The sequence below is a fragment of the Schistocerca nitens genome, chromosome 7 (genome assembly GCF_023898315.1).
Source record: "Schistocerca nitens isolate TAMUIC-IGC-003100 chromosome 7, iqSchNite1.1, whole genome shotgun sequence".
NCBI classification, from domain to species: domain Eukaryota; kingdom Metazoa; phylum Arthropoda; class Insecta; order Orthoptera; family Acrididae; genus Schistocerca; species Schistocerca nitens.
In genome coordinates, this window is record NC_064620.1 from 266,333,238 (window position 1) to 266,399,327 (window position 66,090).

The 66,090-nt window shown below is 39.6% G+C and overlaps 1 protein-coding gene across 1 annotated transcript; it reads right to left on the reverse strand.

Annotated features, from left to right (window-relative positions):
* Nucleotides 1-35,849: 35,849 nt before the first annotated feature.
* On the reverse strand, nt 35,850-59,742 carry LOC126195570 (cilia- and flagella-associated protein 44). Its single transcript, XM_049934194.1, has 4 exons — nt 59,622-59,742; nt 38,409-38,571; nt 36,153-36,292; nt 35,850-36,048 (listed from the first exon to the last, which is right to left on the reverse strand). Exons 1-4 carry the CDS (start codon nt 59,693-59,695, stop codon nt 35,850-35,852), a joined length of 576 nt encoding a protein of 191 aa, XP_049790151.1. The 5' UTR covers nt 59,696-59,742.
* Nucleotides 59,743-66,090: the final 6,348 nt, after the last annotated feature.

Sequence of the window (66,090 nt, forward strand, 5' to 3'; positions counted from 1 at the left end):
ATCAGGAGCTCTGTTTGAAGTCGTGCTTGCATAGAGTGCTGTGCAGTGATTGCTGCAAACTGTTACCTGACAAGGATGGCTTCAAAAGATCCACTGCTGCTACTAGACAGGATATGCAAGTGACAAAACTGGAATAGGAAGTAATGAGAGGATGAGCAGGCCAGAGCTGCAATTTAGTCTTCTACAAGTACATAGTCCATGGTGCAAGGAGATGGAAAATGGAATGGCACAAGGACAGACAAGGATACAGTATTACATAGGATGAGCAGAATGCGTAACACTTCTTGGGATGGCTGCAAAGAAAGTTTGGGGGGAATTTTCCATATTTGTAGGTAAAAATGTCCTCCAGGCCTTACAGAGGGTTGATTTAATTCTTCTAAGCATATGTGGTACAGTGTAAAAAGAGAGGAGCTCCTTTCTGTTGGTTGATAGATTGTGTGGATTACCAGCGGCATGGTAGGATGTGGTACAGGAATATGCTATTGAACTTGGTGTGGAAAAACAATGGCTGAATGGTACAGCCTTAGCAATATATGTGGCATGTTGAGAGAATGACATACAAGGTGTGGCTATAAAATAATGAGAGGGATACTATCACGACATAAGTACACATGTGCCAAAAATGAATGACCATTAGCTGTGAAGCACAAAGCCTTCTCAGTCAAATGTGGCATCTGTCTTGCCTGTAGACAAATCATTGAGGCTCTCACCTTTGTTTGTGTAAGAGCTGGTATTTTGTTTTGCTGGAAAAATGATAAGTGTAATAATATAGCAACATATTGTTGGGAAGTTTGTAATATAATGTGGCGAAAAAGTTTATGTGTGGTGAAGTTCAGGATGTGTATCATTGCTTAACATAAGAGAAACAAAATACCACGTCATATTACAGATATCTTCCACCAAATATATATTGTGTAATCTGGGGTGCCTTATGTCGCATGCCCATAACCCAAAATACCTAACTTCCCATTATTTTACACTAAAGTACCAATTTTTCTTCCAAGTCATTTCCTAACACACAAGATTTTCCTGGTTTTTAGTTAACCAAACTGTCAACAATTCCAGTTTTGTTCTTTACATAGTCTTCTATGGTTGATTTGGGAAGATGGTAGATTTTTGCTGCTTTCAAATACCCACATTTCTTCTCTTCAACATTCTAACATTGCTTGTGGGTCCCATTGTTTCCTTTTCTTGACTGGTTTCGACAATGACATCTACAAAAGAAATATAACATAAGTAAAAAAAATCTAAGCCAACTATTGTATATCCTATAATTAGAACCCTCCAATTATCCAATAAAATGAACCCCTGCTTGAAAGCAAAGACCAATATATATCAAAGACAGTATTTACCAAACACATTATTTTGAACTATTGTTCAAAAGTTGAAACTATAAGCTTTCCCATTATACATAACATAAAACCATATACACTTAACATTTAGTCGATGTCTGCGCGTATAGTGAACTCTGCAGAATATTTCCAAACTTCGAATTCAATCGGAAAGCACACTTCACACCACGAAAAAACTCAAAATGGTGTCTCAACGGACCAATACTTAACAATTCCTGCCACCTCTGCCAGAGTGCAGTTGTTACTTGATCAGAAACCTTACTATTCAATAAGGGGGAACTATTCAATAATTGGGCACTTTCCCCTACTAACCAGTAAAAAAGTTCATAATCAATTAGTTCAAATCTCAAAATCCATAAGGAATAAGTATGAAAATGTGTAAATCAAGACAAAATGTTCGAGGCCTATGTTTGCGACAATCGGACCAACCTGAAAGTTATAACTTTCCATTCCATCAAATAAGAAATGAATTATCTTATCCTGGTCATAGAAATGAAGATTATTAAATGGGGTTCATGAGGCACAAAGTGGACTGTGTGATGAGACTTTGCTCACAAGAAATGTCTAACAGACAACAGACAGTGATTACAACTCATGTCAAATATGGGAAAATCTTCAAGATAAAAAAAAATTATTCACATTCATACTGTAATAAAACATGGCAAAAATGATTTTGTAGACGATGTTCAGTCACTATCTAATTATTTCAAACCATATTTTAATATGAATGGTTGTTTGAAGATAAATACATATGTTGGCATTTAAATGGTTCAACAAGAAAAGCAATGTAAGTATTCAATAATATCCTGAACAATCAGTTGAAGAAACTCAATCACAATACCCATATATATCACTGATATCATGACACTGATGTGAGAATGTATCCTGACAAAGATGGTTCAACAAGGGTGATGTGAAAGATTCTGTGGCAAACTCCAACATAGAGGTTAAATTGAGAGAAAACACATAAGTTACACATAAGAATATATGTTGGTCAGATGGTCACGTGCAGAAAATATATGAGGTATGACCACAGAGTAAGTTCCGTTTGGTTATATAAAACAAATGTGTACAGATAACAGAAAAAAATATTTATTGTAGAAAAATCTACAACTGTTAAACTACTTTTCTACATAGCTTCCGAAATTTTGTAGGCACTTGTCATAGTGTGACGCAAGTTTTTGTATGCCTTCTTCATAGAAGGTTGCTGCCTGTGTATTCAACCATCTGGTAACATGTTCTTTCAGCTCATCATCATCGTTGAGGTGTTGTCCACCAAGGACAAGTATTAGGAGTAAGAAGAGATGAACGTCACTAGGAGTGAGGTCCGGGCTGTATGGAGGATGATCAAACGCGGCCCAGTGAAATTCCTGTAAGAGTTGTTTGGTCACATTCACTGTGTGAAGTCGGGCATTATCATGGAAAATAACATCTTTTGTCTGTAATCCTCAGTGCTTGTTCTGTATTGTGTTGCGCAATTTCTTAATGGTCTCGCAGTAGCCATGTGAAATGATTTGCCTTGTGGTAAGAAATCAATCAGCAAAATGCCTTTTCTGTCCCAAAAAATGGTGCAATGACTTTTTGATGTGTCAAGATCTGCTTAGGCTTAACCATTCCATTGACCATTCCATTGACAGCCATTTTGTTTCAGGGGTGTTGTACAATACCCAAGTCTCATCCCCCATGACTATATGAGAAAGAAAACTATTGCCTTCTTCATTGTAGCATGTCAAAAACTGAAGTGCACTGCCCGTCTATTGTTTTTGTGTTGTTCAGTAAGAATTTTGGGTACCCAACGCGAGCAAAGTTTTCGAAATTTCAGTTTTTCAGTAACAATATGATTAAGTGTTCATGAGATCTGCAGAACTTCCATAGCAAGGGCACTAAGTGTAAACTTACGGCTGTGCTTAATCTTCTCTTCAATCGTGTGAACCAGTTCATCAGTAACCACAAACAGGTGCCCACTTTGTTCTTCATCGTGCACTTGATCACGTCCTTCATTGAACAGTCTGACCCATCTTCTAGCCATTGAATCGCTCATAGCATTTTGTCCATAAACCTTGCAGATTTGCCGATGAATTTCCTTAGGTTTAACATTCTTTGCATTTAGAAAACGAATCACAGATCTGATTTCACATGCGGCGGCATTTTCAATTACGGCTGACATTATAAAGAAGCACTACAAAGCACGTTGGCAGCAGCGATCTGAAAATGGCGTACATGTCTTCTTGAGTCAGAGTAACTGCCGCACATGCTCAGAACTGCAATCATAGCGCTGCCACGGATAGAAATAGAAATGGAACTTACTTTGTAGATGACCCTCGTAGATGATTAAGATGATCATCAAAATATCATATGATAATGTTGAGCATCAAAGTACTAAAGAAAATATATGATGAATGCTAATAACCAATATAAAAAATATGACACAAAAACACATTCAGAATCAAATATAGGTAAAAGCACAAAGTATAATGCAGAGTAGAGTAATAAACTTGACATACTGAAACATAGCTTAAACTCCATGCATAATTGGGGCGTCAAAGAAACAGCTGATGCCTAGCTGGAGCATCCAACCAAAATATCTCCTATCTGACTGATCCTTCCTCAGACTAATCAGCCAATGCATATATCTCATCAAGACTATGGTCATCTGGAACCATGCCGCAAAAATCCACTAATAATACTATTGTCACCCTAGGGCAACAGCAAGCAAAATCATATTAATCAAAAGCTTTCAAAGACAGCACCAGATTTACCGCAGAGCAGTGGGATTCATTATAGTCAAGATAAAGTAAATCATTGAAATCCATAGAATATGTGTCATGTATAAATTTCAAATAGTGAGTTAAGTGTATGCAATGTAAGTTATGTTGATTGTCACTAAAAGTCTCCATAATAATCATGCTGAACATTCAATTATATATGTATGAAGTATTTCAGATTTACATGATATTGAACAATCATAAAATCAAAAAGGTGTGAAATAATACCAAATGTTATACAAGTGACCAAGATTATACCATAGTTCCTGCTGATTAACTAGAGTGTTGAGTAGGCAAATGCATGTGTATTATCCAGTTGGCTATACTACTCTTCAAAATTCATATTGTTGTCAGTTCCTGTCAGCATAGATGAGACAAGATACTATTTTCAAATCAGCAAAGCATTTCATTTACCAAGGCTTGATTTAAACATGAGACTAGAAACTAACTGTAAATAAGGAATGTAGTACCGAAGTATCCTCTGCAGAATTCCAGGCTCCACATTCCCTAAAAGCAGATGACTACATCATTATCCTCCCAGCAGACAAAGGATCAATCATATATGTATGAAGTATTTCAGATTTACTTAACCAAAAGGAATATGTTAGAGAAGGTCTATGCCAACTGTCTGACACCTCTACATGCAGCATCTACCATCAAGATCCCATCCCTGTGATTCAAACTGACATGCAGTTCCTCTTTAAAACCTCAGGCCCCTCACAAGGACTAACATCTCAATCCATAGAACCTCTCACACCACCCAAACCATGCACCTTTTACCTTCTTCCTAAGATCAAAAAACCCAATCATCCTGGCCGTCCCATAGCTGCTAGCTTCAAAGCACCCATCGAATGTATATTTGCCTTAGTTGATCAACACCTGCAACCCCTAGTACAAAAACTCCCCTCCTACAACAAAGATACCAACCATTTCCTAGATTGTCTGAAATCCATACCCGTCCCATTCAGACCACACACCGTGCTCGTCACCATTGATGCTACCTCCCTCTATATCAACACCCCCCACGTACATGGTCTGTCTGCTGCTGAACATTTCCTCAATCAGTGCCCACCTGATTCCAAACTTGTGACATCCTTTCTACTCACCTTAATCAACGTTTTATACTTACCAACAACTACTTCACTTTTAAGGGGCAGACATACAAACAGATCACAGGTACAGCCATGGGAACCAGCATGGCACCTTCCTACACCAACCTTTTCATGGGTCCCTTGGAAGGGGCTTTCCTGGGATCCGTAAATCTTCAGCCCCTAGTTTGGTTGAGATACTTTGATCTTAAATTAAATAAAGGCACATTTATAACTGTAACTGTATATATGTCCCCATCAGGAAATTTTCATCTATTTCTGAAAAATTTGGACTCCTTGTTGTGCTATCTGTCAGACAGGGGGAAGCAAATTATTATTTGTGGGGACTTCAATGTAGATTCTCTGAAAGAGGGTAATAGGAAAAATGACCTTGAAGTATTACTCGGTTCTTTCAATTTGACACCCGTTATTGATTTTCCTACTCGGGTGGTAAAGGATAGCAGCTCACTGATAGATAACTTCTTTATAGACCAAGATAAGTTTAACCAGATAAATGCTCAGCCTGTTGAGAATGGTCTTTCTGATCATGGTGCACAGCTAGTTACAATATATGACATAGCTCCATTCAGCAATACTAAACAGTCCTCCAAAGTAGTACGTTCAGTCAACGATTTAACAATTGCAAATTTCAGGGAAAGCCTACAGCAGTTAGACTGGGATGAGGTGTACCGTGAACCTGATGCCAATTTAAAATATAATTTATTTCATGATATTTTTGTAAATGCATTTGAAAACTGCTTCCCCAAGAAAATAGTTAAATATACTCGTAAGAAACCTTGTAACAAACCATGGCTTACTAAGGGTATAAAAATATCTTGTAACCGGAAAAGGGAAATGTATCTGACAGCAAGAAAGAGTAGTGACCCAGAAACTATCAAAAATTATAAAAACTACTGTGTTATATTAAGAAAAGTTATTAAAAAATCCAGGAGTATGTGTATCATGTCTGAAATCAGCAACTCTGATAATAAAATTAAAACAATTTGGAATATTATTAAAAGAGAAACAGGTCAACCAAGAGCAGAGGAAGACAGTATTACCATCAAATTGAATGAAAACTTTACGAACAAAAAGTCAGAAGTTGAAAATATTTTTAATAATCATTTTCTAAATGTTGTGGATATAGTAGGATCCAGGTGTTCATTAGAAGATGCTAGGCTGTTAATGGAAGAGGCCATACCTATGCAATTTGATACAATTGAAATCTCACCCACTTCTCCCTCTGAAATTAGGAAAATAATAAACTTGCTTAAAAGCAAAAACTCACATGGAATTGATGGCATTTCCAGCAAAATACTAAAAGCTTGTTCTCAACAGATAAGTAAGATTCTCAGCCACCTGTGTAATAGCTCTCTGGAACAGGGCATTTTCCCTGATAGACTGAAATATGCTATTGTTATACCTTTGCATAAAAAGGGGGATAGATCTGATGTCAACAATTACCGTCCAATCTCCCTTCTAACAGCTTTATCCAAAATTTTTGAGAAAGTAATGTATTCAAGAGTAGCTTCACATATCTGTAAAAATGAAGTACTAACAAAATGTCAGTTTGGTTTCCAGAAAGGTTTTTCAACAGAAAATGCCATATATGCTTTCACCAATCAAATTTTGAATGATCTGAATAACCGAACACCACCCATTGGGATTTTTTGTGATCTCTCAAAGGCTTTTGATTGTGTAAATCATGAAATTCTGCTAGACAAGCTCAAGTATTGTGGCATGAGTGGGACAATGCACAAATGGTTTAATTCGTACCTAACTGGAAGAGTGCAGAAAGTAGAAATAAGTAGTTCTCGTAACATGCAAAGATCAGCACATTCCTCAAACTGGGGAACTATCAAGAATGGGGTTCCACAAGGGTCAGTCTTGGGTCCTTTGTTGTTCTTATTATATATTAATGACTTGCCATTCTATATTCATGAAGAGGCAAAGTTAGTTCTCTTTGCTGATGATACAAGTATAGTAATCACACCTGACAAACAAGAATTAACTGATGAAATTGTCAATACTGTCTTTCAGAAAATTACTAAGTGGTTCCTTGTAAACGGACTCTCACTGAATTTTGATAAGACACAGTACATACAGTTCCGTACAGTGAATGGTATGACACCATTAATAAATATAGACCTTAATCAGAAGCATATAGCTAAGGTAGAATATTGCAAATTTTTAGGTGTGTCCATTGATGAGAGATTAAATTGGAAGAAACACATTGATGATCTGCTGAAACGTTTGAGTTCAGCTACTTATGCAATAAGGGTCATTGCAAATTTTGGTGATAAACATCTTAGTAAATTAGCTTACTACGCCTATTTTCACTCATTGCTTTCATATGGCATCATATTTTGGGGTAATTCATCACTGAGGAATAAAGTATTTATTGCACAAAAGCGTGTAATCAGAATAATAGCTGGAGTCCACCCAAGATCATCCTGCAGACATTTATTTAAGGATCTAGGGATATTCACAGTAGCTTCTCAGTATATATACTCTCTTATGAAATTTGTTATTAACAACCAAACCCAATTCAAAAGTAATAGCAGTGTGCATAACTACAATACTAGGAGAAAGGATGATCTTCACTATTCAAGATTAAATCTAACTTTGGCAGAGAAAGGGGTGAATTATACTGGCACTAAAGTCTTTGGTCACTTACCAAATAGTATCAAAAGTCTGACAGATAACTAACAAGTATTTAAGAAGAAATTAAAAGAATTTCTGAATGACAACTCCTTCTACTCCATAGAGGAATTTTTAGATATAAATTAAGGAAAAATATATATATATTTAAAAAAATTAAAAAAATAAAAATAAAAAATAAAGAAAAACAAAAAAACACAATAAAATAAAGTTGTTATATTAACTTAAGTATGTTGTTAAATTAACCTAATTATGTCATGTATTGGAAAATTCGACTCGTTCCACATCATTACGAAATATCGTATTCATGATCCATGGAACTAGTATTAATCTAATCTAATCTAATCTAATCTAACACCTTTACCATATGGACTCATGGTGAGGCTGACCACCTAAAATTCCTGGAATCTCTGAATATCTTCTCCCAATTAAATTTCACATGATCATATTCCGAACCCCCTGCCACTTTCCTTGATGTTGATCTCATCCTCACTGAAGGCCAGCTACACACTTCTGTCCACATTAAACCTACCAACAAGCAACAATACTTACATTTAGACTGTTGCCATCCTTTCCATGTCAAACATTCTCTCCCTTACAGCCTCGACATCCGAGGCAAATTTATTTGTTTGGATGCAGACTCTTGACAGCAAGACGCCACCATTCTCACCTTGGCCTTCTCTGCAAGTAAGTACCCCACCAGCCTAGTTAAAAACCATATTTCATGGGCCATCACATCCAATCCGGGTACTGCTGATCCCTCCACAAAATAGCTTCGGAGCACACCATTGGTGACTCAGTACTACTCTGGTCTGGAATGTGTTAATCAGTTACTTCGACAGGGCCATGATTTCATAAAATCATGCCCTGAAATGAGATCCATTCGGTCTGAAATTTTTCCCACGACACCTAGAATAGCTTTCCGTCGCCCTCCCAATCTCCACAATATTCTTGTCAGACCCTATACTCCTTCTGCACCCATCTCTGTACTCTATGGCTCCTACCCCTGTGACTGTCTCCACTGCAAGACTGCCCTATGCACCCTCCTGCCACCACCTATAAAAGCCCTGTAATTGGCAAAACATATACGATCAAAGGAAGAGCCACCTGCGAAACTGCACATCATATACCAGCTATTATGTAAATACTGTTCAGCCTTCTACATCAGCATGACTACCACCAAATTATCAATTAGGATGAATGAACACAGGCAGAGGGTATATACAGGCAACTCGCAATATCCTGTTGCAGAGCATGCTCCACAACATGACATTCATGACCTCAGCGCGTTTCACCACATGCACCATCTGGATTCTTCCCCCAGACACCAGTTTCTCAAAACTCTGCAGGTGGGAATTAGCACTGCAACATGTCCTCGGTTCTTGCTACCCACTTTGCCTTAATTTAATTAATTTCTTCTGTCTCAGCTTTTCTTCAGTGTAAATACTCTTTGCTTCACCCTGTTTTAGTTTTCTACATCTTTCATTGTCTTTTCCATCTGTTTTTTACTGCCTCCTCCCACCTCCATTACGTACAATGCACTTAGCTTCTCACTCTTATTAACTCATGCATGATGTTTTGGTAGTAATCTCTATCTTGCATATTACCTTGTCTTCCACTGTTAAGCTCTCAGGTTTCAAATCTCATCTGATGCAGTCCCCAACAATCAGTCTTTCCTTCTCATCACGTAAAGTAAGCCTCCCCTGCCTGACGACTGTGGGTGACTTTCCCAAAATTTACCCCTTTTCCCAGACCTAACCAGTCCTTTTCCTTCTCCCTTCTTCCTTCCCCTTCAACCCTTCTGACTGAAGAAAGAGCCACTGACTCTGAAAGCTTGCCAATCACAACAATCTTTTATGTGTGGGTTCTGCTGCTGCTTGGTGAGTAGATTTTGTATCTATCCATTTAAAAAAATCATGAATCAAATAGATAATCAAAGTCAGCATAAATCCAGAGGATAGAAGTGTGTATGAATATGTGTATGCATGTAGTACCGATGTACACACATCAAAAAAAGTTTTGCATCACCTCGGTTCCTAGAGTTCTGGAACCTGTACAGAAAATTGGAACAGAGAGCAACATAAACATCAATCCCGCCCTTTTTATTGCTCATGAAAACCACACATTGCATATTGTACCACCATACAGCAAGACCTTCAGAGGTATTTCTGTAGACACCAGTACCTCTAATAACCAGTAGCATGTCCTCTTACATTGATGCATGCCTGTATTCATCGTGGCATACTATCCACAAGTTCATCAAGGCACTGTTCGTCCAGATTCTCCCACTCCTCAAAAGCGATTCGGCGTAGATCCTTCAGAGTGGTTGGTGGGTCACATCATCCATATACAGACCTTTTCAATCTATCCCAGGCATGTTCGATAGGTTTCATGTCTGGAGAACATGCTTGCTACTCTAGTCGAGCAATGTCTTTATCCTGAAGGAAGTCATTCACAAGATGTGCATGATGGGGTCGCGAATTGTCACCCACGAAGATGAATGACTCACCAATACACCACAGGTATGGTTGCACTAACAGTCAGAGGATGGCATTCACGTATCATATAGCCATTACAAAGCCTTCCATGACCACCAGTGGCATATGTAGGTCCCACATATGCCACCCCAAAACAGCAGGGAAACTCCACCTTGTTACACTCGCTGGACAGTGTGTCTAAGGCGTTCAGCCTGACCGGGTTGCCTCCAAACACATCTCTGACGATTGTCCTGTTGAAGGCATATGTGACATTCATCTGTGAAGAGAATGTGATGCCAATCCTGTGCAGTCCATTCAGCATGCTGTTGGGCCCATCTGTACCGCATTGCATGGTGTCATGGTTGCAAAGACAGACCTCACCATGGACGTCGGGAGTGAAGTTGCGCATCATGTAGTCTATTGCGCACAATTTGAGTCATAACATGATGCGAAAGCAAAGAGAGCTTCAGTCCAAGTTTAAACGCAGCCAAAACCTCTCAGACAAACAGAAGCTAAACGATGTCAAAGTTAGCGTAAGGAGGGCTATGCGTGAAGCGTTCAGTGAATTCGAAAGTAAAATTCTATGTACCAACTTGACAGAAAATCCTAGGGAGTTCTGGTCTTACGTTAAATCAGTAAGTGGCTCGAAACAGTATATCCAGACACTCTGGGATGATGATGGCATTGAAACAGAGGATGACATGCATAAAGATGAAATACTAAACATCTTTTTCCAAAGCTGTTTCACAAAGGAAGACTGCACTGCAGTTCCTTCTCTAAATCCTCGCACAAATGAAAAAATGGCTGCATCGAAATAAGTGTCCAAGGAATAGAAAAGCAACTGGAATCACTCAACAGAGGAAAGTCCACTGGACCTGACGGGATACCAATTCGATTCTACACAGAGTACGCGAAAGAACTTGCCCCTCTTCTAACAGCCGTGTACTGCTGCAGTCTCTAGAGGAACGGAAGGTTCAAAATGATTGGAAAAGAGCACAGGTAGTCCCAGTCTTCAAGAAGGGTCGTCGAGCAGATGCGCAAAACTATAGACCTATATCTCTGATGTCGATCTGTAGGAATCAACATGGATTCCGGAAACAGCGATCGTGTGAGATCCAACTCGCTTTATTTGTTCATGAGACCCAGAAAATATTAGATACAGGCTCCCAGGTAGATGCTATTTTCCTTGACTTCCGGAAGGCATTTGATACAGTTCTGCACTGTCGCCTGATAAACAAAGTAAGAGCCTACGGAATATCAGACCAGCTGCGTGGCTGGATTGAAGAGTTTTTAGCAAACAGAACACAGCATGTGGTTATCAATGGAGAGATCTACAGACGTTAAAGTAACCTCTGGCGTGCCACAGGGGAGTGTTATGGGACCATTGCTTTTCACAATATATATAAATGACCTAGTAGATAGTGTCGGAAGTTCCATGCGGCTTTTCGCGGATGATGCTGTAGTATACAGAGAAGTTGCAGCATTAGGAAATTGCAGCGAAATGCAGAAAGATCTGCAGCGGATAGGCACTTGGTGCAGGGAGTGGCAACTGACCCTTAAGACAAATGTAATGTATTGCGAATACATAGAAAGAAGGATCTTTTATTGTATGGTTATATGATAGTGGAACAAACACTGGTAGCAGTTACTTCTGCAAAATATCTGGGAGTATGCATACGGAACGATTTGAAGTGGAATGATCATATGAAATTAATTGTTGGTAAGGCGGGTACCAGGTTGAGATTCATTGGGAGAGTCCTTAGAAAATGTAGTCCATCAACAAAGGAGGTGGCTTACAAAACACTCGTTCGACCTATACTTGAGAATTGCTCATCAGTGTGGGATCCGTACCAGATCGGGTTGACGGAGGAGATAGAGAAGATCCAAAGAAGAGTGGCGCGTTTCGTCACAGGGTTATTTGGTAACCGTGATAGTGTTACGGAGATGTTTAGCAAACTCAAGTGGCAGACTCTGCAAGAGAGGCGCTCTGCATCGTGGTGTAGATTGCTCGCCAGGTTTCGAGAGGGTGTGTTTCTGGATGAAGTATCGAATATATTGCTTCCCCCTACTTATACCTCCCGAGGACAGCACGGATGTAAAATTAGAGAGATTCGAGTGCGCACAGAGGCTTTCAGACAGTCGTTCTTCCTGCGAACCATACGCGACTCGAACAGAAAAGGGAGGTAATGACAGTGGCACGTAAAGTGCCCTCCGCCACACACCGTTGGGTGGCTTGCGGAGTATAAATGTAGATGTAGATGTAGATGTAGATGTAGATGTCCTGTGGCTGCACAAAAAGCATTATTCGACATGGTGGCGTTGCTGTCAGAGTTCTTCCGAGCCATAATCTGTAGGTAGTGGTCATCCACTGAAGTAGTAGCCCTCGGGCGGCATGAACGAGGCATGTCATCAACAGTTTCTGTCTCTGTATCTCCTCCATCTCCGAACAACATCGCTTTGGTTCATTCCAAGATGCCTGGACACTTCCCTTGTTGAGAACCCTTCCTGACATAAAGTAACAATGTGGATGTGGTACTGACCATCTAGGCACGGTTGAACTACAGACAACACGAGCCGTGTACCTCCTTCCTGGTGGAATGACTGTAACTGATCGGCTGTTGGATCCCCTCCGTGTAATAGGCGCTGCTCATGTGTGGTTGTTTACATCTTTGGGTGGGTTTAGTGACATCTCTGAACAGTCAAAGGGACTGTGTCTGTGATACAATGTCCATAGTCAACGTCTATCTTCAGGACTTCTGGGAACCAGGGTGATGCAAAACATTTTTTGATGTGTGTATAATGGTGTTGAAACAGCTACTACATTATTTACTATTAAAAACAGTCTTGATCATGATTTATTTATCAAGGTGACCAGTTTCGACCAATACTGTGGTTATCTTCAGACCTACAAGTTGTATACAAAGCCTTAATTAGAGGGCTACATACATTAAAGGGAATACATTAATTTATAAAGCTATAAATCGATGAATTACCTTCCCCAGGCTGTGGCTAAGCCATGTCTCCACAGTATCCTTTCTTTCAGGAGTGCTAGTTCTGCAAGGTTCGCAGGAGAGCTTCTGTAAAGTTTGGAAGGTAGGAGACGAGATACTGTCAGAAGTAAAGCTGTGAGTACCGGGCATGAGTCGTGCTTCGGTAGCTCAGATGGTAGAGCACTTGCCTGCGAAAGGCAAAGGTCCCGAGTTCGAGTCTTGGTCGGGCACACAGTTTTAATCTGCCAGGAAGTTTCAATTACCATTGAGTAGGAACCTCTTTCTGTTAGAGAATCACTACTAGAGAAACCAGTGCATGTCTTACTATATATAATGGAGGCTCCAGCCACTTCTGACGGCATGATGTCGTTACTAACCAATGAGTTATAAGTCGAATAACAATTAAAAATTTCTTATTTGAAAGAACATTGTCAAGAATTAAAAATAAATACACACTAAACTTACCTTATTAAACAGCTATTGTCAATTAAGAAGTGTTAAAAATATTTAAATATGTAGCATAAAAGAACTTCGGTTTGGCAGTACATGGGTTGCCCTCTCAAGGCCTGTTAGTGAACCATTTGGAACCACTGGTTGCCATGGTGAAGTTGGACACCGTTCCAAAGATGAGGCAGCAGGCTTCTTTCCACTGAACTAGTGGTTGCCATGGTGAGGACAAACTCCAGTGCAAAGATGTGGCAGCAGGCTTCTTTCTAACAAAGTTGTTGCGAAAGTGGAATGGCGAAGACTGTCACGTCAGGTGATGTATTATTGGGCAGCAACATGTCTTTATTGAAACGATTTTCAATGAGTAGGCTGCAATAATCTTTAGCTGACATGTATACTACATCCTGCACAAATACAATACGAAGTAGTTGTCCATATATATGAAATATTGTCTATGAAATTCGTATGTAAGTTAGATGTGACAATTTTTAAAAGGCATTGCTATTCCTTAAACTATATGCCCGTCTTATAAACAAATAAAAATAATGAAAGTGGAAGGAATTTAAAATTATAAGACTATGAGCTATAGTGTCAAAAATAAAAGGATGTGAATTAGCAATATGCAGTCTAAAAGCATATAACCAAAAATTCTAAAAGAGCTAGTCAGTCATAAAATAATGTTTGGTGAAATAAAATTACAATGTAAAGATAAAATATTTCCTAAAAGTCTTAATAATTTTAAAAAACAAAGGACAGAAGAGTAAACATTTTAAAGCAGATAATCGAAAAGCTCAAACAAATGTTTGTCTTCGAATTGAAGTTACTTTCTTAAAGGATAATCACCCTATCATTTTCAGGTGAACAGAAGGATTAGTTTTATTGAATGAAAGGCCTGGATTCAATTAATTACATTTTGTACAAGTAAAATTTTACATTTCTATATAGTTTACAGTTCTGTTAACTAACACCAATTACAACATGAGAATGTTTAATTCTGACTGAGAAACTATCATGTCATATTTCTATTAGGGATACAAACCATTTTTAGCTTGAAAACATAAAAATAAATGTCTCTCGATGACTTGGGAATATCAGAATTTTAATCATTAATTTCTCCATAATCACAATAGCAAAATTATTCCTACCATGTGCTTGAAGTTTGTCTTATGTGCAAATTGTGATGGTACCTTAGCTTTTAATCCAATATGTTTCCTTCATTCTACGTACTGGTGAGGTCCAATGTAAAACGATGTCAATACAATAGCTTAAATTAGTGCAAATTACTAATTTGCTGCACAAAAAATCTTTGGTGTACTTGAATCCAGATAACCAGAAAAGACAAAAGCAGTTTAAATTGTTGTAAATTACTGATATTACACATATGCCCTCTTTGGGAGAGTGGATATGAGACTGGAAAAGGATACATGATCCCAAAAGGGTTATGGTATTACAAGTTTCACATAAAACCTAGAAAAACTGCTACTGAAACCTTTCGCAGAAGTGTATGGTGAAGACTGTTTATCATGTAAACAAGTTTTTGATTGGTTCAAGTGTTTCCAAGATGACCAATAATATGATGAAGATGACTCCTGCTGGGATGAACATAAGAAACACATGAAAATACTGAAAAAGTAGACATTCTGATTTGATTCAACCATCAGCTGAATATTAGATCAATTGTGGAAACTGTACGAACTGACAAAGAATGCATAACGCAACTTTCACACAACCAATTTAACATGAGAAAATGTGTGCAAAACATGTGCCAAGAATTCTCAAAACTGAACAAAAAGAAGCTTGAGAAAATGTTTGCACTGACACTTTTAATATCAATGAAAATGATCCTAATTACTAGGAATGACTGATAACATGTGACAAATGCTGGTTTTTAACAATACATAATATTGTTACATTCAGTCCTGGATTTTCCATTGTTTGAATCTTGGTTTTCACTTACAATCCAGAAACTAAATGCCATACTATCCACTGGAAGGGCCCAACTTCACCGAGAGCAAAGAAAGCTCAAATGAGCAAACCAAGATTCAAAGTGATGATGATTGTTTATTCAGTATTCTCGGAATTGTGTATCTTCACTGGATTAATGAAGGTCAAACTGTTAAAATACTGAAGGTCAAACTGTTAATCTACGTTACTACTTTAAGGGTCTTGCTCAATTCTGTGTGACAGAATAAGAAAAAAACAACCTGAATTGCGGAAGAATAAGTCATGAGTTCTGCATTAAGACAGCGCACTGCCTCATACAATATACATTGTCTGTTAAGGGGTTTTGAGTGAAGTACAGTGTCCCCAGGTTAGGTCACCCACCTTATTCAGCTGATCTAGCATCAGGTGGCTTTTAAATATTCCACAAGGTCAAATTTGCATTAAAAGGAGCAAGATTTCAGTCCACTGAAGCAGTGAAAGAAAAAGTGATATGCATTATCAAGGAGCTCACACAGGAAGACTTCCAGCACTGTATCCATCAATGGAAAATTTGCACAGAGCTCTGCAGGGATAGAGGAGGGGAGCATATTGAGGGTGACAATAATTAAATACGTATGTATTGTGACTCGCCGATCTTTCAAAGTGCCGCCGCGCAGTTACGTGCATCCTCTACATGCAGCGATGCAGCAGCCGCGCCACCTAAGCGGCCAGCCAGCCAGCAGCTGCTAGACTTGGACTCAGTGCTGATTTGACTGTTACCGTGTACACATGTCTTACTTTGTCCACTTGCTCTGTGACTTACGTGTATTGTGTCGCCTTTGAAATATATGTGTTCAACATGACGTTATAACAGTATGTCTTTAAAATAAAATGTTTTATAGCAACATTCCTGTTATTTTATAGCCACACCTCATATGAACAATGAATATGTGCTATGTATAGATGGTAAAGCTGTTAGGGAGATACATTTTGGTCTGAAGAGGAAGTATTGTTGATTTATGATTGGTAATTTTGGCATGGGCAGAGGATTTTATAGAGTCATCAGTCAGCTGCATGTCATATTTAGAACTATGGTTCACTGTACATGAAATGAAGAAGTTAGATATATTTTTCCTACGTGGAATGTTTCCCTCTATTATGTTCATATCATTAAAATGAAGAAGTTAAATTGATTGTGAAGAAAGTACTGATGTTCTAAATGAATGTGTCTCAACCCTAAGCCCACACCCAAGGTTGTCACTAACAAATTTGAATAAGGTGATAGGTTGAGTATCTGGGTGCTTCAGAAGGGCTCTTCTTTGTGAGCAAGTTGTTACATCAGGATGCTACAGACCATAGCTCAATAGATCTACAAAAATTAGAACATAATTCCTATCCCTAAACAAAATGCAGTCCCATATTCAGTCATGAAATTCTGCTTAACCCATGGATCATCCTCTCCTCTCCTCCCAATGCAAAATGGCCTGGCACAAAAAAACTCTCTCTCTCAAATGTCACCCTTTCTTCCAAAAGAAACCATAAGCTGTCACATTCCTTTGGTCTCATAATATTTCCAGCTTCGATAACTGCTAGTCCATATCCCTAACCTGCCTTGTAATACCAACAATCTCCTCTTGCTCACACACAGTGGACCATCAATCGTGCCCCTGGTCATAACCCATTATCTGCCTCCTCAACCCCTACCATTTGCCATAAGACCCCTTCTAGCTTCGTATTTCTGCTTGCCCCTCACATTAATTACAAACTGGTTTCCAAAAAATAATAAACACCAGTAAAACATAAAACTACAAATGTGGAATCAGGGAATGTTATTGCTACGATAATGCTGCACAGAACTTTCACCTGAAGATTATAGGCACTGTAATTTTTGTGTACAACATGCACATAGAAAACAATTATATCTCTTGGAGTAGTGCAGTAGGTGAAACACTATGAGTGGGAGAATTTAATCAAAGAAAGTTCAAATATCATTTACCAGATAAATTGTGATGGAGTATTATTGACAGATAGGAAGCAGGTGAAACTGAAACAATTCTGGATAGAGTATGTAGGTCTAGGCTTCTATTGTTCCTAGGCATTGTCAGTAATGTTTAAGCACATGTTTGGCTTCTGGTGGGTTCAGCTATGGACAATCAAGGATTAAGACCATACAAATCATTGATATTTGATGGGATGTGTATTCACACTCTTGGGGACTTTTTCAGTGTAAATTTCTTGTGTGTGTGTGTGTGTGTGTGTGTGTGTGTGTGTGTATGTGTGTGTGTGTGTGTGTGTCTAAAGGGGGGAGGGGGCGTAACACTCATACTCCTTTGTGTATATTTTAATACATCATCACGATTCAATAATGTACACTAAACACAATGATGTGGTAAGTGTTTTACAGATTCCTAGAAGATCTGTAATTGTATTACAGCACATAATGAACTGGTTTGATGCCTAAAATTCCTGCTGATGAATCTGGTAGCATCAGGCTTAGAGAAAGTTTACAGTTTGTACACTGGTCTTCTTCACCCTTCAGAAGTTAAATTTTGATGAACTAGAGACACATTTTCAATTTAAAAGCTCAGTTTCATCCTGTATGGTGGTTCACAGTTTCATATGTCACTCACAGGTACAAACCATGGGCCAGAACTTCACTGTGGCACTTACTGAGTCCACAGAAAAAGAAATGACCGAATCAGTAGAAGTAAACACCCATTTTTCTCTAGTGTGAAGCACAGAAAGTTAGTAAGCACAGGGGTCCTGCTGTGAGTGAAGCCATCAAAAGAAAGCATTTTTCTATGGCAGATTAACAACTTGAGAACTATAAAAGAATACTGATGTTTTCATCTCAAAACAGATAAGGACTACATTTCTGTAATAATGGATATTGTGTAATATTAAAATAGGATTCAGCATATAATGTTGTTGATGTGCTCTTCAGTCCGAAGATTGCTACTCTATCCTGTGCAAGCCTCATCATCTCCAAATAACCACTGCAACTTACCTCCTTCTGAATCTCCTTACTGTAATCATCTCTCAGTCCTCCTCTACAATTTGTACATCCCCACTCCACCTGACACTTCCCTTCAATAGTATACTTGTGATCCCTTGACGTCTCAGAATATGTCCTATCAACCTTAGTCTAGTCAAGTGGTGTCACAAATTTTCTTTTTGAGGCCATACACTCACAGAGCTATATGTTGACTCACTCACAAAATAATTACTGGGGCAGACCATCCGATAAAAAGTGTCCATGACAGACTTTGAATGAGTCAGACTAGTTATTTCCCAAGATATGATCACTAAAAAAGAAACACATTAGCGCACCTAAGAGCCAAAAAGAATCTTTGCTGCATAGCCGGCAGTCAATGGATTAATTTTCTCACTTACCATCTGGGGAAATATGCACCACGCAATCTGCCACAATTGGTGATTCAAAGAAAGGTATGTGAAAATTATCCAGTTCATTCAGTTAGGCTTATAAAGAGCCTCTGTACTAGCTTATGGTGTTAATGAGTTTCAGCCAAATGAACAAGTTTATAATAAAAGACTATGTTAACATTTTACATGTGAAAGGTGCACCTCACACATTAGAGTATATGCAACCTTCCTCATTGACAAATTAATTCAAGTTAGAAACTGATATTAAAACAAATGTACACCACACCAGCAGCATTCTTGTACACACTAACTTGCAAATTAATCATTTACCTACAACCGCATCTACGTCTATATTCCACAAACCACTGTGAACTGCATGGCAAAGCGCACATCCCATTGTATCATTTATTAGGGTTTCCTGCCATTCCATTCCCATATGGATGGCACGAAGAATGATTGTTCAAATGCCTGAATGTATGCTGTAATTAGATCCCATACTCTTTTTTGTCATATGTCAATGATGTTTCATCAAGTTTGTACTACTGTAAATGCCACATGTACGAGGTCTGTTGAAATTTTGTGCCAATGATGTATTGGAGCAAAATGCAGTTGGCATCCCTGCGCACGCCTGTGTGTAATGTGTAACTGCCGAAAGTTTCATTGTTGTATATCTGTTAGTTATTGTTCAGTGCTGTATTGAGTAGAACATTGTGTTGCACAGTTTACACATCTACATTAAATTTTGCATGGAACTTGAGAAAACCTTTACATAGACACACCAAATGATGGAGGAAGCCTACAGTGATGAGTGCTTTAGCCATACTTGGTGTTACAATTGGTTCACACAGTCTAAAAACAGCTGGATGCAAGTTAAAGATGACCCTGGTTCAGGACACCCTTCGAAGTCTACCAATGATGCTTATCTCAGGAGTGTCAATGAAACTGTGTGTGCCAACTGAATACTGATTGTCCAAGAAACTACAGAAGAATGTAACATTCCAGTTGGATCATGTCATGAAACCCTGACACAGCATCTTTGAATGCAATGTGTTGCCATCAAGTTCAGTCCCATGGCTCAGTAGTCAAGACCAGAAAGACCTTCGCCTCACAGCCTGTGAAGAGCTATTGGATCACACAAATGAGCACAAGATGTTCCTTAAAAGAATCATAACTAGTGATGAGATGTGGGACTATGGTTATTATGTTGAAACCAAGGTCAAATATTCAGAATGTGTCAGGAGAGATTCTCCAAGACCAAAGAAAGCTTGTGAGGCCAGGTCAAATGTCAAAGCCATGCTGATAATTTTCTTTGAGTTTTATGGATTAGTTCATCATGAATTCATGTCAAAGGGACAAACTGTTAATTGATGGCACTATCAGGATGTGTTGTGACGCCTGCGAGAAAATGTGAGACAGAAACAGCCCGAAATGTGATGAGACAATTCATGGCCCTTGCACCATGATAACACAACTGCACATTCCTCCCTGTTGGTGCGTGACTATTGCATGAAAAACAAAACCAATGTGCTGTCTCATCCTCCATACTCTTCAGAGCTGACCCCTATGCACTTTTTTATATTTGCAAAGACAAAAATCTGATTGAAAGGACGAATATTGGCAACAACAGATGAAATAAAAGAAAATTCACAGATGGCGCTTCATGCAATCCATCAAGAGGCATACTAAGTCTGCTTTCGGAAGTGGAGTGGTGTTCGGAATGGAATATCAATTCTGGAGGAGAGTATTTCGAAGGAGATTGTTCACAATATGTAAAAGATAAACACTGAACAATTTTGTGGACAAAGTTCAGGAATTTTTTGGACAGACCTCATATGCTGACCAGCTCTGATTGTACCTATGTGCAAAACCAATAAATTTGAAAAGATCTATCAAGAATTTTGATACTGACCTGTGTACTAGCAAAACAGGCACAGAATATAGGGTTAAAGCTCAGTCCAACCAAAACACAAGTGGTCCTGATAGGTCATGCTTATCTCATTAGGGCTGAAGAATGTGCAAGAAAGCATTAACATCTCTCCTTGCCCTACAAAAATACAAAAAGCTCTTCCCTTTCAAACTGAAAAAGAAACATGTAAACACAATTATGTTTTCTATTATTGATTACAGCAATGTTGCCCTGCAATATATTTTTCTTAAAACTTCACAGTGCCTAGAACTAGTAATAAACACCTGCATTTGATATATCTGTGACATTCACTTCTTTGATAATATTTCACAGTATCGCACAAAACTATCCTGGTTATGTGGAGACAAGCACAGAGATTTCTATGCACTATCTCCTCTATTGTCTTATCAGCACATACTGTCCCTCATATAAAAGTGCAGTGACTGGATGTCCTAACAATGAGAAGGTATGATCTATTGAAATATACTTAACAAAGAATGCATGTAACCTATGACACAGCCAACCTTACAAAGTGTTCTAGCATAAAGAAAAAATGAGAGACACCAGTAAAATTGTGAATAAGCCTGTCAATTTTTGTCGCAGTCATTGCTGAAAATGGCATTGTAGTCACATCATTCCCAGATTTGTACACTCTATATTTAAGAAAAACATATTTTTTAAATATTTTGTTTACCACCAGGAAATGCAAAAACAGCAACAGCTAGATGGTTGCAACAGACACAAACCAAAAAATAATTAATACAGCATCAGAATGATGGCACAATTAAATATATATAGACACACACAAACACACACACACACACACACACACACACACACACACACACACACACTGAAGAGCCAAAGAAACTGGTACACCTGCCTAATATCATGTAGGGGCCCCGCGAGCACATAGAAGTGCTGCAACACGACGTGGTAAGGGCCTGACTAATCTCTGAAGTTGTGCTGGAGGGAATCCTGCAGGGCTGTCCATAAAACTGTAAGAGTACAAGGGGGTGGAGATCTCTTCTGAACAGTATGTTGCAAGACATCCCAGATATGCTCAATAATGTTTGGTAGCTGGAGGGAGTGTTCAAACTCAAAAGAGTGTTCCTGGAGCCACTGTGCAGCAATTCTGGATGTGTGGGGTGTCACATTGTCCTGCTGGAATTGCCGAAGTCTGTCAGAGTGTACAATGGATGTGAATGGATGCAGGTGATCAGACAGGTTGTTTACATACTTGTCATCTATCAGAGTCATATATGAGGGGTCCCATATCACTCCAACTGAACATGCCCCACACCATTACAGAGCCTCCGCCAGCTTGAACAGTCCCCTACTGGCATGCAGGGTCCATGGATTTATGAAGTTGCCTCCGTACCCCTACACTTCCATCTGCTCTATACAATTTGAAATAATACTTTTTTGACCAGGCAACATGTTCCCAGTCATCAACAGCCCACTGCCAGTGTTGACAGGTCTAGGCGAGGCATAAAGCTTCATGTCCTGCAGTCATCATAGGTACATGAGTGGACCTTCGGCTCCGCAAGTCCATATCAACGATGTTTCATTGAATGGTTCGCACGCTGAATCTTGTTGGTGGCCCTCCATTGAAATCTGCAGCAATTTGCAGGAGGGTTGCACTTCTGTCATGATGAACAATTCTCTTCAGTCGTTGTTGCTCCTGTTCTTGCAGGACCTTTTCCCAGCTGCAGCAATGTTGGGAGATTTCATGTTTTACCAGATTCCTGATATTCACGGTACACTCATGAAATGGTTGTATGGGAAAATCCCCACTTCATCACTACCTCGGAGATACTGTGTCCCATTGCTCGTGCATCGACTATAACCCCACATTCCAACTCACTGCCATTGTAGCAACAATAACTGATCTTACAATCGTGTCTGACACTTTTTGTCTTATATAGGCATTGCGCTGTATTCTGCCTGTTTACATACTTATGATTTGAGTACGCAAGCCTATACCACTACAAACAGCATAGTGAACGTATTATAGTGGCCAAGATAGACACGAAGCCCACGCCTACTACAGTAGTACAAGTTTAAATGGAACTAGCTCTGCAGATGATGAAGAAATTGATGAAATGTATGACGAGATAAAAGAAATTATTCAGGATGTGAAGGGAGACGAAAATTTAATAGTCATGGGTGACTGGAATTCATCAGTAGGAAAAGGGAGAGAAGGAAACATAGTAGGTGAATATGGATTGGGGCTAAGAAATGAAAGAGGAAGCCGTCTGGTAGAATTTTGCACAGAGCATAACTTAATCATAGCTAACACTTGGTTCAAGAATCATAAAAGAAGGTTGTATACAAAGAAGAATCCTGGAGATACTAAAAGGTATCAGATAATTATATAATGGTAAGACAGAGATTTAGGAACCAGGTTTTAAATTTTAGGACATTTCCGGGGGCAGATGCGGACTCTGACCACAATTTATTGGTTATGAACTGTAGATTAAAACTGAAGAAATTGCAAAAAGGTGGGAATTTAAGGAGATGGGACCTGGATAAACTGACTAAACCAGAGGATGTACAAAGTTTCAGGGAGAGCATAAGGGAACAATTGACAGGAATGGGGGAAATAAATAAAGTAGAAGACGAATGGGTAGCTCTGAGGGATGAAATAGTGAAGGCAGCTGAGGATCAAGTAGGTAAAAAGACGAGGGCTAGTAGAAATCCTTGGGTAACAGAAGAAATATTTAATTTAATTGATGAAAGGAGAAAATATAAAAATGCAGTAAATGAAGCAGGCAAAAAGGAATACAAACGTCTCAAAAATTAGATTGACAGGAAGTGCAAAATGGCTAAGCAGGGATGGCTAGAGGACAAATGTAAGGATGTAGAGGCTTATCTCACTAGGGGTAAGATAGATACAGCCTACAGGAAAATTAAAGCGACCTTTGGAGAGAAGAGAACCACTTGTATGAATATCAAGAGCTCTGATGGAAACCCAGTTCTAAGCAAAGAGGGGAAAGCAGAAAGGTGGAAGGAGTATATAGAGGGTCTATACAAGGGCGATGTACTTGAGGACAATATTATGGAAATGGAAGAGGATGTAGATGAAGATGAAATGGGAGATACGATACTGCGTGAAGAGTTTGACAGAGCACTGAAAGACCTGAGTCGAAACAAGGCCCCGGGAGTAGACAACATTCCATTAGAACTACTGATGGCCTTGGGAGAGCCAGTCCTGACAAAACTCTACCATCTGGTCAGCAAGATGTATGAGACAGGCGAAATACCCTCAGACTTCAAGAAGAATATAATAATTCCAATCCCAAAGAAAGCAAGTGTTAACAGATGTGAAAATTACTGAACTATCAGTTTAATAAGTCACAGCTGAAAAATACTAACGCGAATTATTTACAGATGAATGGAAAAACTGGTAGAAGCTGACCTCGGGGAAGATCAGTTTGGATTCCGTAGAAATGTTGGAACACGTGAGGCAATACTGACCTTACGACTTATCTTAGAAGAAAGATTAAGGAAAGGCAAACCTAAATTTCTAGCATTTGTAGACTTAGAGAAAGCTTTTGACAATGTTGACTGAAATACTCTCTTTCAAATTCTAAAGGTGGCAGGGGTAAAATACAGGGAGCGAAATGCTATTTACAATTTGTACAGAAACCAGATGGCAGTTATAAGAGTTGAGGGGCAGGAAAGGGAAGCAGTGGTTGGGAAGGGAGTGAGACAGGGTTGTAGCCTATCCCTGATGTTATTCAATCTGTATATTGAGCAAGCAGTAAAGGAAACAAAAGAAAAATTCGGAGTACGTATTAAAATCCATGGAGAAGAAATAAAAACTTTGAGGTTCGCCGATGACATTGTAATTCTGTCAGAGACAGAAAACGACTTGGAAGAGCTGTTGAACGGAATGGACAGTGTCTTGAAAGGAGGATATAAGATGAACATCAACAAAAGCAAAACGAGGATAATGGAATGTAGTTGAATTAAGTCAGGTGATGCTGAGGGAATTAGATTAGGAAATGAGACACTTAAAGTAGTAAAGGAGTTTTGCTATTTGGGGAGCAAAATAACTGATGATGGTCGAAGTACAGAGGATATAAAATGTAGACTGGCAATGGCAAGCAAAGCGTTTCTGAAGAAGAGAAATTTGTTAACATCGAGTATTGATTTAAGTGTCAGGAAGTCGTTTCTGAAAGTATTTGTATGGAGTGTAGCCATGTATGGAAGTGAAACATGGCAATAAATAGTTTGGACAAGAAGAGAATAGAAGCTTTCGAAATGTGGTGCTACAGAAGAATGTTGAAGATTAGGTGGGTAGATCATGCAACTAATGAGAAGGTATTGTATAGGATTGGGGAGAAGAGAAGTTTGTGGCACAACTTGACTAGAAGAAGGGATCGGTTGGTAGGACATGTCCTGAGGCATCAAAGGATCACAAATTTAGCATTGGAGGGCAGCGTGGAGGGTAAAAATTGTAGAGGGAGACCAAGAGATGAATACACTAAGCAGATTCAGAAGGATGTAGGCTGCAGTAAGTACTGGGAGATGAAGGAGCTTGCACAGGATAGATTAGCATGGAGAGCTGCATCAAACCAGTCTCAGGACTGAAGGCCACAACAACAACAAACAACAAGCCTATACCAATTTATTTGGTGCGTCAGTGTGTGTGTATTTGTGTGTGTGTGTGTGTGTGTGTGTGTGTGTGTGTGTGTGTGTGTGCGTGTGTGTGTGTGTGTGTGTGTGTCTACATATGTATAAATGAAGAGTCTCAGTCAAGGATTGAATCCCAAATCTTTGAATTTGAAATCTGAAATTAATTCACTAAACCACCAGTTCCACAATGGCAGGCAATATGATATTAAATTAAAAGCTACATTCTATAAAAATCTTCTATCCATTTGTTTCAGCTGCTGTTATGCAATCATGATTTGTTTTCATGATGGTTTTATCACATAATAACAGCAGCGGAGCAAGGATGGGAGGCAGGGAAGGTGGAAGTAGCATAGAAAAGAATGTAAAGGCGCACTACAGGTACTGTGTCATCATGAGTACAAAATGGATCTTCCAACACATCAGTTCTGATGTTACATTAGAAAATACTTGCACACTTGGAGAAATTTTATTCAAAGTGATACTGCATGACCTTTCTTAAGTAGTTCATCTGTGTTCACTAACTAAAAAAGCGGGGTTTTATGCTATAGCACATACTTTCTATATGGCATAATTCCAGTATAGAGTAATAAGTAGCCATGGGCTGAATGAAAATAATGACTTAAAAATAAAGATGAAATGGCAGGTGGTAGACAGACACATAAAAAAGGAGTTGTCACAACTGATCACTCTAAGCTATGAACTTCAAAACTCTGACTTCTTGTTTTCTACACAGACCAGTTGTTGGATTACATAATAGAAGATAATGAGAGTAATGACTAAGGAGATTAGTGAAAGGGCTGGAAGCCTATTGCTTCCTGCCTGATAATGGAGCAAGACTGTACCACCCAAAAGCAAGCAATTGTTACAGGGTGACAATTATTGAACTACATGAAAAAAGCATAAATTAGTTACAAACTACAGTGTGCACACACTTTATTCAACATGTAAATGCCACTACAGATATTCGGATTTAGGTTATGACATGTTTGATATGCCTGCCATCATTGACGATGATGTGACACAGGAGAATAGCGAAATTCTTCATGACCTGCTGAAATGTCAGAACATCAATGCTGTTTTCAGCTCAGCAATGGTTTTGAGGTTATTGCTGAACACCTTGTCTTTAATATAGCCCCACAAAAAGGAGTCAAATATGTTCAGACCTAGAGAATATGGTGGCCAACCAAGGCCCATGCCAGTGGCCTCTGAGTACCCCAGAGCCAGAATGCAGTCCCCAAAGTGCTCCTCCAGGATATCAAACACTCTCTCGCATAGATAAGGTAACCTCCGTCTTGCATGAACCACATCTTGTCAAAATCAGGGTTACTTTGGATAATGCGACTGAAATCATCTTCCAAAACCTTCACATACAGCTTAGTAATTTATTTATTATTTATTTTATTTATCCATAAATATTGTATGGATGTTGTCAAGGGTACATGTAAGCCATTTCAAAGAAATGGACACAAACAATATATACGTAAAAAAGTACAAAACAAAATAATACAATGAGGTTAATAATAATACAATGAAAGTAATATAGCCTATATACATCCCTGCTTGTTATTTTAAATGCAAAGTCTGTTTTTCATAAGGCTTTAGTTTTGTCATCCCTAAACAGCAAGTCCTTATATAAACAACACTGCTTAAGTATATATTTACATCACACAACAGCTGTCCTTTAAGTTTGTAAATGTAATGAATGATTAGGTACATACAGAGTATTTTCCATTTTGCCTTTATAAATATCATCAGAAAAAATTTATTGACCTACATAGTCATTTACAGAATGAAAACATTGTTTTACTAGAAATTTTTTAAATTCTGTTTTAAATTTGTCATCATCTTCTAACTGCCTGATGTTGACTGCCAGTGCGTTGTACAGTTTTGCACCGATATGGCTCACATGCCTTTGTGTATTCGTTCTTTTTGTTCGCTGAGTATGGAGTGCTGCGCTATTACGGGTATTGTAGTTATGAAAGTCGGCATTTGTCTGAAAATCTGCAATGTGGGTCCTGACATACAATACACATTTGTATATGTATAATGATGGTATAGTAAGTATTCTAAGCTTTTTGAATATGGGTTTGCAGTGTGTCTGTGGATGACTGTGAGTTATTATTCGAATGGCCCTCTTCTGCAACAAAAAAATTTGTTTTAGGTGCCCTGTTGTGGAACCCCAAAATATTATTCTGTATGTGGCAAGAGATTGAAAATAGCCGAAATATGCCATTCTGGCACCCTCTGAGGTACAAACATTTGCAATAATTCTGAGAGCAAAACAGGCTGAATTAAGTTTCTGTGCAAGTTTTATTACGTCGTCATTAAAATTTAAGTTTTCATCCACATGAATCCCCAGCAATTTTGTGGATGTCACTCTGTCTAAGGCTTTGTCACCCCACACCAGATCAAGATTCACATTTTGACAATTTTTCCCAAACTGCATATAATTTGTTTTATTTACATTCAATGTCAACCTGTTTGCATTGAGCCAAGAGTGGATGCAATTTAGTACTTTATCAGCAGTTGTTGGTAGCAATTGCTTTGGTGCATTTATTATCACACTAGTATCATCTGCAAATACTATTGCTTTGGCTGCATCATCTGAGGTGTGAAAATCATTTATATAGACAAGAAACACTATGCGCCCTAGGATGTTGCCTTGTGGTACTCCTATTTCTAAATTTTTTGCCTCTGATACTGAATTTATTTTGTGGTTGGAGTAAGTTGATGTCAGTCCTACAACCTGTGTTCTGTTTTTCAGGTATGATTCAAACCATTTTTTTCCTATCCCATGTATACCCAACACTTCCAATTTTTCTAAAAGAATGTCCTGGTTCACAGTGTAAAAAGCTTTGGAGAGGTCTAAATTTACTCCTACTACACTATAATCTTTTTCTAGATTTTTGATTATTTGTTCAGTGTAGCACATTACTGCTGTTTCGGTATTTTTACGTGCTTGGAAGCCATGCTGATTTCTGTTAAGTCAATTATGGTCATTTAGATATGTGTTGATTCGGTGCTTCATCAGTTTTTCTAATATTTTTGAAAATGCTGGGAGGAGGGATATTGGGTGATAGTTTTCTACCTTATACTTGTCGCCGTTTTTAAATAATGGCTTCATTTTTTAAATTTTCAGCCTTTCTGGAAAAGCTCCTTCACTGAATGATAAATTGGCTATGTGTGCAAAGGGCTTTGCGATTTTTGGTGCTGTCCTTGTTATGATTGACACAGGCACCTCATCTATGCCAGCCGACATTTTGGGTTTCGAGCTTTGTATCACTTTCAACACTTCACCCTCATCCTACAAGCTGTTTTTGGATATTCAGGTTTTTCTTCATTTGTAAATTTTAAGCTTACTGAAGTTGTTGCATTTATGAAATAATTGTTAATATAATTTGGCAAATCTTGTTTATTAATATTGATATTTTTAAAATTTTTGATGCTAATGTCCTGGTTTTCACAACTCTTCCCCGTTTCAGTCTTCACAATATCCCATATGGCTTTTGATTTGTTTTCAGACTGTCTTATAAAACTATCACTACTCATGAATTTTGCTTTAGCAATTACTTTTCTATATACCCTCTTGTAATTCCTGACATATTCTATGAATTGTGGGTCTGTGGATGTTTTCATTTTACAAATTAGTCTCTTTAGAGTTCCACAGGAAGTTTTGATTCCAGCTGTGATCCAAGAACTTGGCTTTGTATTGCCATGTGACCTGATTTTTGACAGCTTTTTTGGAAAACACATTTCAACACACCATCAAGGAATATCGCACTGATTATTCTGTGACTAGACATTGCACACCACACAGTCACCTGCTGAGGGTGAAGAGACTTTTTGAGCACAGAAATGCGGATTCTCAGTCCCCCAAATGCGCCAATTTTGCTTACTGATGAACTCATCCAAACGAAAGTAAGCTTCATTGCTAAACTAAATGCTCATGTGCATACTAATTCTCATCATTCCCTGCAGTCAACAAGAACTTATGATGATTTTACTTCATATAGTTCAATAATTGTCAACCTGTATACTGAGCATATTATGCACCAATACTCAAGTATGAATAAGGAACATGGGTAATGAACGAATTCTATGAATGCAATAGTGAGTCACAGACAGAATCTGTAAACCCAGACAAATACTTGGGTGTAACAAACACATAGTCTCAGTTGTGAGTACAGCAGATAATGGACATTGGTTTATTGGTAGAATACTAGGGAAATGCAATCAGTCAGCAAAGGAGATTGCTCACAAATCACTCATGCAACCCATCCTAGAATAATGCTTAAGTGCACAGAACCCAGGAGTGACAGGGGATACTGAATACATATAGAGAAGGGCAGAACCAATAGTCACAGGTTATCTTGACCCATGGGAGACTGTCACTGAGATATTGAAAGAACTGAACCAGCAGACTCTTGAAGATAAATGTATATTAATCTGAGAAAGTTTACTGACAAAGTTTCAAGAACCGGTTTTAAATGATGACTCTAGGAACACACAACTACCGCTTACATATCCCTCACATATGGATCGTGAGGATAAGATTAGATTAATTACAGCATGCACAGAGGCGTTTAAACAATCACTTTTCCCACATTCCATACTTGAATGGAACATGAAAAAGCCCTAATAACGAGTACTGTGGGACATACTCTCTGCCATTTACTTCATAGTGATTCGCACAGTACTGACATAGACGTTGATGTAGATGTAGAAAGAAGGTGAACGGGATACAGGACAGCAACCTGAAATTTCAAGGTAGCAGGATAGGACTTACTAGACTGGATAGAATAAGGAATGAGACAGTGAGAGAAATTGTGAAACAGGGGCCCATGCAAGAGACCAAAAAAGAGGCAAAACTAATGTGGTATGGGCACATTAAAAAAATGAGACAGGTTCCTGAAATGACAACAGGAGGCAAGAGATGTAGAAGGAGACCGAGAGATAGATGGATCGTTGGAGTGAAAGAATGTGTTAAGAAGAGAGGAGAAGACTGAGACAGAGTGAAGAGAGAAAAATGGTGGGATCACAGGAAAAGACAGAGAGACTCATGTTCCAAACAGACCCAATCAGGAGTAGAAGACTGTAGAAGAAGAAGATGATGACGACAGCATACATAAAAGCTACAAAAAATGAGCAAGTTTTACAATATGTGCACACAGATTTGTCATATATTTAAATACTCAGCATAATAGATTAAAGCAATTTTTTTAAGGCACCAGTATTCTGACTGGTTTGATGCAGCACACCACAAATTCCTCTCCTCTGCCAACCTTTTCATCTCAGAGTAGCAATTTCAACCTGCATCCTCAATTATTTACTGGGTGCAATCAAATCGTTTTTCCTCTACAGTTTTTACCCTCTACTTCTCCCTCTAGTATCATGGAAGTTATTCCCTGATATATTAATGGATATCCTATCATCCTGTCCCTTCTTCCTGTCAGTGTTTTCCACATTCCTTTCCTCATGAATTCTGCAGAGAACATCCTCATTCCTTACCTTATCAGTCCACCTAATTTTCAACATTATTCTGTAGCACTACATCACAATGGCTTCAATTGTCTTCTGTTCTGGTTTTCCATGTCTCACTAGCATACAATGCTGTGCTCAAAATGTACATTCTCAGAAATTTCTTTCTTAAATTAAGAACTGTGTTTGATACTAACAGACTTTTCTTGACCAAGCATGCCCTTTTCGCCAATGCTTGTGTGCTTCTTATGTCCTCCTTGCTGCATCTGTCATGGGTTATTTTGTTATGGGTCATTTTATTATGGTTTTTTTTTCTATTTCATGATTTCCAATTTGATGTTAAGTGTATTGCTGTTCTCATTTCTGCTACTTCTCATTATTTTCATCTTTCTTCAATTTACTCTCAATCTATATTCTGTACTCATTCAAATGTTTATTCCATTCAAGAGTCTTACACTTGTAGGCTCTTGCTGTCTTCAGAATGGTGTGGGTGGTGTTTTTTTTTCGAAAGTGTGATGGTATATCACCAGTCTCATATTCGACACACCAATGTGAATAGTTGTTTTGTTGCCACTCCTCTGCCCTCCTCCCCTTCCCCTGATACCAAATCAAAAGTTCCTCCCCCCTTCCCCTGATACCAAATCAAAAATTTAAGATCTTAAATTATCTATCATTGTAAATATGTTGATAATGTCATCTCCCTTGTTCACATAGATTCACTAATGGATGTGTTTTCTCAATTACATTTTCTGTTAACTATATATCAAAACACAATAAAGCCCATTTAGCACTGAAAAACAACTATTGTGAGGCAACAGGATGACTGAAAATAACCACAGTTCATAACTCAGGTTTCCAACATGTTTTCAGTGACATACCAGGCACTGATTTGACATGAATAGGTAATGTTTTTTTATTTATTCATTATTAAAGATGATCTGTATAATGTCTGAAGTAATCCTAAGGAATGTTTAGGATGATGAGTGCAACTGTAGTTTGCTTACCACTTAGTATGAGGTTAGAATGTTTGGATGGTACCAGTAACCTATTAACTTTGTATTTATTTTAGTAACTGTACACTGGGAGTGAAATATTATATGTTGTTGTTGTTGTGGTCTTCAGTCCTGAGACTGGTTTGATGCAGCTCTCCATGCTACTCTATCCTGTGCAAGCTTCTTCATCTCCCAGTACTTACTGCAGCCTACATCCTTCTGAATCTGCTTAGTGTATTCATCTCTTGGTCTCCCTCTACTATTTTTACTCTCCATGCTGCCCTCCAATGCTAAATTTGTGATCCTTTGATGCCTCAGGACATGTCCTACCAACCGATCCCTTCTTCTAGTCAAGTTGTGCCACAAACTTCTCTTCTCCCCAATCTTATACAATACCTCCTCATTAGTTACGTGATCTACCCACCTACTCTTCAACATTCTTCTGTAGAACCACATTTCGAAAGCTTCTATTCTCTTCTTGTCCAAACTATTTATTGCCATGTTTCACTTCCATACATGGCTACACTCCATACAAATACTTTCAGAAACGACTTCCTGACACTTAAATCAATACTCGATGTTAACAAATTTCTCTTCTTAAGAAACGCTTTCCTTTCCATTGCCAGTCTACATTTTATATCCTCTCTACTTCGACCATCATCAGTTATTTTGCTCCCCAAATAGCAAAACTCCTTTACTACTTTTAAGTGTGTCATTTCCTAATCTAATTCCCTCAGCATCACCCGACTTAATTAGACTACATTCCATTATCCTCGTTTGCTTTTGTTGATGTTCATCTTATACCCTCCTTTCAAGACACTGTCCATTCCGTTCAACTGCTCTTCCAAGTCCTTTGCTGTCTCTGACAGAATTACAATGTCATCAGCGGACCTCAAAGTTTTTATTTCTTCTCCATGGATTTTACTACGTACTCCGAACTTTTATTTTGTTGCCTTTATTGCTTGCTCAATATACAGATTGAATAACATCAGGGATAGGCTACAACCCTGTCTCACTCCCTTCCCAACCACTGCTTCCCTTTCATACCCCTCGACTCTTATAACTGCCATCTGCTTTCTGTACAAATTGTAAATAGCATTTCGCTCTCTCTATTTTACCCCTGCTACCTTTAGAATTTGAAAGAGAGTATTCCAGTTAACATTGTCAAAAGCTTTCTCTAAGTCTACAAATGCTAGAAATGTAGGTTTGCCTTTCCTTAATCTTTCTTCTAAGATAAGTCGTAGGGTCAGTAGTGCCTCACGTGTTCCAACATTTCTACGGAATCCAAACTGATCTTCCCCGAGGTCGGCTTCTATCAGTTTTTCCATTCGTCTGTAAAGAATTCGCATTAGTAATTTGCAGCTGTGACTTATTAAACTGATAGTTCAGTAATTTTCACATCTGTCAACACCTGCTTTCTTTGGGATTGGGATTATTATATTCTTCTTGAAGGTATTTTGCCCGTCTCATACATCTTGCTGACCAGATGGTAGAGTTTTGTCAGGACTGGCTCTCCCAAGGCTGTCAGTAGTTCTAATGGAATGTTGTCTACTCCAGGGGCCTTGTTTCGACTCAGGTCTTTCAGTGCTCTGTCAAGCTCTTCACGCAGTATCTTATCTCCCATTTCGTCTTCATCTACATCCTCTTCCATTTCCATAATATTGTCCTCAAGTACATCGCCCTTGTATAGGCCCTCTGTATACTCCTTCCACCTTTCTGCTTTCCCTTCTTTGCTTAGAACTGGGTTTCCATCAAAGCTCTTGATATTCATGCAAGTGGTTCTCCTTTCTCCAAAGGTCTCTTTAATTTTCCTGTAGGCTGTATCTATCTTACCCCTAGTGAGATAAGCCTCTACATCCTTACATTTGTCCTCTAGCCATACCTGCTTAGCCATTTTGCACTTCCTGTTGATCTAATTTTTGAGACGTTTGTATTCCTTTTTGCCTGCTTCACTTACTGCATTTTTATATTTTCTCCTTTCATCAATTAAATTAAATATTTCTTCTGTTACCGAAGGGTTTCTACTAGCCCTCGTCTTTTTACCTATTTGATCCTCTGCTGCCTTCACTATTTCATCCCTCAAAGCTACCCATTCTTCTTCTACTGTATTTCTTTCCCCCATTCCTGTCAATTGTTCCATTATGCTCTCTCTGAAACTCTGTACAATCTCTGGTTCTTTCAGTTTATCCAGATCCCATCTCCTTAAATTCCCACCTTTTTGCAGTTTCTTCAGTTTTAATCTACAGTTCATAACCAGTAGATTGTGGTCAGAGTCCACATCTGCCCCTGGAAATGTCTTACAATTTAAAACCTGGTTCCTAAATCTCTGTCTTACCATTATATAGTCTATCTGATACCTTTTAGTATCTCCAGGGTTCTTCCATGTATACAACCTTCTTTCATAATTCTTAAACCAAGTATTAGCTATGATTAAGTTATGCTCTGCATAAAATTCTACCAGGTGGCTTCCTCTTTCATTTCTTAGCCCCAATCCGTATTCGCATACTATGTTTCCTTCTCTCCCTTTTCCTACTGACGAATTCCAGTCACCCATGACTATTAAATTTTCGTCTCCCTTCACTACCTGAATAATTTCTTTTATCTCATCATACATTTCATCAATTTCTTTGTCATCTGCAGAGCCAGTTGGCATATAAACTTGTACTACTGTAGTAGGCGTGGGCTTCGTGTCTATCTTGGCCACAATAATGTGTTCACTATGCTGTTTGTAGTAGCTTACCCGTACACCTATTTTTTTATTCATTATTAAACCTACTCCTGCATTGCCCCTATTTTATTTTGTATTTATAACCCTGTATTCACCTGACCAGAAGTCTTGTTCCTCCTGCCACCGAACTTCACTAATTCCCACTATATCTAACTTTAACCTATCCATTTCCCTTTTTAAATTTTCTAACCTACCTGCCCAATTAAGGGATCTGACATTCCACGCTCCGATCCGTAGAACGCCAGTTTTCTTTCTCCTGATAACAACGTCCTCTTGCGTAGTCCCCGCCCGGAGATCCGAATGGGGGACTATTTTACCTCCGGAATATTTTACCCAAGAGGACGCCATCTATAAGCTGCTCCTTAAGGCTCACCTTAATTGCATTGGTGTAAATAGAGTGTAGCAGTATGCTTCAATGGGATAATTAACCTCCTGCTCTCTTTTTCATTACTATATTTCTATCAAAAGAAAAGTTAATTTGAGAAAACTACAGAATTATGAGGCAGAAATGCTGACAATACTTATCCTCAGGAGGCCAATATTTTAGTACTGCCAATAGACACTTATAAAAGTACCATAAATTATTCTGACTTTTGGAACTAATAGCTCCTTCATTGTGGAGGAAAGTGGTTTGTTTGAGGAAGGTGAATAAGGAAGCACAGGGCATTCAGAACTCATGCTGAGAGAGACCCACCCTTTGTCAGGTTGGTCCTTTGCAAGAAAGTAGAAACATATTGTAATTTTTAAATGTTTATTGATGTTCTTTAGCTCACTATCAGCCTTTCTCTTTGGTTTTCAAGTACTTGTGAAACATGTCAAAAACATTGCATCATTAAACCATATTAACAAAGGGCTGTTGGAAATCAGTGACAGCTACTGACGGAAAAATGTGAGCGGTAGGACTGCTATGGGAGGACTGAGTGAGAGAGAGAGGCAGTGGGGAAGGAGAATGAGAGACAGTAAACATGCCAATCATACTCACATTTTAGTATGTCAAAAAGAAGCACGTACATTTTATAAAAGACTATGATGACAATTATATATTTTACCTCCAGTGCACATCATTTGTGGTGAGTATGGAGAAAATACGATATTGTAAACATCATTAACATGGGACCTCTGTTGGCGTAATATAACTGCATTTCTCCAGTCCCAAATTGTAAGTAAAAAGTCTGGGTCACCACCTTGTACACAAAGCATTTCACCATCTGGGCTGTAAGTCATTATGAAAATTAAAACCTGTGTGTGTTTCATTCTTTTCAATTGTCTGTGAATGACTATATGAATAACACTGATTTCATAATCAGTAATAACCACCTGTAGCTCATAAATGAATATGACTTTGTCGTTCCACCTCTTAAAACTGAGATAACATCCATGCAAGGCCAGTTGTATATAACAACCACTGGTTCATATCCATTATCAGCAACTGCTATGTGTTCAAACAATGGGTTTTTCTGAAAGAAAACAATACTTATTTGTCATTTAAAACACCTGTCCAAATATAAAGAACAATTATGATATAAACAATGGATATTAACAAAGAACAGAGAAAGTAAAGATAAAGTCAGAATATACAAGATTATATGGTATGTTTTCAGTGTCTACTCAAATCAAGGGAAGAGCAATGTGGCAAAAAGGGTTAAAGCTATAGACCTACAAGATTCATGTATAATTAAAGTTAATTCTTGAAGTGATAAAAGCTCTTTAGAAATGCTATAGTGTATGTACCAGTGGTCTAGGGTTAATGTCTTGGACTAGTAATCAAAGCATTTTGAATAAAATAATCAACAATGATGACTGAAGGTTTCCGGTACAATAAGCCACCTTCGTTCTGCCAACAGTCTTGTCAAACAAGATGGAGGAGCACACAGAATTTTAGGGTAACCCCTTACCCTCATGATAGGCAACTGCCACTACAATGTGGTAGAACAACGATGTTCAATGCCACGAGGATGCAGAAGGCAATGGAAACCACTGCACTGAAAACACCTAAGGTGTGTGCACAGGACATGTAGCCTGTAATTGAAGACATGTCATGATGATTCCCCACTGGTAAAATAATATGAATTAAACTTCCTGGCAGATTAAAACTCAGGACCTTTGCCTTTTGCAGGCAAGTGCTCTACCATCTGAGCTACCCAAGCATGACACATGCCCCGTCCTCACAGCTTTACTTCTGCCAGTATCTCGTCTCCTACCTTCCAAACTTCACAGAAGCTCGCAGGAGAGCTAACATTGTAGGTACCTTGATGATGAATACCACAATAGGTAATTTGAAAAGGAATCGACAGCACCAAACAGGGCAATCACAGAAGTTGGATAGACAAATATAAGTACACAGGAGGTAAGTGTGAACAAGCCTTGGTAACAGAAGAAATACTTCAACGGGTCAACAAAACAAGAAGTTTCTTTTAATTTAGTCATCAGTCCACTGCTAGCCTTGCTGGCTGGGAAGGATTATGTAGACAGTGTCAGCATGGATACAGACAACATTCTAGTAGTTGTCCCAGAACAGTCAAGGGCAAAGATGAAGGCAAAAGCAACAGGTGTCCTACTGATGAAGAAACAGCAATGGTGTGTAAACAATAGATTTGCAACAGCTATTCATAAGCCCGCCTTTTTATTGCTGGAAGGTAGACTGTCCCAAACTAAAATTCTTATCCTCAGGTTGGGAAGAATTCCCATTTGCAGGAGTCAGGTGTGCAGGAATTTAGGACTGTACTTGAAAAAAGGAATTTTTTATCTCACTTCAGCAAAGCCACTGAGAAAGCTTGCAAAATCATGCAAGCTGGCTCCAGTTGGAATTCTGTCTTATAAATTGTCACTGTGAGCACTGAGGCTATATCATGGTGCCATCTTTATTGCCAGTGTTGGATTAACAAGAAGTGTGTAGACCCAGCAGTCATACTATCTACATCTGAAAGCAGACCTAAGATACATGCAGTGAAATGTGCTTTTAAAAATTTGGAGTTTTTGGTACAACAGCAGTAGAAGTATTGCTAGTAATTTTGGGGTAGTATACTGCTGATGTAATCATCAGGTACAAAGATGTGTATTATTGGTTGCAAAAAGGGGACACTGTGAAGGTGAAGCAGACCCTGAAAACCAAATCACAAATAAAGTTCATTAAGTCCTAGAGAACTACTATACTGCAAAGGGACTGGGACAATAAATAAACTTGCCACCATGTTTACAAACATTCCCAGGTGCCTATAAAATGAAGAAACTGCAGTACATGAACCCAAGTAGAGGCATGATCCATTTCGTAATTGGAAATGAACCACACCCTCTCTAGCTGCATAAATTCAGCAAAAGAGTCACACATGTGTGATTTTTAGCAAAACTTGACAATTACATTTCTGAAGTGCATATCTACAAAATAAATATAATTTCAGTGTACTCTTGTTTTGAATGACATCTCATTGAAAACATTTTCCACAGTTTTACTACACACGTGTAACATATCATAACTACACAAATTTCAACACAAATCTTCGGTAATGACAGATCACAAACACACTAAGTAAGTTGTATATGTCTTCTTGCTGGTCAAAAAATAGGTGAACTTACTGTTATGTGTCCAATCCCTCCTCCTGTCCATGTGCGATGGAATCTACGTTCTCCTTTTTCAATATTATAAATGTGTATTAAGTTTCCCGATCCAAATATAATAGTACATTTATCGGCAACACACATATTGAAATATTTTTGAGTATTGTATCCAAATGAATACCTGATATTTGTAATCAAGGCTTAAAATGTTACAGATGGTAGTAAACAAAAGCCACAGATCAAATATATAAAAATAATGAATTTATATTATTTTGTTTTCAAAATCATTTTACACAGTTTTATTGTGTTCTGATAAATATCATTTTTAACATCTTTACTCTTTCTTCAGTTAGTGTGAGCTCTCTGTTAACCTCTGACTCATCTCATCAAATTTCTGCATTGAATAAAAATCCACATAATGAGAATGTACTTATAAGAAAAATCAAATGTCGTAAAATATGGTCTGTCTATCTGGAATGACTATTTTAACTGTGGCATAATTATCTTCATTTTTATATGCACATTATGTTACTGAATGGGCCTGATGCTGATATAAGTGTACCATCGTCATATAAGCATTGTGAACATACATTTTAAGACAAAAAAAAACATGAAGTACAATGAAGAAGTTACACAAATCGCTCACAAACTGATGTTCACACTGATATCAACAGAAAATGCAAAACTGTAACATTTGGCGGTCGATGGACGAAAGTGTGGTGCTGCAGCACAATTTCACCATGCAGCTGGCAAGAATAGTAAACAAGGGATGTGTAGATACCAGGGCATAAAGTATTTGAGAATTTCATTCTGTGTACTCAGTTGGACTGTAGGTGTGTGAACAATATACGCAGATGTCAGCATCTGAGAGAGACTCAAAGAAGCCGGTTGGAGTAATCGGTGAATCACTCAACATATGAATAGGAATGATGCCATTATTTGATGACGTTGGCAGAAATGGGTGGACCGTGGCCAAAAACAGCACTAAGAAGGAAGCAGTCAACCTAGGCAGATAACAGAATATGAGGACCGAGCAATCATCAGAGAGACACTCAGACCCCTAGTTTCACTATTATCATTGATCCGATATGGAACAGGTGCTTCACTAATCACGAGGACCATTAATAGGTGGCTCACAGTAAGCCCCTTGCACCAACTACCATTGACCTCTATACTCCAACAAGCCTGTTTGCAATGATGTTGGGCACATTCGACGTGGACTCTCATTGAATGTAGTACAACTGTGTTCAATGATGAGTCCTGCTTCAAACTAAGCCCCAATGACCAGCAAAGACATGTCTGGAGACACCCTGGACAATGATGGGATACCAACATGACCGTCAGCTGCCGTATGGCCCAACAACCAGGAGTGATGGTCAGGGTTGCCGTTTCATTTCGTAGCAGAGCTCCTTTGGTTGTCATCTGCAGCACCCTTACAGAATGGCAATAAGTCGATGATATTCTATGACCTGTTTTGTTGCTCTTCATGGCAAGCCATCCTGGGCTTACGTTTCAGCAAAATAGTGCTCACTTGTACGTGGCAAGAGTTTCTGCTGCTTGTCTTCATGCTTGCCAAGCTCTGTCTTGACCAGCAAGGCTGCTGGATCTCTCCCCAGTTGAGAAGATTTGGAGCATTATCAGTAGGCCCACCAACCAGTCCAGGATTTTGATGATCTAAAGAACCAATTGGACAGAATTTGGCACAATAACCCTCAGGAGAACATCCACCTAGTCTATCAATCAATGGCATGCCAAATAACTGCTCGCATAAGGGCCAGAGCTGGACCAGCATGTTACTGACTTGCTCAATTTGTGAAGCTCTTTCTGTTGAATAAATCACCCAATTTTTCTGAAATTATAATCATTTGTTTTTCTGTACATGTAAATTCTGTCCCATTTGAATGATTCCTTCGTGGTGCATCAAGCGGTGTCTCTCCACTACCACCACCCCTCCACCCACCCCCCACCATCCTTAAGGGGGAGCAGTCACAGATGACACCTCAATAATGGTATTAAGTTTTTTGTGATATATTGAATATATTCAAGAGTATGACCACACACACACACACACACACACACAAGCATGTGTCCATATGCAAATTTGCACTGTAAAGAATGCATCTGTAAACAGTCGAATGTTAATTTCATGCTTTTAACTTCTGTAATGGAGAAGAGAGAGAACAAATTTTAAATTGTAATGCTCAAGGATTTCTTAATGTAGTAAATGTTACTAAAATTTTGGGGTGCTGTAACTAAAGATGTTGCTGAATAAATGATTGCTGTCAAAATCATTACATAAAGATGATCGAAGACTGCTCCTCCAAAATGTTGTTTAGCTTCAGTGACACCATCTGGCACAACAAACAAGAGCCTCACAACAAGTATGACTCTTGTCTGGTGTGGCTGAATTAATTTTTTTCATTTGAGATTTTGAGTCCTTAGGAGTGTATCTTAACTATTATACTTCACAGAGGTTTATGTAGTGGTTGTATGTAGGTTTATCCATTTGACAGTCTTTATTCCCCAATAACAAGAAAAGTGACACCACTTGTTAAACAAACATTGTACCTGAGATAACATAAAAAGTAAGTTTTGATGGTGAATCCTGGCAAGACTGCAATATGACTGCCATTGTCTTTCACTCTGAGCTGTATATCAATTGTGACTTAGGAGTAAAATGGGTATCACATATGAGGTTCCAGCAGTGATTTATTATTTGAGTATCAGAATGCATACGAGTTCTAAGTGGCAGACAATACCACCAAAACTGTTATTTTAGTGGGAAGTGGCAATGAGTCACTGATTCTAACACAGATGTTAACATTCAACTCAAGTCACAAGTTTCCACATAGTAGCTATTACTTCTATATTTTTTAATAAAACAAAGACATAAAGTGAATGTGGAGTGTGTACATCTTCTAATAACTTGGCTTTTCACAAACAGATTATAAGGAGGGAAAGTGATGAACAAAACTTACATTATTACTTGCAAAGAACTGAATGGGATGGTACCTGCAACTAAATTGTGAAAAATCTGATACTTTCTATTCCATTTGGGCACATCTCATTTTGAAATTCTGAACACACACCATTATATCTTAAGCATTATACTTGACACAGTTTTGTGCAGTTCTAACATAAACTTACTATAACGTCCTCAAATGTCAATGAATAAAACATAGCTTTGCCACTTAACAGAAAGGATGGCATAGGAAACTATATTATGGTATTAAAATCATCCTTCTTGCATTGATGGAGTTGAATTTTCCTGACTTGAAGTAGATGGCCTCACAAATACGTTGAGTCTTCATGTAACATGACTCACATCACTTTTGCAAACAAATAAAAATGATGTTAGGACTAGAAATATACATTAATGTCTATGCACCAAATAAAACAATATGTACAAAAGTCCTTCAGGTTCAGCTGGATTTCACTGCTCTTCCTCTTTTTCTAGTGCCTTCATCCTGCACTGGCACAGGGTCAGCACAGTTATTTATGGATTTGGCATGGTTAACTCAAAGAGCAGCTGGATGCCCTTCCTGTCACCACCCCGTTATTTCCCAGGAAGGTACATGTGTACCCTGTCTGCCTGGGCATAGAGTTATTCATGGGAAATTGAGCAAAAGTGTTCAAAATATATGCAAATCATGTAACTGAGGTGGAACTTAAGTACCAGCCTACCAGGTGTCAATTAGGATGTGGGAAACTGCCTAAAAATCACATCCAGACTGGCCAGCACACTGACTCTCACCATTAATCTGCAGGGTGGATTCGACTCAGGGCCAGCGCATCACTTTGTCCCGAAACTGGCACTTTCACATGCAAGTCTGTTAGGGCAGGAGGGCTGGATTAGACTCTAAAATAGAATTAGCATGTAGATAAATTAATCAAGAAGCTCAGTTTCAAATGTTGGGCACTTTTAAGTAGCTCTCATTGTTATGACCATGCTGCTGATTTATTCTGCATATTTCAAATTCTTGTTGTCTTACAAAATTATATTCTGGGGCAATGCAGGTAAGTAGTATGTAATGTATGTAGTGAGTAGGACTCTACCATATAAAGTAGATAACTGTGTATTAAATTAATTATTCCATAAAATTAGGTTCTGTAGATGCCATCAGAGATGAAAATCTTGAGTGACATGGAATGGGTCACAGCATACATTAACAACAGATACTCTACTTTTAATGTGATACTTAAAAGTCCGTGTTGGAATACATATAATTGGGCAGGGGGGGGGGGGGGGGGGGTAAAACAACATAAAAAACACACTTTCATACACATGCACAGCTACATTTTCCCAGCAAATAGGTCTTTAAATATGTCTGCTTGTGAGATGTCTGCTTGTGTCTGTATATGTGTGGATGGATATGTGTGTGTGTGCGAGTGTATACCCGTCCTTTTTTCCCCCTAAGGTAAGTCTTTCCGCTCCCGGGATTGGAATGACTCCTTACCCTCTCCCTTAAAACCCACATCCTTTCGTCTTTCCCTCTCCTTCCCTCTTTCCTGATGAGGTAACAGTTTGTTGCGAAAGCTGGAATTTTGTGTGTGTGTTTGTGTTTGTTTGTGTGCCTATCGACCTGCCAGCGCTTTCGTTTGATAAGTCACATCATCTTTGTTTTTAGATATATTTTTCCCATGTGGAATGTTTCCCTTTATTATATTGAAAAATAATTTTGTTTTTTATGATTGCCATACCAAACTGCAAATCATATCTGTGACACTTTTTCCCCTATTTCATAATAATACGAAACAATCTGCCGTTCTTTGAACTTTTTCACTGTTTTTCATCAATCTTACCTGATATGGATCTGATACTGTGCTGTAGTAGTCCAGAAGAGGTCACACAAGTGTAGTGTAGGCAGTATCTTTAATAGACATGTTGCATCTTCTAAGTGTTCAGCCAATAAAACACTGTCTTTGCTTCGCTCTCCCCACAACATTATCTATGTGATGATTCCAATTTGGTTTGAAGAGTAATGCCTTCTGTGAAGCATTTATAGAAACTTTACCATGCAGGGCAAGCAATTTCTCGTCAATCCTGATGTTCCATCCATAGGGATTCAGAACTATGTGGGAGGAAATGTAATTTGCAGGTGACCAAACTGAATGAAAGGACCATGTTAGTTCAGAAGCAATGGCAGTTATCAAAATGTAGGTACTGTGGATCGTCAGTGAGCTTGACAGCGACAGGAGTGTTATGGAGCCGTTGATAAAGTGGAAGTAAATATCTAGGAATAAGGGAGCTGAAAAGGGCCAGGTCAAACCAATAACAGTGAAGCTGATGAGTCTGTTGATGAGTGAGTAGAAAGTCCAGAAATATCTAGGAATAAGGGAGCTGAAAAGGGCCAGGTCAAACCAATAACAGTGAAGCTGATGAGTCTGTTGATGAGTGAGTAGAAAGTCCAGATCAAGACGATAACACTAATCAGCCTGAACCACATAAGAATTTCAAGATCTAGGTTGGCTAGTAACATTTGCAATATACTGACGATGATCAGGCTGACGTCTGACAGTGTCACGCCGAGTCCATATCAAGTCCACTAACCATCAACAGTACCTCAGTTTTTTTAACTATTATTCCTTCCACACCAGAAGATCTGTCCCATATGGTCTGGGCATCCACAGATAATGCATCTGTAGTAATGAGCAATCTGCTCAGTATGCTGAAGGTTTTACCGAGGCCTCCATGGAAAGCACCACCTTTAATGTCTAGTCCCCAAACAGATCTTACACACCACATCTACATAAACTCCTAATCATCCAACCACCCACAAGAACTAGCTATCCTCTCATCAACTAATATCACCCACACCTTTTTCCAGGGGTTCAAATACCTATGATTGCATCATAAATGACAAACACACTACAAAAATTCTTCCCATCCCTCTCAAAGTGGTATCACATTATCCATCCAATCTACAAAATATTATCTTCCATCCCTATGCCACACCTAGTCTGAACCCACAGGATCACACTCTTGTACCAAGCGAGGTGGCACAGTGGACTCGCATTCTCTGACTTAACGCCCCTTGATTTTTATCCATGGGGACATCTTAAGCAGAAAGTGTATGCTGAGAGCAGCCATGATTTGAGACACCTGGAGGAATGCATACAACACGCCTGTGACCAAATTGCAGGAGACACTCTCCTCCGCGTGCAGTCAGAGTGGTTGTGACGACGTCAGTTGTGCATTGCACGGGATGGACAACACGTAGAACATGTGTTGTAGCAGTCGGTATAAAGGTAATTTCCCAACTTTGAGCATCAGTAACCTCTAAACTGTACAAGATAGACAAAAACAAATTACACCACTAAATTCCAGAGCTCAAGCGAGTGTTATTTGATGTGTCATACACCCCCCTTCCCATTAAAAAAAAAAAAAGACTTTAATCCAAAATGGTGGATTTCAAGATGGCAGCCATGAATGACATTCACTCCAAAAGTTGCGGCCCCACATCAAACCTATGTTCCCATCACCACATTTCAATTTTACCTTTAATCTTCCAACTTATGAAGGTGTCCAAGGACTTTTGACTCGCCCTGTATAGTTGCCTAACTACTGTTCAAAAATGGCGATAAAGCTGAGGTATCCAACTACTCCCCTCATGGACTCGCACCTAGTGAGTAAGTGGCTGGCGACCACGGGGCCCTGAGCTGAGTCCTGGCATTGCTTCCACTTACTTATGACAGCCTCCTCACTTTTATCTTTCCTATCTGACCACCCTTGGCCAACTCTTGTTCTTTTCTGACCCTGACACTACTAGATTTCGAGGGCTAGGGGTCTTTCATTTTCCAACCTATACTTCCCATGCAGCGTCTGGCGGTCGGGTGGTTGCGAAAGGCACCTGTATCCCATGTTTAGGGCGGCCTCCAGAAATGCGGAAGGCAACGTAATATCACTGCAGATCATCTTTCCTGCATAATGCAATCTCCATTTTATGCACAAAAATGACTTCCTCTCATGTTAAATCAGTATCTGGAGGTAAAATTGTCCCACAATTGAATCTTTGAAAGGAGGGAAAAAATCAAAACGAGCATTGGTACCTGGAATATCGGAACTCTGCTACAAGCAGGAAAACTAGAAAACCTTAAAAGAGTGATGGAAAAGAATCATATGGATCTCGTAGGAGTTGCTGAGGTAAAAAGATGGAATAGATGTGGAGAGTTACAGTCAGATGAATATGTATTGTACTACTCAGGAAGAGAAGTAAAAGGAATGAATTGAGTAGGAATGATTATCACAAAGGAATTGGCTAAATGTGTGCAATATGTAGACTATGCAAATAACCAGGTTATTGGTGTAAGGCTGAAAGGAGCACAAAAAGATTTACTGATTGCCCAGGTGTATATGCCAACTTCAGAACATGACCAAATTGTAGAAGAAACGTACACTGTAATAAGAGAGAATAATGGACGAAGATAAAAAATGTTGCAAAATAGTAATGGGAGAGTGGAATGCCATTGTGGGAAAAGGGAAAGAGGGAAAAATAGTAGGCAGTCATGGTCTTGGAAAGAGAAATGATAGAGGTGAATGGCTAATTGACTTCTGCAGGGAAAGGCAGCTGATAGTGGCAAATACATAGTTCAAGAACCACAAGAGGAGGCTCTACACTTGGAAATCACAAAGGGATAAATACAGAAATCAAATCAATTTTATACTGGTAGAAGAAAGATACAAGAATGGAATCAAGGAGGTGCACATGTTACCAGGTGCAGATATTACTAGTGACCACAACTTACTTTGGCAGAAATAGAAATAAGAATGAAAAAACTGAAGAAAGCAACCATGGTGAAGAAGTAGGATCAAGAGAAGATAAGATCCAACACAAAACAAATTACAGAAATGCTGTCACATGAGTTTTTAAACACATTATGAGACAAAGAACCACCTGTAATGCCAACAAGTACTGGAATATGCTGAAAAAAGGAATCATTGAAGCAGGACAACAAGAGATAGGATATGTGAAGGGGAAAACAGCAAAAACAAACATGGGTCACACAAGAAATGATTTCCAAGATGGAGAAGAGAAGAAAAATTAAAAACAAGAACACTGTAGGTGCAAGAAAGATGTATCAAAGGTCAAATAATGAACTGTGAAGAGAAACAGAGCAGGCTAGGAAAAAATGGCTAACAGAGGAATGTGATGCAACTGAAGAACTGGACAGGAAGGGAAGAGACAACATACTATACAACAGAGTAAAGATTATGACATGGGACCAAAACAAAGCAGGAAGTACTACTATGGAAATTTTGAGTAAACATGAAGAGGTAGGTAGTATACAAAGATCATGACGATGTCCTTCAGAGATGGGAAGAACATCAAAAGAGCAATATGACACAGATTGCAAACCAGAAATTCTGTAACTTGAATCACTCACCAGTGTAAGTGATGACAAGAAAGGACCACCCATCATAATGGAAGAAGTAAAGTCTGCCATAGTTGCAATGAAAAATGGCAAAGCAGTTGGTACAGATTTTGATATCGGGAGAAATATTAAAATGCTTGCACCAAGATGGAATAAGAGAAATATTGAGGTTATGTAATAAAACATATGACAATGGTGAACGGCCTGAGGACTTTCTAAGAAAAGTAATGACTCTGTGGCGTAGAGCGCCATAAATATCGATATTTGTTCAGTGTGTAAGTGTGCTATCTTTGAGTAGAGGGCTTTGGGCAGGATGTTGGACGCTAACGGCAGTTAGCCTCCGGACTTGTATCTGTGTAGAAGCTAAGAGTGAATAAATCTGTATCTGAGAGAATTCTAGTTGTTTACCTACAACTATTCTATATTCCCTCACTGGTGACCCTGTTTTTTGTGTAATACGCGTCTGAGTTACCGCCCGAAGGTTATTTACGCGCCTACCGCGTCGGGTTTCTCCGCGATCGCGAGGGCCTTTGTTCAGCTCCAGACAATGGACTTTCAGCACTCACCGCCACCCGGATTTCAGCAACATCTCTCCAGCACTCCTGCCGTCGTAGTGGACATGCCGCAAGAATCTTCGGAATCCTTCAGCCAAAATATGCAGTGGAATTCATCGAGTGCCGCCAGTTTCTTCCAACCGCCAACGGTCGTGGACTCTGGCTTTGTTAGCCTAGACCTTCCCACATGTTCTCCACAGAGTATTGGTCGGAACATTCCTACTCCTGTGTCGAACGCACAATTCAATAAAAGTTTGTGGCGTCGAGCGAGGTTTTGCTACTTTGGAAAATCCACTAGTAAATTCAAACTCGAATCAGTTCCCGCCACATGTGTATCCTTTCGCGCCGGCTAGTCAACAGGTGTTCAATGCTCACCAAACAGCAAATATCACACCGAGGGTGCATCCTAGTGAATGTGTGTGGGATCCTTGTGTTGCTCCTAATCAAGTCAACAATTCTGTGCTGGACAGTAATTACTCCGACATCTACAACCAGCCCCACCACTCACGGTCGAGTGAATACTGTGTGCATAGTGGACATTCACCGGCGTACTTAAGTACTTGTGGCTTCCCTCCGAGCTACCACGTCAATGAGAATGCACATTTTGACTACGATACTCACACTGTTCGAGCGTCCATCGCTTCTCAGCCGCCCCCCAGGCATCAAGTGAATGTCGCGATTCCCGCATTACGGGATGCCAATAATTCGGACTCGCTATCTTCTGCATGCTCTACTTCCGTCCGAAGTAATAGGCGCACCTCTGCAATGACCGCAGTGCCGAATCTGCCGAAACTACCAGACTTCAAACCCGCTCACCCGGAGTTCTGGTTTAACCTGGTTGAGCAAACATTCAATGTCTGTGCTTTGGACAACGACGCACGTTTCGCCTGCCTCATGAACCATCTACACGACCGCGTCGATTTAATTTACGATCTGGTCAAAGCACCCCCCCCTAGCAGGGAAGTATGCTGTGGCAAAACAGACGATACTGGAGCGCGTCTCTAAAACCAGGAGAGAAAATGCACGACAGCTCATCCACAAAGAGCGTCTCGGCGACAGGTCTCCGTCCCAGCTGTGATGGTGCATCCGTCTTCCCGTCGATGAGCAAGTTATGCCTGATGACACACTCGCAGAAATCTGGACTGAAAAGCTGTGTTTGCCTGTCCAGACTGCAATCTCTGCGTATGAAGATAGGCCAGTAAATGAACGTTTATGCGCCGCCAACAGAGCATACTCCGCCAGGCAACGTGAGCTCCGTGCACTGCATTCTGGACGTGACCGCACTAAGACGCTTTCTGACGCCACGCCCTTATCTGGGGCTGCCAGTAATAAGTTTGTTAAACTAGCCGCCCTGCCTGCACCTTCAACTCCCCACAACGACAGTGCATCGGCCTCTGTGGAAGGCTCTGGGGCACATACTCCGTCACCTAGCAACTACCCACAGGAGCACAGGCCTGCCCAACCTTACTGTTTCTTCCACGCGAGATTCGGGGAGCTAGCTCGCAAATATCAGTCACCATGTTCTTACCCAAACTCCAACCGCAGGTAGGCTACGGTGCCACCTCCTGCGATGTAAACAACGGGCACCATCCCACGTTGCACTCCGTTTCGGACAACAACAGTAAGTGTGGTCGAGTCTATGTTCACGATTTACGATCAGGTGTATGTTTTCTGGTAGACACTGGCGCAGACGTCTCTTTGCTGCCGGTTTGCCTAGCAACCAATAAAGTGCAACCACACAAAACAGTACTTCGTGCAGTGATCTTGTCTACCCTACAGTGTTCGGGTTCCACTTTGTATACAGTGAAACTTTCGCCCGAGTGCAAGCTGGAGTGGACGTTTCTAGTGTCAACAATTGAGGAACCTATTCTCGGAATTGATTTCCTCAAGCACTATCAGTTGTCACTAGATTTTGTGCAAAATACTGTGTTTTACCCCACCTCCCTTAACAAACATATTCCTTTCGCTCCACCGAGTGACAGTTTGGCTAACACCAAACATGTGTGCTGTGCTAAGAAGTGTGTAAACCTATCCTTGGAGCTGCAATCTTGGACAGACAAGTGGCTAGTGGAGTGCGCCAAGTCTTCGAAGTTGGGGATGGAACGTACGGAAATGCTGCTGCATCTCCGCAACATACACCACGAGCTGGCCTCCACACAACAACGCCTCGCGGCACTACAAGCAGACAACTCGTCGGCTACAGACAAGGTCAGTCCATGCCAATCTGGTGTTCCCGTGCCCGCGCACGTTAACGACAATGTTGTGAACTCTGTAAACTGTGTCAGCACCCCCTTTTGTAATGATAGTGTATGCCCGGGTGCTCATGCTCCTTGCGTTCCGAATGGACAATTAACTTGCCAAGCTCGTGGCAATGAACTACGGCCATCTGCTGTTCGGCCATGCCCACTCCTGCCTACAGCGCTCGTAGTGGCACAGCCCGCTACCAAGAACCAGTGTACCAACCTCGCCCATGTTAACACGCGTGCGGCTTTTACGCAGCCTACAGGCGGTTGGCACACCTGTACTTACGTGCCCTCAGCGCCACAGCTTTGCCCGTCCGCCACTGCCTGCTCCGCTTCACGGACATCTGACTGTCGTGCCGCGCCACGTATTGCAGTAGTCACTAATGGCACAGTTCATCGGTTATGTCTAACCGATGGGCCGCCCATATCGCAACGCCCACATCGCCTCAAGCCGGAATTTATGAAAACTGCAAAAGAACAATTGGATGATCTATTACAAAAGGGAATAATTGAACCTTCTTCCGGTTGCTGGGCTAGTCCTATCCTGTTTGACCAAAAGAAAGACGGTACTTGGCGTATGGTCGGAGACTATATGCGTTTAAATGCCCGCACCATCATTGATAAATATCAATCATGCGCTCGCAGGTGCAAAGTACTTCTCTGTTTTGGACTGTAAGCCCGCATTTCATCAGATTCCTATGGCTCCGGAGGATATTGAAAAGACTGCCATAACCACTCCCTTCGGACTGTTCCAATACAAATTTATGCCGTTTGGGTTGAAAAACGCCCCCCAAACGTGGCAGCGTTTCATCAATCAAACTTTATCCCATCCAGGCTTTTGTTTCGTATACATGGACGACATATTGGTTTTTGCTTCTACTTTGGAACAGAGTGAGGAGCGTGTTCAAGTCGTGACAGATATTTTAGCAGCTGCTGGTATTGAACTGAACAATAAAAAAGACTCAATTGCACCAGTCATCCGTCACATTCCTAAGTTATGTTGTGTCATCGGATGGTCTGACACCACCGCAGGACAAGATCAAGCCTGTTCTCGAGATGCTACGCCCTCAGACCTACAGGGAATTACGCAGGTTCATCAGAACAGTTAATTATTACCGAAAACATTTGCCAGCCGCTTCTGTGGTGCAGGCTCCTCTCACAGATGCTCTCGCTGGCCCACAAACTTCTGGCACCCGCCAGGTACCATGGACACCAGACATGGACAAGGCATTTAACGAACTCAAACAGCTGTTGGCCTCCGCTGTCACTATTTCTCACCCACGTGCGGACACCACAATGTTTATCACTACTGACGCTAGTGACAATGCTATCGGCGCAGTACTGAGTCAGACATACAACGATGTTACGACCCCCCTGCATTTTTTCTCAAAAAAGCTAAACAATGTGCAGAAGAAATACTCAGCATTCGACAGAGAATTACATGCAGTTTACGAGGCCATAAGACACTTCAGAACTGATGTTGAGGGACGAGATTTCTATGTGCTCACTGATCTCAAGCCTTTGGTTCGTGCCATAAAAAATCCTGCGGCTGATCCGCCCCCACGACGCTTTCGTCACATCGATTACATCTTGCAATTTACAAATGACGTTCGCTACAACCGAGGAGCGGACAATATGGTTGCTGATTTTCACTCGGGTGTTGGTGCTGTCACAACCTTAATTGACTTAACGGACCTGCCTTGGTTGCAATCGGCAGACCCCGATATCATGCAGTTAATTTCGGACCACAGCTCCTCTCTCCAACCGGTACGCTCTACTTTCCCTGGCATATCTGACTTAGTGTGGTGTGATGAATCGACTGGTACATTGCGGCCATTCATTCCTAAGCCCCTTCAACGCCAGGTCTTTGACAAACTACACACATTAGCACACCCCGGTGTCAAAGCTTCCACCCGTCTGGTAGCTGAACGGTTTGTCTGGAGAGACATGTGCCGCGACTGTCAGTCTTGGGCAAGGGCATGCATGTTGTGTCAACAGAACAAAGTTTCCAGGCACATTTCCCCATCCCTTGGCTGTTTTGCCCAACCGCCAGGCCGGTTTCACCATGGTCATATCGATCTCGTAGGCCCTTTGCCCCCCTCTGAGGGTTTCCGTTACTTGTTTACAGCTATTGACAGGATGACTCGGTGGGCTGAGGCTGTGCCTATTCGGAACATTACCTCTGAGACAGTAAGTCGAGCATTCTTAGATTCGTGGATCTCTAGATTTGACTCACCTGTTTGCCTCACCACTGACCAGGGGTGACAATTCGAGTCTTCAGTTTTCTCTGACTTATGTAAAATGTGTGGTATTGTCAAAATTCATACTTCTGCATACCACCCCCAAAGCAATGGGCTTGTCGAGCGATGGCATTGCACCTTAAAGTCTGCCCTGTGTTGCCATCACTCACTATGGACAGAGGCACTGCCCTTCGTGCTTCTTGGCCTTCGTGTGACTTTCAAGGAAGACCTCAAGGGTTCCGTAGCCGAGTTTGTGTATGGCCAACCTCTGGTTTTGCCTGGAGAATTAGTCACTCCCACCCCACGTCCACGGCCCTCTGAACTCCCTTCACTTCTCGAGCAGGTGCGCTTGCACTGCAGCAAAATTCAGCCGCCACCTCCGGCTGCTCATACACCTCCGCGCGTGTACGTACCGCGCATGCTAGACTCTTGTGAGTACGTGTTTCTCAGAGACGACTCAGTATAAGCCCCACTTCAGTCGCCCTACACAGGTCCTTACAAGGTCGTCAAACACTCTGAGTGAAACCAGCTTTCATTGAGCCTCAGGTGAACCTCCCTTATTCTGCCCCTATTTCGCCCACTCCTGCTTCGAGCGGTCATCCATCTTCCCATACCATGCATTCGGGTATTGATTCTCCACAGCGTGTTTCTCTGTCGAGCACTGCTCCTTCTCTGCGTTCATCTAATTCGAGTGGCCAATCTTTTCGGGGCTTCACTCCTCACAGCCCTCGAAGTCGAACTGCCAATCACTCGGATTCTACCATTGTGTTACCATCTTCGTGTGACAGCTCTTTGTCACGCCGTTCAATCCACACTGGCTCCTCGTTGCCTTCGGTCACGCTCCCTCGTCTGTCAGCTGATCGTCCAAGGTTGTCTCCTGCGCAGTCCAGTGCACCTGCCACCCCCCTCTTAGCAGATGCTTCCCCCTGCCATGGCTTTCCCACACCTCCCTGCCTCCCTACCATTGCTCGTACAGGTGCCACCCAAGAATTCACAACACATGTATACCCTGATGACATACATAAATTATCTGTTGTCGTAGATGGCGATATGGTGTGTGTGGTACTCGCGTGTGACAATGTTGAGGGAGGAAGTGCAGAATCTCGTGTGGTGCGCCGCTTTAAATTGAGCAGAAGTGCTGCGTGTGGCAATTTGCGTGCCTTTGTTAGGCCTTCGGGCAAGGTGATTCTCCGTCTGCCGGCTGACAAAGTGCTACACCTCCACTCCAGGACGGGACGTCGTCTTCAGCCGCCGGCGTCGCTTGCTGACTTCGCCGTCGACATACCGGGTCTCACCCCCCAGTCTCCTACCAGTCAACCGCTTCCGCCTGACGCAGAAGAACTGTACGTTACCTTCCTAACTTCTCACCCCCCCCCCCCCCCATTCACAGGGACGTACTCCATACTGTGCGGGAGGTGGGGTGGGGGGGTGGGGGGGATGGGGGGGCGGTGCTATGTGACGTAGAGCGCCATAAATATCAATATTTGTTCAGTGCGTAAGTGTGCTATCTTTGAGGAGTGGACTTTGGGCAGGATTTTGGATGCTAACGGCAGTTAGCCTCCGGACTTGTATCTGTGTAGAACCTAAGTGTGAATAAATCTGTATCTGAGAGAATTCTAGTTGTTTACCTACAACTATTCCATATTCCCTCAATTCCATTACCCAAAAAACAACAATGAACCAAGAAATGCAGAGGGCACAGGAGAATCAGCCTCATTTCACATGCAGCCAAAGTGATATTAAGAATAATTAATAACAGACTTGAAAAAGAATGGAGGAGAATCTTGGCAAAGAGCAGTTTGGCTTTAGATGGAATATGGGCACCAGAGATGCAATAGGGCTCCTACAAATCTTGGGAGAAAGGTTTATTGAAAAAGGAAGAGACCTATTAATGTGCCTCATCGATCTAGAAAAGGCATTTGACAATGTGGCTTGGGACAAGCTGGCGACTATAATGAGAGAAAAGAGAGTGGAGTGGAAAACCAGAAGACTTATAAACTTATTATATCTTAATCAAAAATCAGTTAAAGTGAGAGGAGAAAGTACAACTGGATCGGACTAGGAAAAGGAGTAAGACAGAGATGCTGTCTATCACCTACCCTTTTCAACCTCTACTTGGAAAATATGATTGACCAATGCTCATTAGATGACAAAGGAGTAGAAATTGGAGGAAGAAGAGTAGGGTGTTTGAGGTTAGCTGATGAAATTGTCCTTCTACCCACAGGGGAAAAAGAATTACAGGATTTAGTGGACACAATTGAAGCTAATGGAAAAAATTATGGGATGAAAATTAACACAAAGAAAACAAAAGTATTGGCACTAGGAGGAAATAAAGAAATAAAAATTATGCTGAATGGAGAAATATTAGAACAGGTGTAAAATTTTTAGTATCTTGGAATCAGGATAGACACTGACTGGAAGTGCAGCACAGAAATTAAAACAAGGATAGCAATGGCATAAGAGGCATTTTATAAGAAAAGGAGAATTTTCTGCAGCATTATGGACAGAGAACTCAGAAAAAGACTCATAAAATGTCTTGTATGGAGTGTTCTTCTGTTTGGTGCTGAAACATGGACTTTGAGGAAGAAAGGCTCAGAAAGGCTGGAGGCTTCTGAGATGTGGACATGGCAGAGGATGTAAAGCATAAGTCAGATGGACAGAGTAAAAAATGAAGAGGTACTGAGAAGAGGGGGAGAGAAAAAACAGTTACTAGATTTAATAAAAAGAAGAAAAAGAAATTGGATTGGGTATATATTAAGAAAGAATGTCGGACTGATAAAAACAGTTTTTGAAGGTTATGTAGAGGGGAAAAGGAAGCAAGGAAAGAAGAGATTTCAGATACTGGATGACGCAATGGACGGTACAACATACAGCAGCCTTAAGAAAGAAGCAATGGATTGCAGAAAATGGAGAGGCAAAGGACCTGCTAATATAGCAGAAAACTGATGAGATGATCCAACTACTGGCCAGTTTCAATGCTCATAAGTCTTCCTGATATGCTGCATATGTTTGTACAACAGGATCATGAATCATCTTAATAAACACAACATCCTTAACAAAAATCAGTCTGCGTTCTAAAAGGGTATTTCAAGTGAACAGGCCATTTTCTAATTTTGCAGGCAATTCCTTAAATGTATGAAACAACAAAATTACACTAGTTGAAATCCTTTGTGATCCGTGTAAAGCATTCAACTGTGTCAGCCACAAAATGCAACTCTGAAAGGCTGAGCAAAGTGGCTTAAATCGTAAAGCAGGAATTGGCTCAAGTCATTTCTAGATGACATATTGCAGAAGGTAGTGCTGAATAATTCTGCAATGGCACCTTCCTGCACTGGCTAGGGCACAGTGAAATGTGGAGTACCACAGGGCACAGTGCTTGGTCCCTTACTATTCATAATGACCTCTCATGGTATATGAGACAAAACACACACCTCACTCTATTTGTAGATCACACAACTATTATGATCGATATAAAAAATACCACAACACTGTGTCCATTATATTCACAGAAGCTCTTGATGGGTTCACTTCAAATGGCCTGTCCCTTAATGTTAATGATATTCACTTCACTCCATTTCACACAGCACACAAAAAAGATGAACAGGGTAAAATAAAATGTGGTGACACAGAAACACTGAGAGTAGAGTCTTCCAGATTCCTGGAATTATATATTAATAACAACCTAAATTGTCAGTTTACATCCTCTGCCTATGTAAAGCACTGAATTTGGCAGCTTTTGCCATTCACTACATGTAAATTGAAGGGGGATGACTGCTATCAGCTGCAGCAGGACATTAAGCAGAATCAGCACCAACAAGCAAAAATGTGTGCTGGACAGGGATTCGGCCGGCCGGAGTGGCCGTGCGGTTCTAGCCGCTACAGTCTGGAACCGAGCGACCACTACGGTCGCAGGTTCGAATCCTGCCTCGGGCATGGATGTGTGTGATGTCCTTAGGTTAGTTTGGTTTAATTAGTTCTAAGTTCTAGGCGACTGAATACCTCAGAAGTTAAGTCGCGTAGTGCTCAGAGCCATTTGAACCATTTCACAGGGATTCAAACCCATGATCTCCTGCTTACTAGGCAGGTGTGGTAACCAACCACTGTGCCATCCAGGACACAGCATTATCACAACTGCATGGACAATCTTGGTGCACCTCACAGCCGATCCACACTCCCTCCGAGCGCTACCTATCTGCAGTCCCTGTCCATTACACTTCTGTTTACTACTTACAGATTCCCACAGGAGCTCAAGACTTCTTTCGTGCTTGCTCATTGCCACAGGTTCTGCTTAATGTCCCACTACAGCTGATAGCAGACATCCCCCTTCAATTTACATATAGTATTTCACAGCCACGGGATCTGCATGGTGTCTGTTCTTTCGAAGAAACAGACACTATGCATTCACATAATTTGCCACTCACTCGATAGCATCTGTTTTTTACTTGAAAACAATCACAACTGCATATCTTGAATACTTTCATTCACTTATAACGTACGGTACTGTATTCTCAGGAAACCAGTCACAAGCACATAAAATTTTTATTGCACAGAAGATTTCCATCAAAATTATGAGTAGAGTTCACTCTAGATGTTCTTGCAGAAATTTATTCAACAGTTGGTTCTCTTCACCATATCATGACAGTATGTCATTCCATTTCCATGCTTTGTCAACAAGAATCAAACAATTTACAAAATAAACAGTGCATATCATGATCATGACTAAAGAAGTAAATATGATCTTCACAAAGAAATAAAAAATCTCAGCATAGTACAGGAAGCAATACACTATTTGAGCATAAACTATACAGTAGCTTTCAGTTCATGTCAAGTCATCCATTGGGTATCTGTCTAAATTTAAAAAAAAAAAAAACAAAATAAAATAAAAAAAACAGTTAAAACTTTTCTTTTGGATGATTCTTCCTATTCTTTACAATAATTTTCTGATAGTCCGTGACACTTTGAGAACTGTGTTTAATTTTAAGCATTACTGTGTGAACTTATTACAAAGTGAAAATAATTTAGTAGTAAAAGAGACTACTCATTGAATAGTGGAAGCATTTTGTGTGGGTAGGTTGGGCAAGGGGAGAGAGGGGCAGGAGGCAGGAAGAGACGTTGGGGGTGAGTATATAGTGGTTTGGAGGGAGGCAGTCAGTTTGCTGGTTAGGACTGTAGGAGGGAGGGGTGGCAGTTGCATGGACTAGGCATGTGATGCTCATGTGGCAGAGCCATTGGGGATTGGTGCACAATGAAGGTCACATGGAGACATGAATTGGGTGGTGGTGATAGGACACAGGAAGGGGAAACATTTGGTGGAAGCTGCCGGGGTAGTGGGTTAATGGAGACTGAGACCAGGAGGCTTACTGAAACAAATGATGGTTTGCAAGGATAATTCCCATCTGTGTAATACAGAAAAGGTGGATGTGGAGGGAAGGAACCAGACTTTCTGGGTTGTAAAGCAGCCAAAGCAGCCACAGAAATCAAGCATGCTGTGCTCAGTTAATGTTGTGCCACTGGATGGTCAACTTTGTTCTTGGTCACAGTTTGGCGGTGATATTCATTCTTGTGGACAACTAGTTGTTACACCTCACAATAAATGACCTTGTCTAAATTACAGAATATACTAACAGAGTAGTTTTAATACTTATTTATGCCAGGACTTCATTTAGTAGGCCTAAATTATAAATGGCTTATGTGTTGAGAACTCTTTTCAAAAGCCAAACTTCAAGGCATTTAACTTATGTTGGTTAGTTAGTTGATACGAGAGGAGGGGACCAAACAGTGAGGTTATCAGTCCCATCGGATTAGGGGAGGTTAGGGAAGGAAGTCAGTCATGCCCTGTCAGAGGAACCATCCCGGCACTTGCCTGATGCGATTTGGGAGATCATGGAAAACCTAAATCAGGATGGCCAGACGCAGGATTGAACCATTGTCCTCCCGAATGTGAGTCCAGTGTGCTAACTACTGCACTACCTCCCTCAGTTATGCTTTGAGAAATGAATCTGTTTGTTCTGTTTTGGGTGATATAAATCACAAGTAAGATCATATAAACATACAGTAGCACAGTATTTAGGTACTCTCCTAAAAACACCATAATAGCCAGAAAAATTACAAATTCTTAGAAAATAATGATATCTGTAATCTCCTAACAGGTTTTTGCTTTTTAAACTAATAATTGTAGAAGCTGTAAACACTGCCTACTGGGCTAAACATAATGAATCTATAGCTAATTATATATTAGATGTAATGTTTGCTACCATGGTTAGAAAGTAGTCACTGAATTTGTGTCCTTTCTGCTGCAACTATTATCTGAAAACTGAAATACATTTCCCTTTCTCTTTTTACTTATTTGTCACTTACTAATGTTTTAGATTCCTATTTTCTATATTTGGTTGTAGTACACTATATCTTTCTTTCTATTTAACAGATAGGCTACTGTATGATTCTACAATACTTATAGCTCTGGAGGTGCAACTCTCTATCATAGTTTGTTCTGACACAAGATACTTGTTTGTCCCTTGTTCTTTCAATTTTATCTTCCTTCATTCCAGGGGGCCGGGGGACCTCAAAGTGCTGATTAAGAAAGTGATAGCTTTTCATCAACACTGGCTGCTTCATAATATTAAACACCTGTAAGAAACAGTTCAAAGTGTAGTAAAATACTGTGTTTGTGTAGTAACAGCCACTTCAAGGAATATTCAAATGCAAACCAAATGCTCCATTCTGGAAGCAACTCTGGCGTCAAATCAATGGCTGCCATTTTCTTACGAATTACTATTTAGCAATATATGTAGAAGAACAATTCAGGACTTTCTGGAAATAAATACGAAAATTTAAAAATAATTTCCTTGCAATATTAAATGCTCTCTGTGGATAAAAAGAAGTGGATTTTTTTACTTTGATGCACAACTTTTGCACTTGCCTACAAATAAAATGCTGTACACTGGAAATCTCCAGATTTCTGTAATTTAAGCACCGAGTCGCTGCCTTCAACGGTAGTCACGTTTTCACGTAGTTGTTAGGCCTGTAGCGATTGAGGAGCAGCAGCCTTGTCGTGAAATTGAGACATTACGTACTTGTTTATCGAAAAAGCGTCCTTTTTCTCCTCATGAAGGGATCTACTCCGTTCCGCAAAAACGACTTTTGCGTTTTTTTAATCTACAATTATTGCCAGAGCATATTATATACGATCTCTACTTATTCTCAGCCTTTACCCTGTATCTGTTAATAAGGCTTGCGTATTTAGTTTGAGGGATGGCATTTCACGTAACTAGTCTACGGTTATGCCATGAGCCTTTCTCCTAATTCCAATTTTTGAATCCGCTAAATATTGCATGCCGTCCTCTATACAAAGTTCAGTTGATTCAACCTCATTAATTATAAACCGCATAGATTTAGTTTCTACCAGTTGCTTGTCTTTTGTTCATACACATCTCGACTCTTTTAGTATCCCCTCGTGACCCACATTCTATGCGGTGTTCTAAACTTCTATACAACGAAATAAGTAACCCTTTTGCCTTTACAATAAAGGATGGGAACGTATTATTGATGCTGACCACTGAGTTTCCAAACCTTCCCGGGTTTCCTTTCTATTCATATCTGGACGCAATTTCGTCACGGGATGAATCAACAGTATATTTTTTTGGGTTAAAGCTGTGTACAGTGCAAATATTTATGGAACAAACATATTATTTCTTAGACATATTCGAATCATCACTCCCTTTCCCATTACTTTGGTGAATGCATCAGAAAAACATCAACTTTTGACTAGCGTTGAAATTCCAACATTGTACTTTAAATAAGTATGAGTTCTTCAAAGGATACTGAAATTCTAATATATTCTCGTATATTGCTGAACATTTCTCCGATGAAGGATCACAAATATTTTCCTTTTCCATAGTTAAAAATCTCCACAATTGTTTGTTATTGGTGCGGAAACCAAACAAATCTTACGACCGAAACACAGAGAACGTTGCTATGAGAAGGTTGCTATGGCATTACGTTTGTTGGTCTTGGACGACGGCCGGTTTCAACGTACCATGAATTACCGATCACTTTGCCTCTTAATTCCATCATTGCTTATTTGATATATATATTGAATAGTATGGGCAAAAGGCGACATCCCTGTCTCATACTCTTTTTAATCCCAGCACTTCATACTTGATCTGCCACTCATTATTCCTTCTTGGTTCTTGTACAAATTGTATATTACCCATGTTTCCCTATAGCTTACCTCTATTTTTTCAGAATTTTGAACATCTTGCACTGTTTTACATTGTCGAATGCGTTTTTCAGGTCGACAAATCTTATGAATGTGTCTTGATTTTTCTTTAGTCTTTCTTCCATTATCAACCACAATGGCAGAATTGTCTCTCTGGTGCCTTTATGTTTCCTAAAACAAAGCTGATTGTCATCTAACACATCCTCAATTCCCTTTTCCATTCTTCTGTGTATTATTCTTGTCAGAAACATGGGTGCATGAGTTGTTAAGCTGAGTGTGCGATGATTCTCATACTTGTCAGTTTTGCAGTCTTCAGAATTGTGTGGATGATATTTCTCCCTAAGCCAGATGGTATGTCGCCAGACTCATACATTCACACACCAACACCAACAGTCGTTTTATTGCGTCTTCCTCCAATGATTTTATAAATTCTGATGGAAAGTTATCTGTCCCTTCTGCCTTTTTTGATTTTAAGTCTTCCAGAGCTCTTTTAAATTCTGATTCTAATACTGGATCCTATATCTCTTCTGTATCGACTGCAGTTTTTTGTTCTATCATGTGATCATACAAATGCCCTCCTTCATGGAAACCTTCATTCTGTTCTTTCCACCTATCCACTCCCTCCTCTGAATTTAGCAATGGAATTCTTACTGTGCTCTTAATGTTAACACGCTTTCTTTTAGTTTCAGCGAAAGTTATTTGACTTTCCTATACGCTGAATCAGTCCTTCTGACGATCATTTCGTTTTCGATTTCTTCACATTGTTGATGTGGCCATTGCGCCTAAGCTTCTCTGCACTTCCTCTTTATTTCTTTCCTAACTGACTTGTATTCCTCTGAACTCTTTTGTACTTGCTTATTTCATCGATTAAGTGAAGTATTTCTTCTGTCACCCATGGTTTCTTCGCTGTTACCTTCTTTGTACTGAAGGTTTTGTTTCCAACTTCTGTAATTGCCCATTTTAGAGATGTCCATTCCTCTTCAACTGAATTGCTTACTGAGTTGTTACTGAGTTATGCAGTGTCTATAGCCTCAGAGAACTTCAGTTGCACCTCTTCATTCCTTAGTAATTCTGTATCCCACTTCTTTGTACATTGTTTCTTTCTGACTAGTCTCTTAAGCTTCAGCCTGCTCATCATCACCACTTAATTGTGATCTGAGTCTATATCTGCTCCTGGGTATGCCTTACCATCTAGTATCTGATTTCAGAATCTCTGTCAGACCATTATTTAACCTAACTGAAATCTTTCCATATATCTCAGCCTTTACCAAGTATGTCTCCTCCTCTTGTGATTTTTGAACAGAGTATTTACTATTACTAGCCGAACTTCAATGTAGAACTCAATTAATAGTTCTTCTCTCTCAGTCCTAGTGCCAAGACTATATTCTCGTGTAAACCTTTCTTCTACTCCTACACCCACAAACGCATTCCCATCCCCATTGACTATTAGATTGTCATCTCCCTTTATGTACTGAATTATCCATTCAATATCCTCATATATTTTCTCTATTTCTTCATCTTCAGCTTATGATGTCGACATGTATATGTGAACTATCGTTGTTGGTCTTGGTTTGCTGTCAAATCTACTGAAAACAATCCTATCACTGAACTGTTCACAGTAACTCACTATCTGCCCTATCTTGTGATTCACAGCAAACCCTACCCCTATTATAACATTTTCTTCCGCCTTTGACATTACCTTGTACTCATCAGACCAGAAATCCTTGTCTTCTTTCCATTTCAATTCACTGACCCCCACACTATATCTAGACTGAGCCTTAGCATTTCCCATTTCAGATTTTCTAGTTCCCCTGCCACATTCAAACTTGTGACATTCTGTGCCCCAACTCGTAGTACGTTATCTTTTTGTTAGTTATTCAGCCTTTTTCCGATGCTCACCTTCCCCTTGGCAGTCCCCTCACAGAGATCCTAATGCAGGACTAGTCCAGAATCTTTTGCCAATAGAGAGATAATCATAACACTTTTAAATTACAGGCCACATGTCCTGTGGATACACACTATTTGTCTTCAATACAGAGGTTTCCATTGCCTTCTGGGTCCTCATGCTGTTGATCATCGCTGATTCTTCCCCTTTGAAAGCTCATTCACACATGTCTCACCACGAGCTATTTCATGTGGAATGGCAACTTCTATGAACAGCTGGAAGGCGTCACCATAGGTAGTCCTCTTAGTCCAGTGGTGCTCAACTTGTTCTTGGAACATTTCGAAGCATATGCACTGGACTTGGAAACCTGTGAATCTACGGTGTGGTACAGATACGTCAATGATACTCTTGTTGTGTGGAACCATGGTGAGGAACGTCTCAGTGACTTCCTAAGACACTTGAGCAACTTCCATGCCAGCATAAATTTACCACAGAAGTAGAAAATGACCAAAAACTACAATTTCTAGGTGTGCTGGTCACAAGGGATGATGAAAACCTGTATTTTGGTATATATTGTGTGTTTTGAGTCGCAAGTAAATTATTTTTTCTGTATCCAATAACATAAGACACTGTATCAATTGGAATAATTTCAGTAAAAAATACACTTAATTTCATTGTTGTTTCTCAGTGGTTAAAACATTGATTCTTCTAGACATATTAATTACACAAATAGGATCATTTCAAATAAAATTAAATAAAATGACATTTCCATCATTATCTAATTTGGTTATTTTTTAAAAATCTCTTAAGAATCATAAGCTTTTAAGAAGTCATTTCGTGGTTCAAGATTCCGTAATTCATGAGGAAAAACTTCAATCATTTCCATTTTTTAACATAGATATTTCGTAATTTAACATGTTCAAATAAAGGAGAATGAAATAACTGATTATTTTTCCGATTAGATTTGGAAACAACTAAGATAAAGTAAGAGATGATAAATTCTGTAGAATAATAGTAGTTAATAATATATAAATTAACACTTCCTTTTCGCTGTAAACCAGCAAATTTAATTTCTTGCCGCTCGAAGAAAGAAATTTTAAATTTTTATGTCTTCCTTGATCTAATTCAACTGAATGTTCTGGTTCATATTTAACAACAGGAACACGAATCTCCATAATTTTTCCAACAATTTTAATATCTCTTAGAAATGTAGAATCATCATTTTCTGTAGTCCAATGAAGAATTGATTCTTCTTGATCTTTTCGCGAACTCCATGTAAAAATAACATTAAGTCATCTTCAACATAATCTTTAAAAACCCACCAAATAATTCTAATGGATAAAGAACTTAAATTTGTTTAGTTTTAATTTTTCCAATGTTAAGAATTCATTTGAAAGGAGGAAGTTAATCAAATAAGTGTTGAAGAGGAAATAAATGGATGTTCAAGTCTGAACAAAAATTATTTCCTTTTTTAATTATAATAACATCAAAAAACTTTAAAACTTGATTATCAGCTAGTTTGATACTTGATTTACCATCATATACAGAAAAATCAGTTTCATGAGTATCAATAACATCAAAAGTCATAACAGTTGTGAGAAATCAGGATGAATCAACCACCACCAATATTAATATTGATTTCTGTTTCCTTGTTAGAAAGATTTAACTTATTTAATGTTTTCTTACAAACAGGAAATGACTAAAACTGATAATTTACGATTTTGATAACGATTTATTAAGAGGAAAAATTATTAATTCATTACTAAAATACCTGTTACATAAGAACCACTAAAGTAAATTATACTATCATTGTCAACAGTTACAGTTCTTTCAAAATTATGAATTGTATCAAAATCTGGAATATTTATAGGATGATTTGGTTCATAAATTACTGGAGCATCAGATTCGGAATTAGGTTTATATGAAGCAATAATATCAGTTTTTTGATGAAAATGATAATTATTTTTCATAAACACTCCATCAGCGAATTAGAATTTACGTTGTGATTCTTGAGTTTCTCCTGGCGTATTTGATAATCAAAATATCCACAGGTGTACTGCCGGTCTACAGTGTCCAACGGGCACAATATTTCGGCGATCATACATGTCGCCATCATCAGGTGAACTGACGGACTGAGCTCCTGTGAACGTGCCAGCTTGGAGATCCGTACACTGTAGCTGCTCAGGGTGAACTGTGTTCGGTCGCGGCGGCGGCCGATTTAAATACCCTCCTCCCGCGGCGCGCTCACTCCGCCGTCCACGCCCCGCGCCACGGTCGCGCGGTGGAACAGATTGCGACGGCGTCTGAGATGACGTCGGTGTGATGGTTCTGTCCGCCGTGGTCGTCACAACTATACATTTGCTCGATTTACTCTTGATTAACCCAATCGCTGGTTCCCAAGCCTTGCTAAGATTATAGCCACAGTCACGGTTTATGAAGTCGTCATTGGTGCGAATTTCGATGGCCTCTCTAACAACGCTGTCCCAGTATCTCGACGTCTGTACCAGAATCCTCGTGCGTTCATACTCCATAGCGTGATTTTCCGACAAACAATGTTCAGCGACCGCCGACTTGCTCGGATACATCAGTCGAGTGTGTCTCTGGTGTTCACGGCATCGATCCTCGACGGTACGCATCGTCTGACCAATATATGACTTGCCACATTGACACGGAATCTGGTAAACGCCGGCCTTCCTCAAACCGAGGTCATCTTTGGCGCTCCCCACCAGTGCACGAGTTTTATTCGGAGGGTATTTAAATCGGCCGCCGCCGCGACCGAACCCAGTTCCCCCTGAGCAGCCATAGTGTATGGATCTCCGTGCTGGCACATTCACAGGAGCTCAGTCCGTCAGTTCACCTGATGATAGCGACATGTATGATCGCCGAAATATTGTGCCCGATGGACACTGTAGACCGGCAGTACACTCGTGGATATTTTGATTAGAATTTACGTTAATTAATTCAAATAAAATGATTTTAGGAACATCTTTAGCAACAGCTTTTTTAATTAGGTTCAATAATTTGATTATTAGATTCTAAAACCTTACCAAGACAACCTTCTTTATCCATAATTTTTTTATCACTTTTTATAACACTTCTATTGGAATTTTATCTGCTTTAATATGATCATTTCGATTTTATGAATGATTAATTTTTCTAAATTTTTCAAAATACATGGACCAACTGAAATTTTTATTGTTTATCCATCACAATAAAGCTTATTAATTAAGTTTCATAGTTTATCTTATTGGACAGTTAATCGTTTTTTAGGAACAGATGAATTATCACTCAACTGAAGTAACCTAATCATTTATTTTAGTAAAAATTATGTAAATAAATTACAGATTGGGAACAAAACTATTTCCAGAAAAGAACGAAAAAGCTCACATGGTAAACTTTGGATATGAGAAAACAACATTAATGATTGACAATTATGTTTTAGTATCTGGATGGTGAAACTGGCAAAACGTTAACATTTGTATGTTTATTCAAAAGGTTTAGATCAGCCAAAACAACAAGAATTCATAAATAGAATTGAGGATAAAATCAATGAAAAAATGTTAGTTTTGTTGAAAATAATGATGAAGTTATTATTTTAGAAGAATATGAAGATAATTCAATTGTGGTTTTTGATGATTTCATTAATTGAAAATCTAGACATAGTTAGAGAATATTTTACTAGAGGAAGACAATTACGAATAGCTTGTCTCTATTTAAGTCAAACATATTCAAAAATACCAAAATTTTTAGTTACAGATGATTTTAATTTCTTAAATATTTTTAAACAAGATGATACATATTTCAATCATATTTACAACGAATTTGTTGGTGAGGGTTCAAAGTATGATTAACGTAAAAGAATGTAGAAAAAGTTGTAATAAAGTAGAACTTGTTTTATTAAGAAAGATATGACAAGAAAAATTAATGAAGGTAGATATGGAGACAAGATTAAAATTTTTTAATCACTGAATGCAAACATTGAAAGTAAATGTTGAATGTAAATGTTGAACATGAACACTGAACATGAATGTTGAATGTAAATGTTAAACATAATATGTAAGAAAATACAGTTGAACATAAAATAAGAAGCCATTATCGTCTTCTCATTCATAAGAAATTTTTACAAAATACGTTGCAGAAATTGATTAAAAACAATGGAAAAGTAACAATTAAAAGAAGAGGATTAG

What these genes read in the sequence shown, in the direction of transcription:
- LOC126195570 (XM_049934194.1), bottom strand. Translation starts at nt 59,695, where the DNA reads ATGGAAAAGGAAAATATTTGTGATCCTTCATCGGAGAAATGTTCAGCA. An exon ending in GAGAATATATTAGAATTTCA is followed by an intron (nt 38,572 to 59,621) that starts GTATCCTTTGAA and finishes TACAAATATCAG; the next exon opens with GTATTCATTTGGATACAATA. An exon ending in GAGGGATTGGACACATAACA is followed by an intron (nt 36,293 to 38,408) that starts GTAAGTTCACCT and finishes GTTTTCTTTCAG; the next exon opens with AAAAACCCATTGTTTGAACA.